This window comes from Ambystoma mexicanum, chromosome 11 (genome assembly GCF_040938575.1).
Source record: "Ambystoma mexicanum isolate Mex_15411 chromosome 11, UKY_AmexF1_1, whole genome shotgun sequence".
In the NCBI taxonomy this organism is placed as follows: domain Eukaryota; kingdom Metazoa; phylum Chordata; class Amphibia; order Caudata; family Ambystomatidae; genus Ambystoma; species Ambystoma mexicanum.
The window spans coordinates 434,208,314-434,280,402 of NC_090934.1; positions in this window are offsets into that span (position 1 = coordinate 434,208,314).

Here is a 72,089-nt window from a genome sequence, read left to right on the forward strand (position 1 = left end):
TGCTGCTGCTTTTACCCTTTCAGCTTCTCTCTTTTGCTCCTCATTTCGTTCCCTTAATTTTTCCAATTCGTTCTTACCTTCTTTCCTTTTCCTCACTCTCTCTCTTTCCTCCCTCTCAAGTTGTTTGATCAATTAATTCTGCTCATCCCTTAGTTTTGCTAATCTTTCCTCCAAAATCTCTTCCTTCTGCCGTAGTAGCTCCTCTCCCCTCATTTCACTCTCTCTGGCACTATCCTCGTTTGTTCTCTTTACCGCCTCCCTTTCTTCTCCAGTTAGTGAGCCTCGTAATTTCAATAATATCTGTGCAGCTACCCACTCATCGTTTCCTATCTCTACAGTCTGCTCTTCTCCAATCCTCCCTTCCCCCATTGGTATCTTCCTATGAGCCACATATGGTGGAGGGCTGTATGCCGGGTTCGAGTATCCTTCAGCCGCCCTGAACTGTCCTTCTATTTCTCCTAATTCTCTTAAAGGGTACAACCCTCCTCCCTCTGTTTTCACTCCCGGTGTTATGGGTATCTCATTGTTCGGTTCCTTTTTTATGTCGTTTGATTTATCAATCTTTTCTCCTCCCTGTCCTTCATTCCCCGTATTCTTTGTCCTTTCACACCCCTTTTCCCCATCCGTTCCTTCTTTCTTAATCTCCTTTTCTTCCGGTGTTTCCCCCATAGTGAACATTCCATTTGGTCCTGGTCGGGACCCCTGGAACATCCTCCATAAGTTAAACACTTCCACATGGTTTGCCAACTTCTTCCCCTTGTACGTATTGTGCAGATGGTTTAGTAGTGAATGTTGGGCATATGGATCGAAACTACCATTAGGCGGCCATGGTGTTAACATTTTGTTGTCCGTCCCCTGGGTCCACTCTATGCTGTACTTAATTAATTTCTCCCTATGTGGTGGCAGTGTGGTGCATATGTGTTGTAGTGGGGTAGTGAGGGTATTCCCCCACCCTCCCGACCCTCTCCCGTATGACATAATGGCACTCCCCTTGTTACCCTTCCCTTTACTAGCAGTTTACAATATACAACCTTATATTGCTTACCTTGCCCCGCAAGTGTGGGGACTTACGACAATTCTTTGACAAATTATGCAATACTAATAATAAAAAAATAAAAATAAAAAATAAAAAATAATAATAATAAAAACAAATATATATGTATATATGTATGATGTTAGATTATATTCCTTCCCCTACGGCCCCCTGCGGCCGAAGCGCACGCAGCCCCCCGCGGCTGCGTACCCCTTACGACGATCTTATACAGTCGTCCTGTTTCTCCGTTCTCCTCCCCCTTTTACACTTGCCGTGGCCGGCGTTCTCCGTGCGCAGCCACGCCCCTTTCCCCTTCTCCTCTTTCGATTCACTCGTTTATCGTTTATCTCTGTATCCGCTCCTTTATCATGTTTCTCTTCCCCACCACTCTCAAACCCAAAGTTTCTTGTGCTCGCGATATCTTATTAAATCCCTACTGGTGACGTCACCGATTTCTTCGAGCTACTGGTACATTCTTGTTATGTTCTTTAAGTTCAAAATACACTTGCAATCTACCCCGCTAACCCTACAGCTGTCTTCCTGTCTCTCCTGGAACAAGGTAATCTCATCAATAATATAACCGGACTGCGCACGCTGCGTCGCCTCGCGTGTGATACGCCCCTCAACAGGAGGGCTTAACCAGCCAATTATCTTCCGTTTTGGGCAACTATGTAACTAGCTACCGTCCACAGGGAAACGTCATCTACCTATCGAGTTTCTTGCTCGAACAATAGGGAACCTCATCTACTCATTGATCAATAAATGTCAAATCGTAGGAAACCACACACACCCACCCTCACACGTAGTCGCAATCTAGGCCATCAGTGTCTTACGAGCGGCTGCACGTGATGTTTTCGTGCCCCGCCCCCCTCTTTCGCGTAACTTAGCCGACTGCTCTCGCACTCGTCCGCTACCATTCATTCCATTGGCAACCCTCAGTTAAACCTTCGCCGCACATCTGTACAATACCTCCCTCCTCCCTTATTTACTTCCTCCCCCTCCCTCACAATTTCGCATTGCTTGTTGTGCGTGTCATGCTCACCAAGTTCTCTCGATGCAGGGCCGCTCGACTGCGTGCACCCCTCCAAGCGGCTCGCCACCTCCCCTCGCCTGGACCACGTCTGGACACTCGCCGACCGCGGGCGGGATACTTCTCAACCGGCTCCCGAGGGCCAATATCCGGATTGCGCTGTCCGGTCTTCTCGCAGCTCCGCGATGGTCCTGTAGTCCTCAGAAGGGGGCAACGGCAGAGGGGGCCGCGCCGCCGGGCCTCCTCGCAACGGGAGTGCCTGGAAAAATTAAAAATAAAAGTCGATCTTAAACAGATCTCAGCAGTGCCTCCAACTTGTCGGGGGGAAATTCTGCCGGGGTCGGCCGGGCCGTCCGCAGACCTCCGGGCAGGGAGGCCCCAACTCCTCCCGTATATCCCAGATGAGATAGAGTATGAGACACACACAAGGAGCAAGGTGACTCTGCTGTTTATTTAGACAAAACGGCAGGGATGGGTCAAGGAGCGTACGCGTTCGTCCTGACACACACACAATCGTGGGGCTCGCAGGCCCTTTTTACTGCATTATGACGCGCTACTTGCGTCACTTCAGAAAGTTAACAAAAAACCTATCGCCACTCTTAATTGGTTGCTCGAGTGGTAGGGTTAGTATAGTACACATATAGAGAATGATATTAGTGGACAAGGTGTAGTCAGGTGGTATATCTGGGTTGTCCCTACAATTAGATACATAAGAATTGTTACATGAAGACTCCTGAGGATTGGCTAATATTACTGACGTCTGAGATAAGAGCCCCATGTTCTGATTGGTGCACTCGTGAGCTTCCCAGCCTGGGACCACCGTTGTTCCCAGCTCTCGGTGTACCTGTGATTGCAACAATGTTTCAATATGGGTACGTGCAGACAATGTGAGGATTTATTCATAGGTGGAAGGCTGACCGCTCCCACTGTAGCAGATGTCCATTGATCCTTTCAAGTGTATCGGCCTGTGTCTCGTAGCGAGGGCCCCAGACGCCTTTTCTCTCCTGGGTTTTGGCATCTCGTCAGGTTCGGCTTGGTCACGTGGGGAGGGACCGTGAAAGAGGCAGAATTCTGCACAATTAATATTGTTTTTTATACTGCGCGTCTGGTTTAATTTGCCGGCGTGACTTTATCGTTTGGGGCGCGGAGTGCGAGGTTGCAACATCGTGCCTTTGATGATTTGTTCTTGGAATGTGGGTTTGCAACATTGCGACCTTGGCTGGTTGCTCCTCCGGGTTCTTTCTGCAGGATCAGCAACCTGACTCTTGCTTTGTTAATGTCCACGGGAGCTCTTGGTTGAGGCCTACTTGGGCCTGGTGCATAAGTAGTCCGTTTGGTGCATAGGTGCTTTTAGGTTATAATAGCATATATTTCCATGACCAGTATCGTGTTTCCATTATACCTCTCATGGTGGTAACGGGTTTCAAGAGAAGCGTGAGCAAGCGTTATAGATGAGTTCATGATGCGTCTTGCGTTTCTGCATTCTGAAAGCCTATGTAAAAATAATAAAGATGCACGTCCGTGAATATGCCTGTCGCCTACGTCAGAGCACTGAGTATGTTCTTCGTGTAGATTGGTGTGGAGATGTTCAGTGTGTATATTTGTACAGATGTGCTTCCCGTTGTCTAGGTCGTCATGGCATCTCTAACGACGTGTGGATTTTAGTCTAGCTGATCCGAGCCGCAGGTGTCGGCATGGCCAGTGCGGGCTGCTGGGCAGGCAGATGGACACATCCGTATGTTCCTGTACCAGGGTACCTGGTCGTCTGGTAAATGGACAAACTCTTCTCGCGGCGGGTGTCTGGGCCGTGACCCTCTAGGCCAAGCGCGAGAGGTGAAGGACGGGAGCCTGGTCTTCCATTCTCCCACTTCAACTTCCTGCCCTTAGTGATTCTCGAGCGCGACAATGATCGCTACTAATTCTATGTTATGTTATGTTATGTTACCTATACTTGTTAAGTGCATGTTCGCCCAAGGGCATCTTGGCACTGGCAGCATTGAGCACAAAATTATATATAGAGAAGCTATAAATAGAAGAGTTTTCAATGACCGATGGAAAGAGAGATGGTCTGCTGTCGCCTGAAGCAGGTAGAGGAGGGCGTTTCAGGTCTTGGCAGCAGCCACATTGCTTTCACCGAAAAAAGAGACGGTAGTCTTACACTTGCTACCACTTCAAATGCCCCATTCAGTCTATGCCTTATTACAACTATGCCAGAATGTCTTTCTCCAGTAGCTTGATCAATTTTCAAAGAACCATCAATAAAGAGAATTTCCCCTCTAGTCAATGCATTCTCTTTGATACAAGGTATGTCATACTCATAAAACTTAACATAATTTGCACAATCATGCACATGATCGCCCTCTGTCACTGGCTCAGCTATAATCGTGGCAGGATTCACTATTTTATATCTGACAATTTTGATCATTTGGTTTGAAATTATTACTTCATAAACAGAAGCTCTCTGAGATATCAATGTACCTTTGAGCTTCTCTAAAATGGCAAACAAAGCATGCTCCTCAAAGTGAGTCATAGAGCAGCCCATTACAATACTTGTAGACTTCTCAATTGCGAATGTGGTGGCTTCCGATGACTGTTCACTAGGGAGTGTCCTCATGTGGACCTCTGTGTAAGTACTGCCGATATGACTGTCCTATTCATGAGCAAAAATAAGAAAAACTCCTAAGCATGATTGGGATTTCACACATTGTGTTTTTCAACTTTTCAAATTCTTCCTCCATCTCCTCAGTCCATTCTGTTGTGACTTTGTCTACCTGTGCTTTTTAAAGCCTGCAAAAGGGGTCTTGTGTGTGAACTTTAATCGAAAACCCAGGATCTAACATAATTACATAGTCCCAAAAACTGTTGCATCTGTTTTACCATGTGTGATGTTGCAGTTTTTATCATTGCCTCAGCCCTTTCAGGTGTCGCCTTCTTTCTCTCATGTGAGATAAATTGCCCTAGGTATAACACCTCTTCTTGGCAATACTGCAATTTTTCCATGTCTACCTTGTATCCCTTGTCTGCTAGGATACTCATTAACTGAATCGAGTCTTGTCTGCACTCATCTTCTGTAGTGCTACAAATTAAAATGTCATCTACCTATTGTATCAACACACTTTCAAATCAATATTGCCTAGGACCATCTGGAGGACTCTATTAAAGATAGATGGAGACTCGTAGTACCCTTGGGGCAGCCTAATGTGCTTCAGACAAGTCTGGTGGAACGCAAATTAAGTCAAGTCTTGTGACTCCTTGTGCAACAGGATTGAGAAAAATACATTTTTCAGATCAATCACCATAAAATATTGTGCTTCCACCGGGATGCTGCATAGTTAGGAACTAAAGGAAGCTCTTCAATCTGGTTAATCTGTCTCATGCCCTGTATGAATATCCAAGACCCGCCCTTTGATTTCTTCACAGGATACATCGAGGTGTTGCACAATGATTATGATGGTGCCAGAATACCTTGTTCCATCAGTGCTGAGATGGTCTTGAATATACCCTCATCAGCCTCTCGAGACATGGGATACTGTCTTGTTTGAGGCTTCAACTTTAATTTAACTTCCCCTATACCCTTTAATAAACCAACATCATAGGGGCTTGGGGTCCAAAGCATGCTTGGCACTTTGCCCAAGTCTTCTTTAAGAAATGTTGGACGCTGCTGCATTATTACTATTCTCTGTGGGGCTTTCCTTTTCTCTATCCTTATCCAGTATGTGATGTTCCTAAAGAACTCCACTTCATCGTCTGTTGGGTCTTCTCTAAACATGTCATCATCAGTTAGGTCAGTCAGTCTATACCCTTCTTCGAGAGCTATCACTGTCCTCCATGGTCTACCCTCATCATCTGTTCCTTCAAGCATTGCCATTTCTTTCTGTTCATAGTATGGCTTTTTCTAGCTCTATGAGGATAGTCTGCCCCCCCTCTAAGTGCAAAGGTATTTGTGGTCTAAACAAGAATTTCTCAGGTATTCTCTCAGTCTTCCCCACTAAGCCGGGTAACCTCGTTAATAGAATGCTCACCCCTTAAAGGGAAACTTCTGGCTGGACTGGAACCCCTTGCATAGCCACTTGCTCTGTGAATGCAAGTATAGATTTGCACACGTTTAAATAGTGTATTCCGGGAGTGCAACACACTATCCCTTTGTCAGTAAAAGAAATTGTCATGTTAAGTTTTGTCATCAAATCTCTTCAAAATATATGAACTGGCATCTGCTGTGAATACAACAATGGAACAGACATGTCACATTCTCCTATAGAGACTGGGAATTCATAAGTAAAAGGACCTAACTTGTAGCTCCAGAGAAGACTTGAGCATTCATGGCAATTCCCGACATTGGATATTTTCCCTCTTGTATACACAAATGAGTAGCCACGGTGTGGACTAAAAAAGCAAAAGATTTGCCTCTGATTGTCACATTGACGCTTGGTTGCTCTTGGGAGTCTTGCACTCTAGCACTGAACACATCAAGGTACCATGTAAGATGTCCTGTTGTGGGAATATGCACACCCCTGTACCTGTGAAAGGATTTCCTCCAACTACAGTGGCACCTCCTATTGTAGGTGTCAATAGTTGTCCTGTGTTTGCATACTGCTGTGTCTGCATGGGGGCATGTTGTGACTGCCCTTGTGGTGGATTCATTTGTACTTGCTCTGGTTGCTATGTCTGTTGCATTTGCGACACTTGCGTCTGATACACTGTTTGATCTTGGCCAAACCCTTTCCTAGTTTGTTTACTATATGGTGGAGGATAAGCTGTCCCCCCTTTTCTGAATTGTCCTTTCTGTACATTCCCTTGGCTCCCATATGAGCAGTTAATGTGCCCTGTCATCCCACAAATCCAGCATACGGGGGGAGACGTCTGTCTAGTCCCCCTTGGTTAAATCTTCCTTGCACATTCTGATTCTCATTTTGTGCATTTTGAAACCCACCTTGATTGCTTTGAAATCCCCCTTCCTCTTTATCCCATACATCTGCCTCGTGGCATGATCCCATTTCCTCCTTTGTCCATTGAGTGCTGATTATTTGCCTGTGAAGTACCCACTGCTTGCTCTATCCCCAGCCCTTCTCCGCCTCTCAATACCTCCCCTTCTATGGCATATTTTGACAATTTCTTCTGAACTAATTTAACTTCCTAAATTTTGCTAGCCTCATCTTTATTCTTGTTTTTCTCCTGCACTAGCCGACGGTGATGCACTATTGTCAACTGTATCTCAGCCCACGGTTTGGCTTCTATACCCACCAGTTTCTTCATCTGTTTCTGTACTGGCTGGGGCAACACTTGACATAACATGTGGTGAAATAATGCCACCATTTTTTCCCATGGCGCTTTTGTTTCAAGAGTCAAACGCTTTTGAATGTCCTGAATGTAAGCAATTGGGTCTTCATCTTCTTTCAATGTATGTGTCATAATTGCACCCATATCTGATGTGTCAGGATACTGAACTCTGAGAGCCCTCCAATCATCTGATCTGCAATTATTACCTGGCGCTCCATCATGCGCGTTGTTCTGTGCTGTCAAACTTGAATAGCATGTTCTCCTCCACATGCTCTCCTCCAAATGTCATCATATCTTTTCCCAAGAATGGCTGCCAAAAGACACTTAATGTCTCCAATGGCAAACGTATTTCCCCCTTTCATTTTTTCTAATTAGTAAATCCGTTTTCCTGCACCCGATGTCAAACTCAGGAGTTTGCATCTTAAATTATCCTTATCCATCTGGGGCCATGGGATGTACTGCAGTCTTGCTCCCACTTTTTCCAATAAGGGAAACTGCATGAACCTCACCCCGCAATCGGCTCCAATCGACTGCCTATCTATGGCAGGGAAAATGATCCCTGACCATCTCCTCGCTGGTAGCGACATTAACCTGCTCACATATGGCAATGATTCTCCATTCTCCCTTTACAGTCGTCCTCAGGGATGTTCTAGATATGGTATGGGATCTGGTTTTCTCTCCTTAGGTTGTTCCAGATCTGACATCTTACTTCCTTGTCCATCTGCAGCCTTCCCACGGGAGCTCATGAGACCCGTCCCTCTTCCCCACGGAAGGATTCTCTCTCCTCATCTGACTTGTATAGTTCCCAACTAGTGTGACTCTCTCCCCTTCATCCTTATCTAAGTTCAGTCTGCTTAAGGATAAGGCTCTGTGTTCGAGGCTGAACTGATGTTATCCTTCGCCTTGTAATTGAAATACTGGGGATTGATCTCCTTTCCGTTGGCTTCCCAATTTGATATTTTTCCTTTAATTCTTAATAGGCCTTATCAATCCTATCAGTCAAGGCAAGGGGAGCCGAAGCTCTAGAATAGCTAACCTTTTCTCCAATGTCTTCCCTTTGTACGCAGCTTGCAAATATGTGGTCATGTGCTGCAATACTGCTTTTAACAGGGATCCCCCTTGTGGCCATGGCAAGGACATCTTATCTGCCGTGCCTTTCACCCATTCTGCACTATACTGTTTGAGCTTGGGCATGTGCTTTGGCAATGTTTAACATAAATGCATCAGAGGAGGGACATCTCCCATTGTGACAAGTCTCAATTGACTGTCAAAACTTAACAGACTTTATAAAAAATACCTTCACCAAAAACAGTAAATATGAGTGTGCCCCAACAATCTCAGCTCAAACCTCTTTCTATCTCTGGCTTGGTATGAACCTCTTTTCTAGATAGAGGAATATAACTCCCTGACTTTTATCTCAATTCGTTCACAACGGTTTGTGTCACTCTTTGACACCTTAATTCAACACTAATACACAAACAGACAAACTAGTCGACTTTTCACATTCAAAACCTTGGAGATCACCCTTTTACCTTTTTGCCTCTAATCAATTACTCTATAACAGAGTTTAACTTGTCTTCTTATAGGAACCTGTTCATACGTAGCCTGAAGACTCTACGTCTCATATGTAGACTGGAGTGTATGATGAGTTCTTCTGGAACTCCCTTGAGTCAGGACTCGTTAGGCGCTATCTCTATCTCTTCAAACAATATTTCCAGTTACTCCCATTACTTATAAAATGATCACAACTCTGTTCCCTTAATTTGCCATTCCCCTCAATCTACTCACCATTCGGTCCTTTGGCTCAAGGCCTTCGGTGTCGTCTCCTCCTCCAACCAACTACTTTTGCCTTCCATCCAGAATGTGCCTGCGGAAACCAGGTTGGGATTTCGTCAAAGAGGGACCCTGCCCACCATCTCAATTTTATTGCAAGTTTTCTATTCGGCCAATCTCCACAGGGAACTCTACAATCTTCCGGCTAGATGGCAGAGGATGTCCGATCATCCAAAGCTCTAAAGCGTAACAGGTTGATGGGTCTTTTTAACCATCCGGCAGTGCTACCGCGTGAACATATAGTCCTTAATCAGTAACCTATCATGCATGGATGGGATGCAGAGTAACTCTTACACCAAATAGTCAGTAAAGATTTGTCATAAGTGACATCATACTATGTGGCAAATAAGAGAAACCTACGGGGTGTTGTGGTTGGCTCAAGGGTAACATCCAAGTATATTGTCTATACAGGAATTGGTTTTGATTGGGTCTCTACTGTCAGGTGGACAACTTATGCCCACCCCTAATGAAAGTCATTTTCAACACTTATTAAGTACACAGAATACTATTGGTTCTTAAACTATAAGGCCCTTCATTATATGACCTCTAATAATTGGTTGGCACACTCTTCCCATGTCTGGAACATTTGGCCCCTTAGCAGCATGTAAGCTCATTCACAGGTGCCAGAAGATGGACATGACTTTTGCTTCCTACGCAATTAGACCCTCATCTCTCATTGTCCATGCCTTTTGCCATGCAGACTGTCTTTGAACTTGGCCTTGCAGTAGATTCTCTTCTCTTGGGAATAAAAGGGAGTACAGGCACACACTTATCACAAATCTGGTCTGCATGCCCAACTCCTATTTCCATCCCCGGCTCACGTGGCACAGCTGAAATTCTTATTTTATTATATTTATAGGTTCAATAATTTGAGTGATATACCACTCATATCACACCCCTTCTCAAATACCCCAGGTCACTATGGACCAGGAATCAGGCTGGATGGTAAAGGTAATATTTATTTATTTAAAATTCAAATCAAACATATACTTTTAATAGGGAGCAGCAATCACCAATGTGGTGACAAGAACAGATAGGAAGGTATGTAATACACTTAAATTCACTCTTTAGCAACACAAATATAAAACACCAGAAAAAAAGAACACTTGTGGCTTGTTTGGAAAGATAGCACTTAAGTTAGGCTTTCCCCATGCAATATTCCTCCACCCACAAATAAACAATTCTAAATAGATATAAGGAAGCAGCAGGTAATCAGGAATAAGGAATAGAAAACAGAATTTGAATCCAACCATCCCTCCCCAAATAACAGAGAAAAACGAATTTGAAATCTTACACTTTAAAATGACATTTCGGAAATGGCTGGGTAAAACAATGAATGTGTGCAAAAATCCTTAAATCAGTACAAATGTCTATGGGAGCAACATTGGAAAGATACTAACAATCATGAGCTATAATTTGAGCAAAAGTAAACACTTTGAATCGGAATGGAAGGTTGAACATAATTTAGAATAAAAATCACACATGTAAAACTTTGCAAAATTGTAGATTCCCGCCTAAAATTAACTGAACGTTTTTTAAGAAAAACAGGTTAAATACACTGAAGTGTTGGGGTGTAGCTATTGATCTTAGGTATAGTCCAGAGATGAAATGAAGTCTCTAGCTATTAAACTGATGAACATATGCAAGGTTGAATGAGAGGCATTTTTAGAAATATTGGGTAGTGAAAACAGAAAAGAAACTCAGTTTGGACAAGAAAATATTTACTATAGTTTTACTCTATGCTAGAGCATTCCATCCAGAATACCAAGGAGGGACACAGTAAGCTCTAGAGTTGATTCATGACTTCAACACCAGATCCCCAGCGCCATTCCCGACGGAACCAGTTGGATCACTCGAAGTAGGATTGATAATTTAAGATTTACACGAGATGAAAATGACTAAAGAAATGGTGCTTAGCAAGATAAATCAGAGACAGGATTGCAATAAGGATTCTGACAATGTTACAAGTTATTAAGGTAAGGATAGGATGGTTTAGAGATTGGAATGAGACAAGGCAAGGCAATGTATGCTATGGGTTTCTATAATTCCTATTAATACTTACAGTCCACTTTAATTTAGGATTTTGGACCGTCAAGGGTTATGGTCATCACACAGATCGGGTCTAACCAAGGACAGCTGGCCAACTCTGGCGGGATCGGATCATCTAGGCCGTTCTGGTCACCGGACTGCACTGGACTGGCCCTTCTGGTTACTGGATACTGGAGATCAGTGGGATGACGAGTTTGCAAGCATGCATCTAGTAGTAGCAAGCCAGGTTGGATCAGGATGCTTCCCTTTGGTTTCGGGGATTTTTAGAATTTGACCCCTAGCTGAAAAGCAGTTCAGCAATGCATAGGCTTTGGTTTTGCAATGAAATCTGGAATCAGGATCATGCAGGATGAAGAAATCAGGAACAGGACGCCACGCATGAAATCAGGAGGAACGTCAGGAATCATTGTCCAGTTTGCTGTCAGGTTCCCTTATTTATCATGCAAAGTGACATCACTACATTATATGGTAGGGACAGGCTTACTCCCCACACTCATAATGCTAGGATTGGGCAAGAGCATAGTTGTTGTCTTGTCCACAGCTGATTGGATAACAGAAAAGGATGTCATGTTTATGGGATGTTTTTTTTACAATGACTAGAAACCTCCCCCAGCTACTGGAACCACAGTTTAATTTTACCACAATACATATTTATACAGTTATCACCTTGGAGAAAATCAGATACACAGGTTATATATTTTGTGGGTCATATTTAAATCCAAACCCCAAGTCTCTGGGACCTGGTTTTGCCTTTCTGCCACATTTTAGCAATTTTAACCATGAACGATTTAGCCTAAAATTTCCCAACTGTGTACACAGATGCACAATTACCCCTGGGATTTGTGTAAAAATGTTATATTCACAATATCAATACTTTCCCCACAATCTGTCATACTTTACAACTTCTGTTCCTTATGCAGTAATATGTTCTACCAAGTTTTCAAAGAAAGAGCATAAAATTACATTTAAAACTACACACTTTTCATATTTTTCCTCATTCCTGCTGCAAAGTTAAATGTCTTTAAAGTTCAGTTACAAAATAGGCTTTTTAAAACCAACAGGAAGCCTATTGTCACTTAATCCGTTTTATTTTTATTTTCCCCAACTGCAAGCAAATGTCAATTCCTTTGAAGCAGGATGAGGGGCCTCTCTCTTGATTGAAATAAATGTACTGCCCCTCGCACTTGACAGGTGAAAGTCTCAGCATGCTATTGTTCCAGCCTGGAGCAAAGACGAATGAGTGATGTGACTTGGGAAGTCCCTTTGTCCTGGTTCAATCAACACCTCCAAGCTAGCAATTTGCCTTTCCTGTGCCAGAAGTTTATGAGGTGTCACCCTTTCTGAGGGGTAGCAAATGGCAGAGCAAGTTTTTTTTTTATATAGTTTGCCAACTCAGCCTCGGTTTTAGCTTTTATTTTATCCTTTTAAATCTTGACTTTAAACCTATAGAATTAAAAGAGTTTATAGGGGTATTTTACCAGCAACAATTCCTTTTAGATCTCTAAGTAATCAATCCTTCACACAACAATGTATTTTAAAATAGGCGATTTTCCTCTTTCAGTCAGGAAAAAGCAAATTTTACTATTTCTTTAAATACGGTTTTCATCTCCAGCAAATATACACTTTCTATAGCTACAGTTCTTTTCTTGAGTGCTGGAGTTGTTTTGCAGCGGTATATAGTTACAGGCATCTATTTAGAGTATTTCTCTGGACAGCTGATTATTGATACTGTTGCAAAGAAAATAGACGTGTTTCCCGTGTAAAATGAAAACAAAGTCCCTGGTTGATTTCTCAAAGATACATTGGACAGGAGCTGTCATTCAAATGAGACCTGGTTCCTCTGAGACACAATTAACCATCCTGGGTATTACAGGGCCATTTTAATCACAGTGGTTCATGAGAAATTGATGAATTTAGCACCAAGCAGCACTTTTTAGATTGAGAAAGTGTCATTTAAAAGAGGCATTTTGGGTTTTCAGCAAAATAATGCTGCCTCTTTCAATTCACTTCATGTTACATGTTGCAGAGCACACTGGCACATTCCTGCAGTGAGTACCCTGGGCCACCCCACCTGAAAGGTGAGTGGCAGGGTGGTGCAGCCATTTTCTGTTTTAGAGTCAGAGCGGCCATTTTGTTGTTTCTTGCACCAATGCAGTAAGGTGATGTAGCACAGCACAGCTGAGTGGGTCAAAATATCCCACACCGCATTTCAGTCTGTTATCTAGCATTTAATTGTCTTGAATTAATAAACCTAGCCCTCATGTTGTTCTTTCTTTGCATCTTAACACAAGATGATTCAACGTCTCACAGTTTCTGTTCATCATGGATAGTTAACCAATTCCTGGCTGCTTCAGCTTTGATACCAGGACAAACAGCTTCACCCGTCAAATCTGCGATCACCAGCTAATTCTTTGCTGCGACAGACACAGCTCTCGATCCTTCTTTCTCAGTGAGATTGAACTTACAAAGATTGTGACACTGATGTCCAGACACTATATAATAGCGCCACCACCTGCAGTCTATTTACTGTGTATAGCTTGCTTCTAGGATTACTTAGTTTGCTTGCATTGCTGCAGCTGTACAGTTATTAAATGGCTTGCATTTTCTGCAGTGCTCTTCATACGTGCAATCTTCTTTTCTCATAAGGATGTTTACTCAACTCCCTATTTCGTCATCAGTTTCTATAAGGTCCACACATCCTCTTCTTATCTTCTTGGTTTGTCATTCTCACTTCTTGTGATGTCACCAGTCTCTCTTTCACTTGTTTTCATATTCCTTCGGGGGCGTCTTCCAAGACATTTTCATCTCTTCGGGTGTGCATTTGGTATGGCTTTCTCTGTGGGTACCTTTCCTTGAACACTTGCTGAGGTATGGTCACAAATACTGGTATCAAACATGGTGCCGTTTCAGTCTTCCAATATACAGGCAGTAGAGGGGCAGGACTTCCTGCAGAGGCATTCGGCTGCTCTTCTATATTAATCTATCACCTCCCTGAATCTCTGCTTTGTCACATTTTATGGGGAGCTAAAAACATATTTTAGGTAGTAACTTCTGTTCCCAAAGTTGATTTATTATCAGAGAAACAGAAAGGCCTTTTTATCAGCTTTGCAATGATATCTTTCTCATTAGCGTGCGATCGATGGTTACCGAGAAAATGAACACAATTTGATTGTCCATCTAAACCAATTTCAATCACTAACATATGCATATTTTGACTTTAACAACACATTAGGTTTCATTTCGCCACTTCATATGAGCTCTGGATATCTGCTTTCTGTGTTGACCTAAGCTTGAAATAAAGACCATCAACATTCTTGCACAGTCAAAGGCTAATTGATGATCTGTTCTCTTATCTTGAAAAGCAGAGCCTAAGGTCCCATCCTCTATGCATGGGAAATCCCTCGGGAACAGACTTGTGATCAGGATCTCTGAGATTGCCACAAACTTGGATTTTATTTTCAAGAATTATTCAGCATTCAACCCATTACATGAATATTCTATTTTCCGTACGGTCAGCTGTTGACCTCATGAAAGCCTTAGTCCAGCACAAGTTGGCTCTGCAGAAACCTCAAAGGATTTTCAGATAATGGAGGAAGGCATAGCTTGCCTGGGCCTTTGAATCTCATGAGAAATGTTATTTTGGGCTAAACACAGCTTTTCTTCACGCACAAAACCCACACTTTGAATGTTACAATTACATCACACATGAGGCCTTCTGTTCATCTTTAATATAATTGCATCTTGCCATCAATGCTAATTTTTCCATCAAGCTATTTAGACATTACTCTGGAAAGGGAAATCTGGGCTCCATGTGTTAATTGTTTTAGGTTGCAAATTTGTTTCTGCTGATGAAAAGTTACACATTCAATGGGAAGTAGGCCTCTGGGTTTTGGGCTTATCATTTGAGCACAGGGCCCATTTAATTGTGTTCCTCTGGAAACAGCATTTTGATGTAGCAGTTGAAAATTAGATGCTGCATTTTGCATTTTCAGTTTGGCAGTCATCTCAGTGTGTTTGCAATGCTTTATATTCTTAGGACCAACGTAGCTACATGCAGTTTCATTTTGGCTGGTGCTGGATTTAAACTCCAAACATTGCAGTGCTCTGCTTCCATACACAGACAGGTCTATCTGCTGCAGTGTCTGCCTGATCTCTGTCTCCACCCACATTTTGATGAGTAAGGTAGAGCATGCATGAGCTCTGTCTGCGCAGCCAACCAAGTTCTTGGCTGCACTGTCACTATGCTCTGCCTCCATGCACAGATATAGCTTTGGTGGAATACGTATCTGATCTCTGAAAACACAGCTAGTGCCTTCATATGCAGTATGTGATGACCCTCTGTTTTGACAGAGCCATAGCTTCTTGGTGCAGTGAGTCTTGGCCAAAGCCATAACCTTCTGGTGCAGAGTGTGTCTGCACTTTATCTCCATACAGCCAGATCCCTCTGGTGCAGTATGGGTCTGAGTTTTATATCCACACTATCAAAAACTCTCTGATGCTAGGTGTCTTAGCTCCATACCCCGGTGCTTAATTATGCATTGTTGACCTGAGCTCTATTTGGTACAGTGTTTTTACCCCAGCCTCCTCACAAAACCTGTCTGAGTTCTGGGTCCTGTGACTGACTGAGTCCTTCCTGTATTTACAGCCCAAGGTATCTGATGCAATGTATCCGGGAATGCCTCTTCTAAAAACAAGATGTTTCTAATGCAGTGTATGCCTGGGCTATGATTCCATACATAATTAGAGCTGTCTGGTGCATATTGCATACACGGTTGAGATTAGGGCTTTGCTATAGCGTGCCTGGGCTCTGTCTCCCTACACATCCAGAGCTCAGTGTGTCTGACACATGCCTCCTCACAGAGCGGCAGCTCTTTGGCACCGAGTGTCTGGGCACTATTTTACTTCACCACCAGAGCTCTCTAGTCCAATGTGTCTGGGCTCTGTCACTTTCTACAGAAACAGAGAGAGCTTTCTGATGCAGTGCATTCCTAATGTTTGTTTAGATACACAGCCAGTTGTCACTAGAAGTTTGACTAATCTCTGTCTTCGCACAGCACCAGTGTTGCCAGTACGCCTAAGCCCCCTATCCACACAAAGCCTGGGTGCTTTGGCACAAAAAGCGAAGGTTCTCTATCTCCATCCCCAGCCAGAGCACGTTGATGCAGTCTGTGTTAACTCCATCTATAGACACACGCACACCTAGAGCCAGAACTTGTTGATGAAGTGTGTTTGAGAAAGTTCCCCACACACAGCCCGGTCACGTTGATACAATGTATGTCTGAGTTCTATCTCTACCCACAGCCTACATCCAGCACTGTCCCCATACGCAGGCAGAACTCTCTGAAGCAGTGTGTTTCAATGTTCTGGTGCTGTGCACTGCCAGAGCTCAGTGGCTAGTGTGCCTGACTTCTGTCTATATTCAAAGCCAGCTATCTGGATCAGTGTGCTTGACGTGGGTCTACATTTAAAGCCATAACGTACTGGTGCAGCCTCTCTGAGCTCTATCTTTGCAATGGCCAGAACATGTTGCACTGTGTGATTCAGCTCTGACTCAATACACAGGCATCCCTCACTGGTTAGGGGTGTCTGAACCCTGTTAACACACACAGGTAGGGTTCTCTGGTTTAGTGTCTGTCTGAGCTAAATCTTCATAGATAGAGCTCCACAGACAGCCAGAGCTCCAGTGCTTAATTTGTGGTTGTGTTTTTTAGGGCCCAGCACAGGCACTTCTTTATGAGCCGCAGCGCTTACTCCCTTAGATTATGTTTGATTTGGATGTGGTATTTTGACTATTGTATTATTTTAGATGTGTTATCATCTTTGAGAGTGGAGTGACCAGGCCCCCTTCCCTATCTTTCCAGAGTGTCCTGAGATCCAGCTGGCTTTCCTTATCCTTAAACAAAGGCTTGCTATGTAAGTAACAATCACACCAGCCCTAAATTGTATAAGCCCTTCATTTTTATAGCAGTGCATCCAATATTTCCCCTTTGAAAACCCCAATTGTCAGTATAATTAAGTCATCTACTCATAGAAGAATCTCTTGCTTGCCTGTGCATGTTAGCATATCCCCATTGAAAAACCGTCCATATGTCTGTATAAATCCTTAGTATTTTTGTAAGTAAATAAATTCATTCCCCCATTGAATTTCACAGGATCGGGATTGGTGGAGTTCGAAAGCAACAATCTTTTTTCCCAGTGTTGTTGTTAATTGTTAATTTTTCCTTTCTCTGCTGGCTTTCCATATTGTGGTGGTGGGCTTCACCCCAAAACCGATCTTCCCCCTATATTTCTACTCCTTTCCACTGCCTTCCATTCAAAGGAATCAAGTCCAATTGATGCTTGGGCGTGAGTGTTGCAGGTGGGAGTGCTAAACTGTAGGTGCAATCACTTTGTGTGGAATTGTTATTTCCCTGTTATGTCATTACAACAAAAGCAAGTGTAACAGTCTATTTCAACGTGGTCACTCTAGGCAGGATATTCCATTTGTGTTGCCACAATTTTGGGTGGCTGTTTTATTTTTATTATCCTTATTTACATTGAATACTACATTCATAAAATATCTTATTAAAGCACACAGGCCTGGTTCCTAGTCCATTGTGACACAGGGTGCTGGTGGAGGTTGGGTGCGAGACGGGTTGGATGCCTACTGAAAAAGAATCCGTAGTATACTAAAAATAAAAAGCGTTTTATTGTGCCCCACATTCACTGTAGGGGATGCAGTGCCCTGGCTGGCTTGTCCTGTGTAATAAACTATAACATCTGTCTAGGGTCTCTGCATCCTGCGCTGGCTCATCATTATTCATGGACCTGATGACACAGGTTGGCAAGGCACTGTTAATTGTGCATTTTCATTGAACAATGAAGTTGACAATGCTGGGTGCTTGTGCTCTCCATTCCCACACACTGCTCTGTTCAGCATTTATTGGTGCAGCTCCAGTACTGTAATAACAAGCAACACTGCCAAAGCAGTGTGGGTTTAAGGCAACAGGACAGTCACCATCCAGCAGCAACAACACATGGGCAAGGCCAAGGAAAAGGCCATGCCCAGGTGGACTGCCTGTCATTCATGCCAGCCTATACAATAACAACTTGCTGCAGTGCTTGACAGGCACTTTCCTCAATTCAGTAATGATTTTTCCTGTAGTTGCCCATCAATTTAGCAAAGGCGCAAAGCATGTTGTGGATAGACTGCCAACATGTTCCACTTACCACCTACAGAATTAAAGCTAAATGGTAAACAAGGACTTAAACATGTCTCTTATTTCAGGACAATGCTAGTAAATTATTTTATGCCATATTGACTTAATCTGTAAATCGCACATCTGCCATGGGTAGTGCATCCATGACCCCAAATTAACCCCAGATATGTTCACTTTGTGGGGAGCAGCCGTGGATGGTAGCAACCGTAGGTGGGGAGCTGCCCACCCTGGTGTGTGACAGGTATGCTAGAAACTATTTGAGCTCTGGCACTTATATATTTTCTTACAAATTAAGCTCTGCAGAGCTCTTTGGTGCAATGTGTGTCTGCGCTCTGTTTCGATATGCATGCAGCGCTCTTTGGTGCTATCTGTATCTGAGCTGTCTCTTCTCTTCACAGCTTGAGCTGTCTGGTGCAGTTTGTGTTTGGCTCTCTCTGTAATTACAGGTATAACTGTTTGCCACAGTGTATGTGGTGTGTGTGTGCGCGGCGCAGAGGAGTTCTTTCTCAGCCCAGAGCTCTTGGGTTCAGTGGGCATTTATACTCAGTCTATAGACACAGCAAAATGTATGTGGTGCAATGTGCCAGAGACCTATGCCAGAAATCGAGCACTAGCCACAAACTGAGCTTTTTGGTGCAGTGTGCATTGACGTCCAGTCTATAGACCCTATAGACCTGTAGAGATACATCCAGAGCCCCTTTGTGCAGAGTTCGCAGACTGGCCCTTTTCCGAATGAAATGTGAATAGGATGCCTATTTTCACTCTTATTCTCTTTCTGCTTTCCAGTTCCACATTCCTGTTGTGTTCTGCTTGCCAGCCGCCTTTAATGTCTACTGTATGTCTTTGCTATTTCTTCTCTATCACTGGTTCACCCTCTCTAAGTTTCCACGGTTTTTGTGCATTTCTGGCTCGCTTACAAATAAATCCTCGAATGCAAGCATTTTAAAACAATGAAATAAAGAAGTGTTTAAACATTGATAGTGATACATAATACATTATATCACTCCCATAAATTATAGAGTCAGGGCGCCTTCTTGAATCCTCAGAGCAAATATAACAGGATTAGAAAATATCTGCAAATATGAGGGTCTGTTCAAAAGGACATAACATGTCAACTTGCACCTGTAGGGCTTTGGGCCATCCAATTGGCTCCAAGTCATGTCTTATTGACCTCTTTATACAGATGACTGCATTGCTCAGTATTCTGCTATTGGCCCTCTTCTCTTGGATTTTCAACCTTTGTTCACATAACCCTTGCATATGTCAATGCCTTTCTACATGTGCAGCGCTTTAGTCTCTATCTGGTCATCAGTATTGTACCTGCTATTGAGCTTAGACTGTACTGGCTGCATCTTGCTAGGTTATCGATGAACATGTGTCCTAATCTCTTTTGGGGTAAATACGTTCTGGATTCCTTTTGTTGTTAAATCTCTAAAAGAAGTGTGCCAGTTATACGGATTACCTACATGTGTGTATGTCGATTCGGTTGTCTTCCAGGCACTGGGTTGCCCTGATTGGTCAATAATGTCAATGTTTCCTACCTGACATATGCATCATCTTCAGTCGGTTCCATGTCATTTCATCGCAGGATGTTTTTTCATGGGATTTTTCACCGCAATTTTTTTTACGAAAAAAACCCATCACATTTTTTTTCAATTATTTGTGGGGGGGTTCCACCGTCAACGCCCCATTTTCTTTAATTTGTATTTATTCCCAAACACTGACACCTCATATATATAATTTACTAACCCCCCATAAAAAATGCAATGGTTTTTTCGGAAAAAATGTGCAGTAAATAACCCAGGGAAAAACATCCCACGATGAAAGGACGTCGTACCTTTCAGTCCATCTCTGCTTCGTTGCAGTACTAACATTACAATGTGTGTCCTTATCCTGCAGCCATGCCTCCATATACTCCTAAACAGTAGGACGTTTTAATAATTGCTGCCCACTGAGCCAATCCCATATATAGGTTATGGGTGTACCATGCAGCATAATTATTAACTGTGCGGATACCAAAGAGTTATCAATTATTTGGTTGAAGCCAAATACAGAGTACAATAGTTGTTTTATTTAATACATGTTATGCTGTGTTTTTTGTTGTGTTATGTTGTTATGTAAAAAGCTTTCATAATACACACAAGCAACACCATGGCACGTTAGGTATGGCAGTATGGTGCCCCCACCCGCAGTGTCTAGACAGTGATCTTTGGAATACAACAAAAGGGAAAAGAGGATGGAGAAGGTATAATGAGTACCAAGTTAGACAAAGGTGCAGAGTATTCAACAAAGACAAACACACTTTGAAAAAAAAAAAGAATGCACCATTTTTATCCAAACACCATCCTTACTTACTTCAAGCATACTAGCAAGAAAAGTGTAATGTGGTTGTAGAAAATATCGTCCATGCAATTCCCTTGTAATCATTATTTTATCATTATGGAACATTCTGAAACGTTTATTGTGAAAAACGCGTAATGTTGCTTAATGTGGCAAATTGTATCCTATTTCATCTGCTGCTGTTACATATGTAAGAAGCAATGAAAAAAAGCCAGAAAAGAATAATTTAACAAAAAGCAGGGACCAGATGTAAGAAATGATGCTGCATATGTAAAGAATGCACTACTCACAGTTCAAGCTTCCTGAATCTAAAGCACCTGGATGCAGTGAACACACTGGATATCGTGATGTGCAATTGCTGCTGTGACTCACGTACATTGCAACCTCTTGAGAGATGCAAGGTAGATTAGGTGGAAAGTGAAATTCCAAACTTCATTGCAGCTCAAAAAGAAATACATGTATCCAGGGTTTCTAGGTATTCGTGCATTTTCAAAACATTGAATTGTAACCATCTGTCCAGGGCAAGGGGTAACCATTCAGGAATTAAAAGCTGTTCCTGCAGAACAGCTTCTACTGTGCATGGAGCAACATCTGACATCAAAAGGGCAGGTAAAAATCCAGCAAGACACTGCCTGTACCCACAAGACCCTGTCACAATTCAGCAATTTGTATGCATAGCGAAGAACGTCCGTTTGAGGGGCGAGTGTGTTTCCATAAAAGTAGCATTGATAATGCAAATGCACGGTTTAAATATGGCTATCCCCTCAAGCCTTGTACTTTCATTCACTGTTATGTGCAATAACCCGAGATGTCTGGCCCAAGTTGGAATCTCGGGTCAGGTGCTTACCTGGTTCACTTTATTCCTGTCCGATAGATCCCAAACTCTTTTACTTTCTTCTTTTTTCTCTAATTCTTCTGTTCTTTGTTGTGGTGTTCGCCAGGGCTCTGCCTTTTCTCCCATTGTCTTCACCATTTACATCTGGCGTCATGTGTGTCTCATTCGCTCCTCCAGCATCAGGTGCTAATCACATGCCGACGACACTCAGATCCTGATCCAGTTACGTCATGATCAGGCTGAGATGTCATCATGCTTGCATCGGTGCCTGATTGTGTGGGGGCATGGATGAACCAAAATTGTCTGAAGTTGAATGGAGACAAGACAGAGGTGTTGATGGTGCGTTCCCCCTGATCCTTCACTTTGGTGTCCTCCTTTTGTCCCGGTGGCCAAGGTGAAGTTGGTGTGGTTGTCTCCGCCTCACTCTCCATGGAGGTACAAGTTGCTGCAGTGAGTCAAGCAGGCCATTTTCACCTTAAAATATTAAAGAAGGTGCTAATTCCTGCACATTTACGCCCCCCTGTCATTTCTGCCTTGGCACTTAGTCGTTTAGACTACTGCTATTATGATCTGCCGCTGCAGGTTTACTTGTTGTCCCTTCATTTTGTCACTCCCATATTGGAGGAATTGCTTTTTCTGTTGTCTCATCCCAGTTATGGAATGGTCTTCTGCCCACTTTGAAAATTGCTCGAGCTACTTGCTTTTTAGGAAAGTGGTAAAAACCTACCTGTTTTAATAAATTTGATTTTGCTGTTATTCCATTGGCTCTGTCTCTCTCGTCCAGTACCATGATTCATTTGGGTGACCGAGCGCTTAATAAATTCCAATAAAATAACATAACAATGGTGAGCAACTGTAAACACTGCCTCTTCTCACACACTTTTGTAGCCAACAAAGTTCAAATCTCACATGCCCTACTGTTGGATTAGGTGATCTTTTCAGTTGCCTTGGAAGCCTAGAATCATTAATGATGAATTTCCTGGGGTACTATAAATACAGACACGAATAAAAGTCGGTACAATAGCCCCGGATAAGGATTCTGCACTTTGAAATGACTATGGCGGTGATGTATTGCAGTACAAAAGCTTAGTACCATAACATACCCAAAGAAAAAGACGTGTCCATTTTAGCCTGAATGTGGCCAGTAGCATACTTTACTTGGAAAGGCACAGCAAAGCCATTATCATCATGTGAATTCCCACCTTCCTTCTCAACTAGTGAGCTGCTGCTGCACACGTCACACATTCTGCTGCAGCAGTGATTCCCGCAGAGCAGCTGCGTGGCACCAATGACACATAGGTTGGTGAGAACAATGCGTTGCCATGACCATTTAAAGAGTCCAATGTAGTGACATACTGGCTCATTGTTATTCATAAAAGTGGACAACCAACAGGACAGTGTGGGTATCGCTCAAACTGTTGTTGCTTCATGTGTGACTTAGATTGAGTGAAATTTTTTTTTTTAAAGTTGCTAAAACACTGCATCCTAATTTATCTGAATCTGGCACAATGAGGGCCTTTGCTTGGAAATATGTCCTGGTGCTCAGCACTGGCAGACACCCACACAAATTAAGCACTGCATGCACCTTCTTGCAAGCCATCACACTTGTATATTGACCTTGTTTCAACAGGAGGGGGTGGGAGTTTTGGCTTGCAAATTAGAGTAGAGGTTGATGAGGGGATGGATATATTTGCTGAAATTGTAGCCACCATTTGCAAACCCCACCTGGATTGTGGGGTTTATAGGCAGCCCCAGGATCAAAGGAACTGAAAGGCCATGCTAGGCCCAAAATGTCTTGTCATGGGAAGGCCCACTAGAAGACTGAAAATCCAGCATTAAAAATGTTAACACTGACAATGCACCTAGTGAGTTCAAATGTATGCACTTATGCAGTTGAAGCAAGGCAAATTTGAAAAATGAAACCAGGTTGCAGGAGTAAATTGGAAATGTCCATTGTTGACTGACAAACAAAATACTGCATTCCACTCGCAACTGCCGCACATCATGCTGAGTACATTAAAAAGTAAGAGTACAAAATGGGCCTTGCATGCAATTGTCAAAGCTCATAACCCGAAGCCTACTTTCCATTATGGGCAATGGCATATTTTAAGTATAACCCGTTTGACACAGATAGCAACGAATAAAGGATAGCTTGGCAAACACATACACAATTAACATGGAAAGGAATGCATGTGCAGCTTAAAAACAATAAAAAGATGGAAAAACGAATCTACAGTGAGGTGTGAAATATGTGTCAAAATGTAAAATCAACTTTGATGCCATGATGCGAGATAATAAAAGCCCTCATGTGGAAAAAGGAATAGCAACATTTGAAAACATCAGTTTCTGTTCACTTCCCCCAACAGATCTATAGGGTGAGCGCTGCCTTTCCATGTTATGTGAAAATCGCTTTTGAAGTGCAGTGTTGTGTTTGCAATGCAGTGACTTTCTCCCATTGGTGGTAAGCCCTTTTTTTTTAAATCAGGTTTGTATCTCTGCAGACTCTCAGGTTAAGCAATCAGGCATGCCATTTCTGGTAAGGGAAGCAGATATAATGTAAAACTTTGTGGTGAAGGCCAATGGCAAGCATTAATCTTTAACTTGACCCCATTCAGTGGCCAAGCTCGGCAAGGTACATTTAATAACCAGGGTTGTTCACATACAAGCCTAAACTTTCTTCATACAACCTTTGCGTGCAATCTCATGAAGATCAGAAGTCCTTTCGTTAATAAAAATACCAAGCAAGAGGCACCTGCTAACAGACCTATCTGATACCCTGACTTTACATAGAAACATAGGTGAATGGGAAAGGCAAGAAGATGAACCCAATGACTGACTTTTTTTTGCCCCTAAATCATTAATGTAATCAAACTTTTCATAAGCTAACTTATAAATTATGTTATGTCTAATAAAATCTTTGATGTAATCAGTTATATTCATTGTAATTAGTGTTGTCATCAGTGATGGCATCAGTGATGTGATCTGTAATGTCATCAGCATTCTCATACAACATGTGATTAGTGATGCCATCACTGATGTGATCTGTAATGTATTCATTGTGGTCACAGGCTGCGCAACAGGGGGCACACAGTTAAGGTGTCTTTGGCTGAATTTCAGGTGTTTTGTTGCATTAAGTTGTCACCTTAACATCCCTGCAACTACAGTTTTTTCCTTGAATTTCAAGGGCTTTCTTACAATGTATTGTTCCCCTTAAAGTCCCTGCAACTAACATCGTTTCCTTTAATTTCAAAGGTTTTGTTACAACCTATTGCTCACCTTAAAATCCCTACAACTAAAGTTTTTCCTTGAATTCTATGAGTTTTGTTATTCCTTTTATAATTAACATTAATAATACAGACCTACTCCTTAGATGAAAGTATGCAAGACAAAATAGCATTGGACTTTAAAAAAAAGTAATGAGCACCAGCAAAATAACATGAGAGAGGAAATGTTCCAAAATATATGCTGGCAAAGTATACAAGGTGCTCACCTTTAAAACCCAGAAATCCTTTGTGAAACAGTCCCTCGAAAACTAAATCCTAATACAAAACAAGTGCTTGTGGTCTTGGGAGTAAGCGTCTGCACTGGGAACATGACAACCTGAGTAAAATCCTTGTCACCAAATACTTGAGCAAGCTTGCCAACCTAAATAAAAAAACTGATGAGGATGTGTATGCCCTTTGAAAAAAAGTTACACTCTTCACCCACATGTGTCCTTTACTTTTGCCCAGAAAAGCAGCCACAATCAGGGGAAAATAACTGTACCAGTGTCCAGGATTGCAAACTCACTTGCCACATAGTAGGCACATATTCATGACTTACTTGCCCTCTCATCATTTCCCCTCCTCACCCCCATATCTGTCTTTCAACAATACTCTGCTTTATAAATCTAACTTGAAAAGTGCAGATACCATAGTGTCACTCAAATATATAAATCCTTAAAGAACTATGTTAGGCAAAAAGTGTCAATTGGGGCATCATTCCCAACATCTTGACTGTGAGACTATACCAGAATGCAATTCAGCAAAAGGCAAAAAAAATGTCTCTGGGTGCAAAATGTTCAAGGACTGACAGTAGCGGGGGTTAAACAAAATAATGTGAATGCAGTGTGTTATGAGATATTTAAAACTTTGAGAACTCACAATGTTTTAGTCAATGCGCAGTGAGATAAAATTATTTGCCATGGAGTACACACTTTGGTTAAGCAGCGTTCTCCAAGCGGTCCAACCCTTTTCGGTGCCATCTTTTTAGCACGGGCCAATTTGGCATGGGCATTCCGACGCAGAGCCCATTTTGAGAGGGAAAATGTTCCAAAAATATGCTGGCAAAGTATAAAAGGTGTTCACCTTTAAAAAACAGCAATCTGTTGTGAAATATTCCCTGGAAAACTGAATCCCAATACTGTTCCGGTTTATTATGCAGACACACTTAACTCAGAGAGTTCCTTTCCCTGTAATTAAAGGGGTGCACAATAAAGCACTATTAGTTTTTGTTAAGGTTGAATTTGGTAAGGCCTCCAACCCATTTCACACCCAACCCCATCAAGTACCCGGTGCCACAATGGACTAAGAACCAGGCCGGTGTGTAGTCAGAAGATATATATTTACTAATTTATTTAAACCAAATTCTACAAATATACTAACATCAGCCACCAGTGCTGTGGCAACACAAGAAAGAAAATGACTTCCGTAAAGGCACCAGCACAGAGATAATACTGAGATATGCAGTCATAACTATCTTTTCAAATCACGCACCAATGCAGAAAAAGAATAATTCAAGACACACAGTGATTGCTGATTTGGTTATAATACTTTTCTCCCAGCGAACCCCACCCTCCAAATATCAAATAGACTAGACCCCTCTGAATTGAAGGCTATTGGCAGAGAGTGGGAACACAATGAGAAAATCGTTTTAGGATTTTAATAGAATGAACTCTTGGAAAAAGGGGATTCAAGGGGCAAAATCGTTTTTCTTTTTCTACTTGTTATCACAGATGCAATATGAGGGACAGAAAAGCAATGGGAATTGCGTTTTGCCACACCTAAACAGAACAGGCACGGCTTTGTGGCGTTGGTCAGTGCACAAAGGGAGCAAGGGGCAATTTTGTTTTGCACCATGTGCATGCAAAGGCACTACCTGGCCTCACACATTTGATTTAAAATGAAGGGAATCAATAGGGAATTATGTTTTAAACCCTGCACACTCACATGGAAAGAGGGTTTGGGAATTAATTATTTTGGCAGATCGTTATGTCTATACTGGCACGAAAACACACTGGGAAGAGCTTGTTGGTTTTGAATGCCAACAAACACATCCTGTGATATCTACAGGTAAATTAATTGATTTACCTAAATATAACAGGCCAAGGATCTACACAAAATGGATATTTGGCTATAGGGAAATAACTAGAACAATACTTGAACAATGCAAGGCATACACAATCTATGGCTTTGGGCATAGTTTTAATCATGTCCATTATGCTCATACCAACTTTCAAATCTCTCGGAATCAAGGGAAGGCCCAAATCAAATTTGTATTAATAACTCTAGTAAGTTTCATCACACACAAATCGTTTTAGCATGGTTACAAGGGGGTTACTACCACATTTAATAAACGTCTGGAATGGACATTGTGGCATCTGCACTGCCATTTATATGCAATAAAAAGCATGTTCTTATTAATTCAAATGCAACCTTTACAGGCCTTCCATTTTCTAGCCACCACCCTTGTTTCTGTAAGTTTAATTTATCATTACACATGTGATTAGGCAGAGGCTGGCTCATGTTTATCTTATCCTATCCCTCTTCAAGGCATTTGAGGACCTGATAGCAACACTAATGGACCTTTTATGGGAATTGGGACCTCAAGTTCACTTCTGCTGCAAGAACAGGCATGGACGTATCTGTTTTTTAGCCTGTTTTTGATCTAAGCAATGCATTTTTTCTATATATTTAAGTAATGGCTTTGATTGATAGTTTGACAACCAGACACTTGTCTTCAGGGCAGTGGAGGACTTGGAGGATAAGAAATGACTGCCTCATGTGACCTACAAACAAATGCCTTTTAAAACCACACACAATTGCATTATACATGGCATCTAATAAGGCAACTGGGCTTAATCTATATGTTATGATTTAATTTCACAGTTTCAACATACATGAGCATCACTTCTCGATTGTCCATGGGCAGTTATATGAGAAAACCACATTCAAACTTTGAAAGTCTACCATCTTTCTCTGCATACTGTAATTTGGATGAGGGAAAAACAAAAAAGGACATTCTTTTATTTCTTGGAATGCAAGGAGCTCAGTTTCACATTATCTGGTTGGAGCACAATCTGATATTACATTGAATATAATGTACGCACGGCTGTCTCTTTAAGTAACAGTGCAGCTCTCATTGGATTGAGTGAAATAACATTGTCAGTTACATGTCTTTCTATGCCTTGCTGAAGTGCATAGTGCATATCTATGCACTTTGGTTCAATAGGCCTAGGTCTAACATCACCATTTATGTGCTGGTCTTATACTTCTGTGGGCTTTTACAAATGGCTCTGTCCTCTTGATTTGTGGCATTCAGGGGCTATATTTCACCCCACAAATCCACTCTCCTGGGTTTTTGATTCCGATGAGACAGAGATAAGAGCAAGGAGATAGTGGGGTGCCTGTTTCCTTGTGGCCTGGGGTCATTCCAAGGATCTCTGTGGGAGCACATCCCCACTTTTCCTTGTCCTGAGGGAGTGTCACTCTGGTCTGCACTACACTCTTTTTGGATTTTGGGTTTTGGTCCTGAACCCCTCCTGTTCCGGTAGCTCTGGCCTGTAGGGGGAAGGAGCTATTTAATTTGCAGAGAGTAGTTAAGCATTTCACACAGTACTAAGAGAAAAAAAGTAGTTAAGCATTTCACACAGTACTAATTTCCCCGGTATTGATGTGTGAATTAACAACAAACAACAAGTTATACATACATTTCATGGGATCACAATTTCAGACAATGACAATTACTCTTATTAACTCCTGATAAGTATATGTGGTTTTACTCCCAGTAAATGTGTTATTTTCTCCATCTGGGTTCCCACTCTTTACCTTTATTCTTCAGATGGTTCCTGGGCTCTACTCTCATTGGGTTCTTCAATCAGTCGCAAGTTCTGTCTGGGATGACAGCTTTTCAACTGTTTGAAATGAACCCATTTCTCTTCCATCTGTTCTCCTTTCGGGATGCAGATCTTATAGGCAACAGGTGAGATTTTATCAACAATTTCAAAAGCGCTGCGGCAGGAGGGGGGTACTTCCACTCTTTGGTCTGGTTCCTTTGGAAATTTTACAGTTAGACCCAGTCTCCTACTTTTTACCTTTTCTTGTTGGTCTTTATGTTGTAGTGGATTTGCATTCCTTCTGCTGACTTTTCTAAATTTTGCTGAGTGTAAGCAAAAGCGTGCTGAAGGTGTTTTCGTAAATTCTCAATGTACTCATGGGTTGTAGACATGCTGATCAAGGTCTGCCCTTGAGTTCTATAGAGCAGATGCTGAGGTAGCACCATTTTTCATCCAGTCATGAGCTCGAATGGTGAAATTTTTGTTGCAGAAGATGGTGTAGACCTGATGGCCATCAGGACAAGTGGTAATCGGATGTCACAACTAGGTCCAGAGGCTGTCACAATATTTTTCAGGATGCCCACAATTGTTTTATTGTACCTCTGACTCCGCCGTTGGAGGCTGGGCAGTAGGAAATGTGGAGTTTTCTCATTACCCCGAGTATCTCCCACATCCTTGTCATTACCTCACTGGTAAAAATGACTTCCTCAGTCCGACTCAATCCTTTGGGGAAGGCCAAAATGAAAGAAGATGTGATTGATCATTAGGGCGGCAGCTGTTTCTGCCTTGCAATTTGGGGACGGAAGACATTCCACCTTCTTGCTAAATAAACATGTCACAGTCAGCATGTACTTGTTTCCTCTAGAGGAGCGAATCACTGGCCCAAGGAAATTGACTTGCAAGTCTGACCAATGCAGCGTCATTCCCATTTTCTGTAGGGGAGCTCCGTGTGTGAGAGAACTTGGCTGAAACTGAGCACACGCAAGACATCCCTTTAAATAAATGTCAAGTTCCTGACCCATGTGAAGCCAGTATGCAACCTCTCTCAAAATTTCTAAAGTTGTATGAAACCCCCTATGACCGGGAGTGGTCGATTCATGGGTGTGACTTAACATCAGGCTTCGGAATGAGGTAGGTACCACCCACTGGTCACATCCAGATATGGATCTCCGTACCAACAAACTGTCTTGGATCCGGAACATTTTGGAAAACTTCATCAACACCCGGAGATCCTATTTCCCAATATAATTGGATTTGGTCAGGGGAAAATTCACAGAGTATGTTGGTAAAATGACCCAATAATCAGGTCCTCTTTTTGTGCCATAATAAAATCATCATCTGGGGTATCTTTACTCCACTGGGCAGTTGAGAGTTTATTTTGGGCATGTGTTTGGGATCTGGTGACAGCAGCAACCTGGATTTCCCCCCAACAGGGATTCAGTCTCTATGAGATACCCGTGGATGGCTCCAGTTTTGGCCAAATGGTCAGCTATGTCATTTCCAATTTTGTCTGATCCCTCTATTTTGGAGTGACCGCTGATCTTTTTCCAATAGACGGTCTCCTTCTTTCATCTCTGACTGTCTGTATGCTATCCAGGAGTGGTGTGCCACCAATGATCTCTGCCTTAATACTAGTAAGACGGAGATTCTCCTCATCAGCACACCTGTACCCTCCTTTCTGATCACTTTCTGGCTGGCTCGCTTTGGCCCTCGTCCTGCTCAGACCTGTGATGCTAAGAACCTCAGGGTCATCTTGACTCCTCACTCTAACTTTTCTCCTCACATCTCTGATGTCTCCAAGAAGTCAAACTACCAACTGCACCTCCTCAGAGGTATTCTTCCTTTCATCTCCTTCCACCATAAACTTACTGTCTCTAGAGCTCTGGTTCTCTCTAGGCTGGATGACTGCAACAGCCTCTGTCTAAATTGGCATGCTTCTACTCTCCACCCTTGGCAATTCATCCAGAACAAGACTGCAAGACTTGTTCTTGGCCTCAAGCCCATTGATCGTATCTCTCCAGCACTGAAATCTCTGCATTGGCTCCCAGTGGCTGCAATATTAAGTTCAAGACCCTCTGCATTGTCCACAAGGCCTTCTGGGGCCTGGGTCCTCAATACCTGCAACTCTCTCTTTGCAAATACCTTGCTAGCCGAGCTCTTCTCTCCTCCACCTCCAACTTCCTCAGGGTCAGTCGCTTCTCCAAGCAACGAGTTGGTGGTAGATCTCTTTAATCGGCTGGGGTATTTCTCTGGAACAGCCTTGCTGCCTCTCTAAAACTTGAGGAGAACCATCTCTGGTTCCAGTAGCACCTCAAGACCTTCTTTTTTGCTTCTGCCTTCTCTCTTCCTCTCCCCTGCTGATTTCCAGTCTGATATTGCACTGGTCATCTGGCTACCCTCTGATTTCAGGCCCAGAGACCTGCTCGCCGAGTTGTACACCCGTACTGCCTCCTGGCAACCCTTGCACTTGCGTCTGTATATGTAACTCTACAATCCCCCTACCTGCACTTATGGACACCTGCTGTCTGCACTTTGCGGGACAAACTTCTTGTTATTGTTTTGATCCCATGTACAGCCCTGCCCCCCTCGCCTTTCCCCGGCACCTTTCCCCTTCCCTGCACTTGCACAATCTCAATGTCACTTGGCCTAGTAAGATCGTTGTCTCTGTCAGCCCTCTGTTCCCGCTTCCTTGCCTCGTCGCGCCTTGAACCACCTGTGTATCGGTGCGTTATAAATGCCATATCATATCATTTCAGAGGTGATCAGATCACCAATTGCTTGGATTAATTTCCCATGCTTGAGCGGTTTGTTATTCGCACAAAGCATGCCTCGATTTTTCCAATTAATCAGTTGCTCTACGAACCCATTCCTGACATAATCTGAATGCGTGATTTTGACCAGTTCTTTGAGTTGGTATTGCATGGCAGTGAGGATGGCTTGATGTATCACCATCAACTCTGCCACCAGACTACTTCGGGGACCTATTTTGTACCAAGCACAGGGCTCTGGGAAAGCATTCACCCAGAAATTCCCAATGCCAGCCACTAGTTCTTTTTGCCCTTGATTATCAACATTTTAGGAGCACCCATCCACATAAACTGTGGTTATCCCCTGGCACGTTTCTTCCTCATAGACTTTGTGCGGGGAAGTAAGGTATGCCTCCATATTGTCTTTGGTTTTAAGACTTTCGCCCTCGGGACCATTTTCTTGAGCACAGTCATGCAAGTCAACCAAACCTTGCGCTAGCGTACTCTTCTTGTTTTGACCCTATCTGACCCCCACAGGAAAGCCTTGCCTATACAGAATCTAGGAAGTAATTCTGGAATTACTCACATTCCCTGTTCGGATTTGGTCACTTTTGAGATATTGCAAGGGCTGGTGAGGAGTCTCGACAATTATGTGTTCCCCCTAGATGAAATGGCAGTAATTCTTCAACACCCACACCATTGCCACGAATGGCTTTTTGCAATTGATTAATTTTTCCTCCACAGAGGACAAAGTCTTGCTCACATACGAGATTACTTTGTTGACCTTGTCGTTCTTTTGGTATAATACTGTTTTTAATCAAGTTTTTGAGAACCCTGCCTCCAAGAAGAATTCCTTGTTCTTTATGGGGTATGCCAAACAAAGCACTTGGGAAAGTCTTCTTTTCAGTTGTTTTACTGCCTCTGATTGTTCTGGAGCCCATACCCACTTGACCCTGGCCTTTAATAAGTGGACCAAGGGTTGTGTGACATCTGCGTAGTCCTCAATGAACTTTCTACTATAATTAGTGAGCCCAAGAAGGCTCATAGTTCTCACAGGGTAGTAGGGTCTTTCAATTTCAATAATGCTTCTACCTTTTTTGCCTGGGTACTGAGAACCTCAGGAGTGATTACATGCCCTAAGAAGTTCACGTGGGTGATAGACCACTGTGTCTTCTGAAAGGACAGTTTTGTTCCGGGTTTCTGCAACTGGGTCAGAACATAGCATATTTCAGCTATGTGTGCCTCCACAGATGAGCTCTTGATCAAGACATCATCTGCATAGGATAGGTTTCAATTTTTTTGCCCAATTCTGGCATGGCCTTATGTAATAGGATGTTAAATTTGTTGGCAGAGTTTATATATCCAAAGGGGATTCCGGTCCACATGTATTGCTGCCCCCAAAGGCAAGCTTGTACTGGTCTTCCCTACTCACGGGTATGGTCCAGTAACCCTTGGTTGGGTCAATGGTGATATACACTTTTGACCCTTGGATCTGAGCCAGTCCCTGATTGATGTAGGAACGGTCCATCTTGACACGTGGACCCGTTTCTTTACCTCCTTAAGGTCTGTGCAGTTCCCAATGGCCATAGGGTTTGCGTATCCCCAGTACTGGGTTGTTAAAGGTTCTGTGGACTGGACAAATTATCCCATGGTATTCTAAGTTTTTAATAATCTCTGTGAGTGACATAGAGGCAAGAGGTAACCGGTATTGCTTCACAAACACTAGAGCCATCTCAAGGTCCATATGTATGGAGGTGGAATGTATCTCTGTGTGATCACAGTCATACGAATCCATGTCAAAGATATCCCGAAAATCCCAAAACACCTGATTCAGTGTCTGCTTTTGCTCCTCAGTCTCACAGGCATAAGCGAGATTGAGTTGTTCTTTGACCATCTGCTGAAAGCCTGGAAAGACCTTGGGTTTTACAATTTCAGTGGTATCCTCCAGTTGGGTGGAGAGATCTCTTGTTATGTTGTTGGCCTGGTCATGAGGTTTCAAGGATGGGAGGTAGTCACTGTTCACTTGAAATACCACCTCATCCTTATTGATGTCACAGGTCACCATAAGTGCAGGAAGAGTACACCAAGGAATTCCTACTTGCCGGGTGAAAATATTTTCCCATGGGGTATCATTGTCACAATTGTAACAGTCATTTGAAATTGGTCCCATGATCTCATTACCTAAGTCAGTAGAATAATGTTGGGCATCAACCGCCATTCCAATAAAGGTGCCTGCGCCAAAAGTGATACTTCTAGGGTCGCTTTTAGCCACCAATATTCGAATGGTGTCATGTTCTAGGTCAACTAGTGGTGTCGGATGTAAATACAAACCATGCGGTTGCAGTTGATAATTAAAATTTATATAAGCATTCTTGTTTTTGAGGTTCTGTACTCGCTTAATTTTTAGGGGAATTGTAAATTGTCGTACCAGTCCTTGGATGGTGACCTCTTCTCCCATTTGAACTTCAACTGCATATGTCAGCAATTGCACAGACTGAAATGCTTTCTCAGTGTTCTCAAAGACCGTGGGGTTATCTCTCACAACCCAACAATTATCTTCTATGCTTTTGTCGTCAATGGACATTTTTAGCATGCACCTGCTAGGCAGGAGATGTTTAAAATTTGGAGTTTCCAGGCCCATTTTCCACTTATCTATCAACTTAAAGTGGGAATAGTCTGATCTTTTGGAGTTTGATGAATAATGCTTCGATGATGAAGCTTCTTACGTCATTCAGGCATACTCTGGAAGAATAGGCTCCCTCCATCATTTACCTGAATGGGTGAAAACAGATGTTCACCCTTTCTCCTGATGCCGGTCAAACTTTAAGCTGGTTTTTCATCATCTTTTGTCATGGGATTTGGGTGTTCCTCAGATTGTGGATTGGTATAAGATTTCAGAGTATTTCCTTCCAGTGTGGAATGCCACTTAAAACTGGGAGGAAGGTTCATCTTCAGAAATAGAGAAGGGTTCCCATCACAAGTTTGTTCTCCTACACAAGTTTGTTCTCATGTGGCATGTGTCATTTAAACTCAAATAATGTGTACTTTTTTATTTGATTGTCCTTTTAGTTTGAATTCAGAGGACCTTGTTCAAGCAGTCAATCAGGGGTGATAACCTCCAAAGGAGGTCATTCCCTAGAAGACAACGTTTGCCCTCCGGAGTGATAACTATCACCAGGTGTTAATTTTGATCTCCAAATCTGCAGTCCCTTTGACAGAAATATAATTTCCATCAAGGTTTGGAGTTGTCCAGGAAGAGGTGTGAGAGGAATTTGGTGATTCTCCTCCCTTCCTGAATTCATTGGTTCAAATGCCTTTTTGGACAGGAGGGTGGCTTAGGATCCAGTATCCACCAGCACTGATAAGGCACATTGACCCTGTACCTTGACAGAGGCATAATATATTCCTTCTCTCTCTTCAAGGAAACAAAGAAAATGTGCATTTTGTGCCAGCTTGGCAGTTAATTTTTTTTATATAGTACTACAAACTTGTATGATCTTGGACAGTTTTCTGTGTCGAAGTCTGGGAATCTGTAAAGAAGATTCTGGACCCAGATATCGGTAGGATTGGGACATCGCCTTTTTTCCCTGATTTTTTGCTGCCCCCCTTTTCCTGGAGACAGTTACCCGAATGTGTTTCGGGGAGGATCCCTCATTGCTTTCAGGGTAATCAGGGTGACATTGTTGGGTGTTCAAGAATTGGTTGCTCTGGGTGAGTCTCCATACTTACCTAGTCTAAGTTATGGTCTATTGGGACCCATTTTCCTTGGGAGGGATACCTCCATCCCTGAAAAAGAAGATTTACTTCCATGAATCCTCCAAGGATTTTTCTCTTTCAAACGGGATGTTGAGGACTTCCTCCACAAAATGGGTTCTCTTTGGCTCTTGATTTCTCCTACTTACCCTGTTTTCCCTAGGTTCCAGCTTTTCAAGGGTAGGAGATTTTTGTTCAGATTTATAGGTTTACAGTGGTTCTGCTTTGGTGAGAAAGTTAGCTTCCTCTAGGACTTTACATCTCCCCTACCCCTGGACCCTCTCCTCTGGAACTTTTTGGTTGCCGTGTTTTCATCCTGTCATTGCTGCAGGGCACCAGACCTGGATGTTGAGCTGTTCTGTACAGGAAATTCCATTTGACTGCTCAGCTGAGCCCTTAACATGTGACCCAGGTCTTGTGTCAAATTTTTGACCTGGCGCTCCAGTTGAGACAACCTTTCTGGTTGGTATGGGGGTTTGGATTCATACCTTTGCTGCTCCCGGAAAGGGTAGCTGTCCCTTCTCCCAGAGTAGCTTGGGTATTGAGTTTCCCTGATAACCCTCCATCCTTAGTCTCGGTTCTCCCTGGTTTGGAGGATTATGCTGGAAATTGGGGTTTGAAGGGTATATGGGAAAGAAACTTAGGTTGGGGGTGGAGTATTTCTTCCCTCCTGAGGGAAGTTCTGATGGAGGTTTTGAGAGAGATTTCCTGGGGCATTAATTACCTAATGGATCCCCCGCCTTGTGCCGGGGGAAATCTATGCATACCCCAAGATGTGTCTGTTACCCTTGTATCTAGGGCTGATATAGGTGGCAGAATCAGATGAAGCGTTGGTTAGAAACCCTGCCTGGTTACCACCCGATTGGGTTGGATCAGAGGGACTCCTCTGCCTCTCATTCTGCATATAAGTATTAGTGGTAGGAGTATTTTAAGGCCCACCATTTCCAAATCTAGTATGGGGGTATTTTTCACCTCTGCCACCTTTGCAGCAGCGGGATGTTTGACTGTTTGGGGTATTTAGGGTTATTGTTGTTTTCAGAGGGCTTTTGTACTTCATAAATCAGGTGGCCTGTTCTATTACCCAATCCATGGTCCTATGCTCATGGAAGTCCCTTATCAGTTGGGTCATAATATATTTTGGAGTGCATGGAAGTAAGTGTTAATGAACTCCCTGCTATTTGAGTTCAGCCGCCTAGAGGTCTCGGCAAATGCCTGCTTCAGCTCTTGCACAAACTCTCTGTGTGCTTGGTCTTCCCCACACAGCAGGTTGTAGGCCACCTTGCGGGCCTCTAGAGGGTTCCTTTGAATGGAGAAATGCTTTGAGATAGCCGCCTTATGGTTGGACCATCTTTGGGGATCTTGATCCTCCAGCCGTGCAAAGAAGCTGGAGTATTCCGGGAAGAATTGATGAACTCCATGGAATTTTGATCATATCTGATACTAAATGACATCATCATTTGGTCATAAAGTTCTAGATGTTCCCATACTTAGTATTTGGCATTCTTGTGGTAGGGAGTCATAAAGCTCATTATGGCTTTTATTTGCCAAATTGGGTCTTTTACAAGACCTCTTTTCTGTTTGGCAGCCTTCCTTGTCCTCTGCACCTGAGTCCACTCACCCTCTCACTCAGTGCTGCTATTATTGGTGGTCCATCCCCTGTCCTCTAGGTGCTCCCTACCTCTATGAGACTGGGAATTCCTCCCAGAATGACCGGGTCTGGTCTCTTCTCCCCTGTGGTACCGTGGGATATCAGGGTCTCTTCCCTTGGACTCCCCTTTTCGCACAGTGGAAAACCACTATACCCCTCTTCTGGGTATAGTGGAGATTTTCCCCCATCTCCCTGAATGTGTGAAGGTTTAAAAATACTCTTTTGAGGCCTGGACTCTTGTTCTTCTCTGTCTGCAAAGCGGACCAGGTGGTCCTTTTGTAACATTAGTTTCTACCAGTGTAACTCCCTGATCTTCTCATCATGGGAGCCCTCCTGTTCAGAAGTACATGCTGGGGTATTTCTAAATCTGGGTAGAGATGAAAACCTGTCAGTGTCTGATAAGGACTGGCCTCCGACCTAGTCCGGCTCAGTTGGACTAGATCTGGTTGAGTCGAGCTGCCTCATGTTTCCCTGTTCTTGCAAACTGGCAGGCATGAAGTTAGTAGCACAATGTGCGTATAACGTGATGAGTTGGCTTGAGGTCCTTGCTAAGGAGGTCATCACTCTGTGAACGGAGGGTGCCTTTCCATACTCTGACTGGTCAGGGTGCCTCAAAGCCTGTTTGTATTTGGCTTTTTCTTTTTCCAATCTCTCTTTCAAACGGGAGCTTTATTTATTTTATTTTTCTCAGCCCCATTCTCTTGGTGATATATAGAGGTCAGAGTTTCAAATATCAGGGTTTGAGTAGCTTCTAGTACTTTGTTTCATGCCAATATTTGGTCACCTTGTTCTCCTCACAGAGGGACACATTTTTCCATCTATGAGGCTTGTATTGTCTGGGCATATTCATACCTCTTCTTTATCAGGAGAATAATCTCCTCCCTTGGTGCACTTTTGGCCTGCATTGCCTGCTCTATGTTTTACTCTGCTTTCCTCACATGCCCATTCATTTTTCATTATGTATCATCATGTCAGTCAGTTCCTGAGAACATAAATCACCTTTCTCCATGTCTGTTTTTAAGTGACACACTTCCTGGTACTGGGCACTTTTTTCCTGACACAATTTGCTATTCTCTTCCCTGAGGTGCTCTCTCTGTTGTTTCAGAGTTCTCAGATTTTGGTGCATCTGATCAAATTCTGCCTGGGAATTTACATCCCAAATGATGAACTGGCTATTCACATCTTTCAGTTTTTCAATCTGCGTTTAAAATGAAAAAATGTCCTGTAATCAGGCTCTATTGTGCACAACTTGCACACTTAATTTTTGTTTTTGTGCTCAGTGTGTAGTCAGAAGATATATATATATATGCTAATTTATTGAAACCAAATTCGACAAATAGACTAACATCAGCCACCAGTGCTGTGGTAACACAAGAACAAAAATTACTTCCGTGAAGGCACCAACACAGAGATATGCAGCCACAAATGTCTTTTCAAATCACCCACCAAAACAGAAAAATAATAATTCAAGACACACAGTGATTGCAGATTTGGATATAATACTTTTCTCCTAGTAACCTCCACCCTCCAAACATCAATTAGACTTGACCCCTCTGAATTGAAGGTCAGTGGCAGAGAGTGGGAACACAATGGGAAAATCATTTTAGGATTTTAATAAAAATGCACTCTTTGGAAAAAGGGGATTCAAGGGGCAAAATTGTTTTTCTTTTTCTACTTGTTACCACAGATGCAATACGAGGGACAGAAAAGCAATGGGAATTTAATTTTGCCACACCTAAACAGAACCGCACAGCTTTGTGGCAACAAAGGGTCAATTGTGTTTTGCACCCTGTGCTTTCAAAGGAAATATCAGTCTTCACACTTTTGATTTAAAATGAAGGAGATCAATGTGGGATTTCGTTTTACACCCTGCACACACACGTGAAAAAAAGGTTTTGGGAATTCATTATTTTGGCAGATCGTTATGTCTATACCAGCTCACAAAACACCCTGGGAAGAGCTTGTTGGTTTTGAATGCCAACAAACACATGCTGTGATATCTATAGGGGAATTAATTGATTTACGATAATTAAATAGGCTGAGGATCTACACAGACAAACAGGATATTTGGTCATAGGGAAATAACGTGAACAATACTTGAGCAATGCAGGGCCTGCACAATCTATGGCTTTGGGCAAACTTTTACAAGGTTTTAATTACAGGAGAGGCCTTGGAATCGGCATCAGAGAACAGCAGGGCACTGCTGGGCCAGTAAGGGGTCAGTCGAGGCTCTCCTTGAATCCTCCAAGGGCTCCCAGTCAGCTTCTATGACTCCTGGTTCCTGTCTCCAATGCAAGGTGTGGGTCTCTTTTCTGGGATGGTTCTTGCAAGAGTTCAGCAGCAGGCTGCCTCTCAGAATGAGTGAAAAAGGTCCAGTTCTAATGCAAATTGGTTTATGTATAGGGCAAATGGCATCACAAACTTGTCATGAGTCCCGTGAAGAGGATTGCCTGGTTTTCTCTACCCACCTCCTACCTGTGTGCTAATAGGACAAGGAGATGAGGGGAGTGAGTTATGACAGCTGTGGTAGGAGAAAGCTTCATCATTCCACTTAGACAGGTGGTCTCTGAACATGGCAAGTACATGGCAAGTACTCCCTTTAAATGTATGAAGATATTTTTACGAACTACATTTTAAGGCGAATCAGGTGATGCTAGTCTGAAGTCGGCACACCCTATACAGAGATATGTCTTCTCTTCATTTAGTCAGGAGCCATATCAGCGAAAAATATGCCACTTTATAGTCTTCATGTTAATTGTTTCCATCATGCTCAAACCAACTTTTAAATCTCTGAGAATAAAGGGACGGCCCAAATCAATTTTTCATTAATAACTCTAGTTATGTTTATCACACAAAAATCATGGTTACAAGGGGGTTACTATCACCTTTAATACAAGTCTAGAATGACCCTTGAGTCATCTGCGCTGCCCTTTTTTGCAATAAAAAGTATTTTCTGGTTAATTTAAATGCAGCCTTCAAAGGCCTTGCTCACTCTAGCCCCCACCATTGTTCCTATAAGTTTCATTTATCCTTAAACATGTGATTAGGCAGTGGTTGGCTCATGTTTATCTTAGCCTATCTCTCTTCAAGGCCTGTGAGGCCCTGATAGCAACACTAATGGACCCTTTATGGAATTGGGACTTCATAGTCACTTCTGCTGCAAGAACATGTATGGGCACATCTGTTTTGCACTGTGTTTTCGATATAAGCAATGTATTTCATCTATATATTTAAGTAATGGCTTTGATTGATAGTTTGACAACCAGACCCCTGTCTTCAAGGAAGCAGATGAAAGGTCTTGAAGTTTAAGAAATGATTGGCTCATGTACTCTGCAAACAAATGGCTTTTAAACCCACACACAATTGCATTGTACCTGACATCTTATAAAGGCACATGGGCCTTACCCATATGTAATGTTTTAATTTCACAGTTTCAACATACATGAGCATCACTTCTGGATTGTCCATATGTATGGGGCAGTTATATGAAAAACCCAAATACAAACTTTGAACGTCTAGCATCTTTCTCTGCATACAGTCGTTTTGATGAGGGGGAAAAACAACAAAGGACATTATTTTATTTCTTGGAATGCAAGGAGCTTGATTTCACTTTAGCTGGCTGGAGCAAAATCTGATATTACACTGAAGATAATGTATGCACGGCTGCCTCTTTAAGTAACAGTGCAGCTCTCCATGGATTGAGTGAAATGGCATTGTCAGTTACATGTCTTTCTTTTCCTTACTGATATGCATTGCACATTTCTCCACACTTTGGTTCAATAGGCCTCATGCCTGACATCACCATTTCTGTGCTGTCCTTAAACTTCTGTGGGCTTTTACAAATGACTGGCCTCTTGATTTCTGGTACCCAGGGGCTATATTTGACCCCACAAGACAAAGCAAGTGTGTGTGGTCTTGTGAGTAAGCATCTGCACTGGGAATATGACAAGCCGAGTAAAATCCTGTTAACCAAATACTTGAGCAAGCTCACCAAACTAAAAAAAAACAAAAAAACAATGGGCTGCATCCGCCCACTGTAAAAATGTAACACTCTTGACCCAAATGTATTCTTTACTTGTGCCCTGACAAGCTGACACAATCAGGGGAAAATAACTGCGCCACTGTCCAGGATTGCAAACTCTCTTGCCACATCCTGGTCAAATACTCATGACTTACTTGCCCTCTCATCATTTCCCCTCCTATGTCTGGCTTTCAACAATACTCTGCTTTATAAAACTAACTTGAGAAGCACACATACAGTAGTGTCACTCAAATATATAAATCCTTATAGAACTATGTTAGTCAAAAAGTGTAAAATTGTGGCATTATTCCACCCATCTTGACTGTGAGACTACAAATTCCAGAAATCAAATCAGCAAAAGGCAAAACAATAGTCCCTGAGTGCAACACTTTCAAGGAATGGCTGTAGATTGTTTTAAAAAAAAATGTGAATGTGGTTTGTCTTGAGATATCTAAAACTCTGAAAACTCACAATGTTTTAGGCAATGCTCAGTGAGATAAAATTATTTGCCTTGGAGCACACACTTTGGTTACGCAGCGTTCTCCAACCAGTACACCCCTTGTCAGTGCCATAATTTTGGTGCAGGCCATTTTGGCACAGGCATTCCACTGTGGCACCCATTTCAGCATGCCCTTTTCAACACAAAAGCCATTCCGGTGCCAATATTTTGGCACAAGGGAGGCTTGGACATGGTTGACATTGCAGCCATGTCTAAATGCCCTCATGCTAAATAAGATCACAGTGCTGCACTGCAACAAACCTCTCCACCTCCCACTTGCGTTGCTTTTATTTTAATTAAATTGAATTAGTTAAATAAAAAAAAAAATGTACAGCCTTGAAACCTGGTCTGCTAGAAGTCAAGTGCCAGCATTTAACCACTAGGCTACAAGTGCTTCATGGGGCATACTTTACATACATAGCCTATAATTTAATATGCTGAATGATAAAAGGCTAAGTATGAAACTTGTGAAAATCCAAACAATAACATCTTTGTAGCATAATGGTATAATGGTTAAGTGGTGTGTCTCAAACTCCTTAAGGTCAGGGTTCTCTGATAGCAGTGTGAAGCAATAATGTGATTTTTGAAATTTCATTTGTTCTATTTTATAAAAATGCAGATGCTGTGTTTTATGAGATATTTAATGTCTGCCATCCATGCAGTAACTGGGCCCAACCCAGCATAGTTTCAAAGCAAGGGAGGATCCAGCACCATTAGGCCAGGTTTCTCTAAATGTTCTTTTAAGGGAGGCCCATATATTGATATGAGATGATATATTTTATTTATAGAACTCCCATAGACAAGTGCTTCATGGCTCGGAATGGGACAAAATGATTTTAGGCAACATGGCCTAAGTAAGCTGACCCCTTCGCTAAGTAGGGTTTGTCCCAGTTACTACAAGGATGGGAAACCCACTGTTGCTGTAAAAATAAATGTTTTTATTTTATTATTCACTCGGAGACTACAAATACCAGAATGCAATTCAGCAAAAGTCAAAAAATTGTCTCTGAGTGCAAAACCTTCAAAGACTGATGGCAGAATAGTTTACAAAAAATAATAATTTAGATGCCCATTCGGTCACCCATCCATGCAGTAACTGAGACTGAACCTGTTTAGCTTTCAAAGCAAGAAAAGGGCAGGGCCAGTCCTCTAAAAGGTCTTGTAAGTTTGGCTCATGTATCAAGCAACATGGTCTGAAGAGTCTGGCCCCTTCCTCACTTCGAAGCTAAGCAGAGTCTGTTCTGGTTACTGCATGAATCAGAGACCTGGTTGGCAATGCCATGGCCAGTGATTTTTCCAAAATGCTTCCCTGCCCTCCAGGCCATCACCAAGTGCACCCCTCATCTGTGCCAGCTCCCCCCCATTCCCCAGATGGCCTTCTCACCTCCCCTGCCCTGTCCCTTTCACCCCAGGGCACACTCTGCTTCTGTGACACAGTTTGCTTTCAGATTGCCAGACACAGAAAGCTTTGTGTTGCAAATGTGGTCCCTGGACACTCTCCAACTCCCAAATTTCACTCAGTGCTTTCTGGCCATCCCCCACGGCTACCTTGATGGCATTGTTATGTTTAATACCTGCAAATACCCTTTTTCTGTGTTTTATTTTCCCATAACCCTGGCTACAAGACAGTGGTCTTTTTTAATTTCTGAAAACCATGATCCTACAAAGCACCATGGGAGATATAACTATAATTTTTGGAGAAGGGGGCACCCCCTTATCTGTCAAATTTTTAAATAACCACAGCAAGGAAAAAACCCAAACCATGTATGGTGTGCGAGTCTACGCTTTGTGCCCAATTTGTTTTGGACCGGATCCAAATTTGGGCTGGGCGCTTTGGTAAAAAATGACCTTTTTGTCTATTGGAAAATTAATGGAAAGTAGGCTGCACTTTTGGAGAAAAAGAAAATGTTGACGCTTAATACATTTTAGATTTTTTAACAAATCTTTACGAAACTTCGCAGTCTAGAGGGGCCACCGACTTATAACCACTTTTGAAATTCCATCCAAATCCGTTACCAGATCCAATGTTATTATCAGGTTCCAATGTGTCTCCCCTCACCTTAACTATAGGGCGGCTATAACAAGGCAAAATGCTAGTCTTTACAAAGCAGCAACTAATAGTAACATTCAATGGAAGATTGCATTCATTTAAACAAGAACCAATAATGCAAGTGAGTATTGTATTTTCTATGCTAAACATGTTCCAGCACACAGAGTGACATCAATCAAGGTCAGTAGTAGCACTTATTTTTGTTCTCCATTAGAAAATTGGGTTGAGGAGGGAACATAGAGCTGAAGTAGAACACACTTTCAACTGGCTCAATAGTTAGTTTCTCCCAGAGGGATTTAGGACGTCTTCTATCCCAGCAATGCTAGTCTCAATAATTATAACCTGTAAGGGAGCAAGCACTGCCAAAGCCAGTAGGGTTCAGAAAAGCAGCCTTTAGGAAACCGGGACAGCCAAAGTGAATGGGACAGTTCCAGTTCTAATGCAGATTTTCTTAGAAAACGGTTATTAAACAGTCAGGAGTTCTTTGAAAAATCACAGGAGCTCAAGGGGAGCACACTTGATGGAGCACAAGTTGGAAGGCCTGCACAGGTGAGATGAGGTCAATTCCAAAGGGGTTAAAGTAGTACTTCCCGAGCAACAGACCAGTACAAATGGCAAATGGTACTTATACCTTAAGTACCACAATACCTGAGAAGCCATCCTGATACAGTGATGCAGAATCTTTTCCTGGTCCTTGGTCGTGGTCACAAAAGGGAGGTTATCTGGTGGGCTTCTTTAGCAGCACTCTCTAGAGAGACTCGGCAGCAATGTATTGCAGCAATGGATTCCATACAATGTAGCAGCTCATTGTGGTTTTGGCATCTTTTTCTCAGCACCAAAGAGAAAAGAATAGATCTGGTTGGAGTTTCCTCCATCCCTCGGTCCTAGACTTTGGTGAGGGGATTTCCTGCTTTTGGAGGTCCTTGAACAAGTCCACAAAGTTTTGGCCAGATTTAATCTCTGCAAGATGATGCACTTGATTATGGTCAGGGGTCCCCTGGCATTGGGATTCTGAAGCCTAGGAAAGTCGCAGAAAGTCGGGGATATGCCAAAATAAACCAGGTCTCGAGGCTAGTTGGTCTGACCATCCCAATGGGGGAAGTTAACCTGCACAAATCTTCCCTGTCAAAACAAATATGGGGTCAGCACAGCTGTAAGGCTTCACTAGTGCTTCTGCTGTCTTGGAAGGTGCTGCTGGTGTCTCCACTCATTCTCTTCATCAAATAAAAAGTTTTAGTGGTCAACTCTACCTCTAGTCCCAAAAGCCTTGCCTTTTATGCAAAATCCCATTCATTCACAGCCCTACAACTGCCAATCACTCAGACGGGTCGTTCTCTAGGGCAGCTACCAGCCCAGTTAGAACTGGTTTCAGGCAGGCATTCCTTCAAACAAACATCAGTGAAGTTTTGGGCTCTACCCTCACTTCCTGCCGTCCCAGACACACTGGAGCCTGGGCTGGCAAAGGCGAAGCACTCTAAGGACTGAAACCTAGATAAAACAAGAGAATAAAAGCCCAGAAGGAACAAACAAACAAGAAATAGCGAAGTGTCGAGAAATCCACCTGCTAGTACCCTGCACAAAAGGTAGTAAAAAGTAAACACTGCCACAAGCCATTCAAGTTACATGAGAAGTGGGATAATGAGTTACTATGTCACTCTCCAGCACTCCACATAGGGTGATGTGTGCTGGACCCACAAAAGAAAGGTAAGTAAGATCAAAGTTATCTCACTGTTCTTGGGACTGGTAGTTCACTCAAGAAAATGTATTTAAACATTAAGAGAAGCTCAGTGGCACTACGCAGAGGGTGCTGTGTGTCACTATGCAAAAAGCAGATGCCTATGGAGTTTACCAGACTCCAATAAACAGTTACAAATCCTAGTCAGAGAAAAACAGATGAGTGAGTGGCAAAAAGGACCACTTACTCAGGAGGTTAAAAATCAAAAATATCCCAGATTCTAGCAAAAGAGCTGATCGTCTCGAATGTTAAAGGGAATGAGCAACGAAACTGAACATTCTCCCTAACACTCACCAATTTCCAGCTCTACTGCATTACTCATCACCTAATCCCATCTCTTTAGCTCAATAGTTTCCACCTCTAGGGGGTTGCTGATCTCCATTCCCCCACCCAGACTCTCAAGCTCGCCAACCTCCCCACTGGTTGTTTGTTACTCAACTTCTTACCCTCACCCAGCCTCTCTAGATTGCAAATCTCCACCTCCAGTGTGTGGCTTACCTCCACACCATCTCTATAGCTCACCAATCTCCACCTCTAATGTGTTGCTCACCTCCCTGCTCCCATTCTCACTCTCTAGCTTGCCAATCTCCACTTCTAGTGTACTGCTCACTCCTTACCCCCACCCAGTCTGTCTATCTCACCTATCACCACTTCTTTTGTACTTCTCACCTCCTTAATGCACCCAGCCTCTCTGTCTTGCCAATCTCCACCTCTAGTCTGCTCTTCATTTTCTTATCCCCTCCTGGTCTCTCTAGCTCGCCATTCTCCACTTCAAGTGTTTTGCTCATCTCAATGTCCCCAACAAGTCTCTTTACCAATCTTCACTTCGAATATGTTGTTATTCTCCTTCCCCAGACCCACTTCGAGTGTGTTGCTCATCTCCATTCCCCCACTCAATCTCTCTAGCTCGCCAATTTCAACTTTGACTGTTTTGCTCAACTCATTGCCCCCACCAAGTCTTTTTAGCCCACCAATATTTACTTCTAGTATGTTTTTCTTCTCCTTGCCATCATCTCAATTTCACTAGCTGCTTAATCTCCTTTTTCAACATATTGCCCATCACCTCACCCCCTGCTCAGCATCTCCATCTCCCTGATATCCCCAGTTCACCTTTCTACCCCCTCTCCCTGCCTCATCCCATATCTCTCTGCACCCGCCCGCACCCACTGCGATTGCTCTCACCCCTGCTCAGGCCGGATCCATGGTCTAATAATTGAATTAAAATTATCAAGTCAAATTCCCAACCCGTCTAATTCCCTTTGTTTTCCCTTCCCTGGTTATGTCTTGATTGCCTTCGCTGATATTTGGGCCATAGGCTCTCGAGTCAATTAGAGGACAGCTGTGAATTCAATTTGCAAAGATTTGAAAGGACTCCTCCGAGTGGAAATTGGAAAGACAAGGATCTCCCCCGACACCAGCTGTGTAATGACTTTTGCAGCGTGGCTTTTATTCTCCATTTAAATGGACTGCCCCCAATGAGAGGGGACACTGCTAGCGGAGAGAACCAGAGCAGGCAGGGCACTGTCTTAATGCTGTCCTTCTAATGAGTTTAATAACGCAAATGTGTCATCTCCCGCCGCTTGCTACCAGCCTCGGTGTGTGCAGGCATGTTCTCTGTATCCTACCATCTCACCCGCCACGCGCTCTTACAACCGTTTAGAGGTAGACCAAATCCGGAAATAAAAATGTCGACGAGGAAATACTGCACATTTTTTCAAACTGTCCCTTTAATAAAGGGCCCCTTTTTGAGGTGGGTGGAATGCGCCTAAAAAACAGACATGTTATAACTGGTTATGTTTAAGTATGTCCCTGTCAAGAGCCTTCTTTAGATTTAAGTGGACCGAGATTAACAATGCGAGAGGGTATTAGTGAACATTTTAACAATTTTACAAATCCCAAAAATGTACGGCGTAGTAAAATGTGTGGTAATCCTGTGTCCACATTTTCTAACCGAATTCTACCCAACTCTAAACGAGGTCCTATTTTCCCTGTCATTGTTGCTTTAATGTCAGCAGTGCACAGCATCATGGGCTAAATTTGAACATAGAACAATTATCCACTAAACAATGGAGGTCAGTACAGAATTACTAGAATGAACGTGTTTTCAAAAATAAATCATACATGATTAGAAATGGTCGGCATAACTAAAGGCACCAGGCAGTGGCTATCTGGTGTTTTTGAACCAACATTGAAAACAAGCATTAGCAATGCCAACAGTTTGAGCTTTTATGTAGGCTTGGGAAAGTCACTTGCGAGGCACTGCTGTAGTAGTATTAACTGTCCCATGAGGGTAGTAGGTGCAAAATGGTGTGAACATCTAGACATTTAATAGCAGTGTCTAGCAAATGCCTAATACTTACACACAAGATAAAACGGTTGGCTTTGACAATGCTTCTTTTTAATGGGACTTTAGTGAAGGACTATGTAAGGATGGTCCAGAGGGAAACAACAAGGGAGACTGCCGAGTAGGGCACTCAGAGACCACAAGCAGTGGTGCGGATGGGACAGATAGTTTGGGTGCTGGGAAAAACTCTGAAGCAGAGGTAACACCCGCAGGTCGTCTACCTGGAGTAGAAGTAACACCGGCATTCAGTTCACCTATAAAGTCAAGCACAAAGAGCACTGGACAAACAGGTATGGCAGACGCGGTTAACAAGGGAATCAACTCAGGGGCCAACTCAATAAATGTGGCCGCGACATACAAATATCGTGAGCAGCCATCAGGCTCACGAACAGCACTGTATGCGGGAAGGACTACGGATCGCATAATGCATCAGGGCACGTGGGTGGGCCGCGCACGAAGAATGAATAGTAGGAAAACCAGGTTAAGCAGACGCCACTTACCGTATATGTTTGAACATAGATTCTTCACTGACAAAGAGATCCAAGGGCGGGTGTCAGAAAGAACGCTGCAGGGTGGGAAGGTGGAAAGGGAGGGGAGAGAGATTGGAAACACCCGTGGAAGGGAGGGGAGGAGAAAAGAAGATGGTAAAAGTAGCATTGAATGAATCAGGGTTGTTCTCTGTTTTCTCACGTTTACACAGCCGGAGGACGCTGAGGAATGGTGCGAGAGCCTGACAGGATTCCAATGGGCATATTAGTTCTGGGAGTTCCCGACCACGAGGGCATCCGTACTCCCGACCCGCTTCTGCCCGGAACGCTGCAAAGAAGATAGGAAGTGTGGGGAAGTTTGTTTTGGACTTTAGTTAATGATCGTGCCTGGTCTACTGGCAATCTTATAACCTGAAATACAGGCGATTTTCTTTCATCTACTTCCTGGCACTTGCGTGCTGCTTAACAGACAGGCAGACTGCTTATATATAAAGTGGCTGAAGACAGACCTGGTTGACATTTGTATTACATCAGTACTGCATTTACAACCCCAATTAAGTCATTAACTCTCAGAAGACTTATTTGAGAAAACACTGGTAGGCACCTGCAGTGCAAAGCTTATGATATGATATGGCATTTATAACGCGCCTATACACAAGTGTTTCGAGGCGCGAAGAGGCAAGGGAAGTGGAACAGAGGGAAGACAGAGACAACGATCTTACTAGGCTAGGTGTCATTCAGATCGTGCAAGTGCATGGGAAAGCTTAATGGCAAGGATTGATTAAAGCAAGCCGAAAGAAGTTCCCATGAGGAGGTGTTTGGGCGAGAGGGGCCGGAAGTGGGTGGGAATGGCAATAGGGATTAACATGGGCATTCAATGGGTGGGTGAATAACCAAGACACCTTCAAGCGTTGTGTACTCTAATGCAATAGTTTCGGCTTATAGGTGGCTCTGCCAAAATTAAACATGGCACGGTTTATTGTGGAGGCTATATGCCGACAAATCGATCCAACAAAGCATTTCATTAATTTCTGTAAAGAGCTGTTTTACTGTGTTTACTTAACAAACAACCTTTAAAAGAGTGCAATGGATTCAGCACTGTTGTTAAGAAGATGAGTGAGGACACGCGTGTATGGCTGAAAGTAATAGTCATCACTCACTTGTATCTGAACACTTATAGAGGTGTTATGGATTTTAAGAGAAATAACATTACCCATTTTAATAACTTTAAAAAAAAAACAGCACGTTTAACATTACAAAGTACCAAGCAACTTTATCATCAATTGTTTTAAAAATAATAATTCTGAAACACTTCAAAGCTCATTTATGATGAACCCTTTAAACGCCACTATAAATGGAAAAGATGAATGTTAAGCTTTAAATATAAAAATTATCAAAGCGACTAAATGTGTATGTTATCTTTAAACCAAATCACTTTATCATTCTCCCTGGCTTATTGTGCTTTAAAATGTAGCATTTGATAATTGGGCCCAACACCAGACTAACCCTTGGAGTAGAACAGAGGTGGCAGAGTCTCCAAGTTTGCACTTCTCAGTTTCTGAAGTGGCCCTCGCATCATCAGTTAGCCCCTCGCCCCCGAAATATAGGTTTCATTCCTGAATGTGATTTACATGGCATAATTTTTATTTAGATATTGGTACTGCATATATCATTTGTGATTGTAAGTAAATAAGATGAACATTAGACTGAAAATCTGCTTTAAACATTGGAGGTCATTACGACCTTGGCGGTAGGGGGTTAATGGGGCCGGTAGAGCTGCCGGCTCTGTTAACCCCCTACCGCCGCATTCTGAGGTTTGCTCGCGGGACCCGGTAAGGACGCTTGTTTTACCAGGCATCCTTAGCGGGTCCTGCGAGCAGACCAGCATGCTAACAACGGGCATGTCATTAACAGGCCCGTTGTTAGCATGCTCCCCATTCCCATTGAGCCCTATGGGGGCTCGAATGGGAATGGGGAAGGGTTCCTGGAAAGGGGAAATACCAGGCCCTCCAAGGTCGGAATGGCCCAGTATTTCCCCATTCCAGGAACCTGGACTCAGTACCCGGAATGGCGGTAGCCATGCAGCAAATAGCGGCATGGCTACCTCCAAGGACATAATGACCTCCATTGTCTGCAATCCTACATTTTGGATTTATTTCATTGCTAGTATGAATACATATTCATTGTTGTTAAACAATGTTAATAATTAATAATGGTTTCAAGTTATACATAGCACTTCTTTGTGGATTACAGCAACTTCAAAGCTCTGCCACAATAGTTTATAATGTCCAACGTATTAACCATGTACAAACGGCTCAATGACTCTGCCAGGACCCGAACATCTGATTGCAGGCGTCACATCGATCTTCAAAGAGAACGTTGGGATGCAATTTCAGCTCCCATGCCCACCCCAATTATTTAGGCTGAGGACAATATATTAGAAGAAAATGAATGTGTGCTGCTGGAAGGGGGTGAAGCTTGCAAAGTGGGTATGACAAACCTAGTTTACTGTAGCAGTTATGGACACATAGGTGGGCCTCAGTATAGGCCACAAGTGATAGCAAAGTACAATAGTTGAAATATAGTCTATAACAATGTAAACGTACGCCCTGGTCCCAGTTGCGAGAAATACTGAAGCACCACCATATTTGAAGTAAGGCCTAATCTGCCGTGGGCCATGCTGAAAGTAGCAGCAAAGCATAGCAATGAGTTTTCTTTCACCTTCCCATCCCAAGCCGCAACAGGGAAGCCAAACATAGATGCCTTCAGCTCTGATAGATAAAAATACAATTGTATCATGTTGCAGGCCTGCGAAACGAGAAAGGAATGTGAATGTCTGAGCACAGGCAGGGCTGCCCCCATCCCGAATGACAAACCTAGAGGAGCCGGGTCATATGTCTTGAGTTGCCAAAAGGCCTGGACTAGACTGGGAGCATTAGCGCCCCCTAGAATAACAGCCATCCCATTTGAACTGACAGATGCCCACAAGCAGAACACCTAAATCCATCAGATTTTGACTGATTAATGAGGTTCTCGAGAGACCCAGGAGAAGTTCCATGGAGGGGCAGCTGATAAGGGGGGACTAAGGATGGAAATATCCAGCGATTTGTACTCCGAGGAGCAAGAGACGATGCCAACAAATTTAGGTCTATGACAGGGAGTCATGGTGGGACGACCACATGTCTGGGATCAAGAGAAGCACTCCTTTATTCTAGAGGGCCAATCTGACCTCAGCAGTATCCAGTGAGCTCATGTTAACAACCAAGTGTACACCATGTGATTAGGCCCATGGGATGGCAATGGATCCAGAGGCCCACCAGTCAGGAAGCGGAAGCCCAAAAGTGATGGAGCAGGAGACCACATGTTAGGGGGCAGGAGTAGGCTAGAGTGTGACCATTCGGTCGAGGGACTGGTAGTATGTATATAGGTGATAGCCATTGACGGTGGGGGATGAACGCTGTATATTCCGTGCTTCATGAGTGACAATGCTTGGCTTTATAATAGTATGTCTGCTTTGAACTAACCAAGAGCTCCATGGCAGTTGGGTTCTGCTGCATCCTCTGTCACCTTTTTCCTTTTTGTACACAACATAAATGTGTTTTCTTTGCAAAGATGTGCATCACACACCCATGACATACTTTGGTGGGTCCTGGAAAGAGTCCAGCTGGGTCCAAACATACAGACCAGATTACTCAACATTGAAAATAGATGGATCGATCTTCAGTTCCTTTTATGACTAGTTGGTCCCACCATCCAAAGGGAAGGAGTCTTCTTATTTGGAGCTCCTCTGTTGATTAGAAAACAGGGTAAGGACAGCAGTGGTCACTTCACAGTTACTGGAAGGGTCTGCCGGCATCTCTGGTCATCTTCAGCTTCAGATCTTCTGTTCCAGTGGTCGACTTCTCTTCTGCCTCAGGAACCTCACCTTTCATTCAGATTTCCATTCATTCCTCTGCAAACTCTCCCTGCAGTTTACAGAAAGGGGTGGTGTTGCCCAATCAGGACAGCCAGCCCCCCAGTGGGAACTTGTTCCATTCAGTCACATCAGCAGACACACTGAAGCCTAGGAAGGACATACAAACGGTTACCACCAAAGCTAACAAAGGACAACTTTATAGAAATGTCAAAAAAAGAAAGGAGCCACCATGTTAGAACATAGGGGACCATTTTATGAATGACGGAGGCTGTGAATACGGTCTGCAGTGAAAAATAGCAGCCATAACTATGGGGTTGTCACTGTTACCAAAAAGACACAAGAGCGAGAGAAGGGCAATACTAGCTATTCCCTTAACACTCTTCACATAAAGTGGGGTGTGCTAATCTCTGATAAATTAAAGGTTTGGGAAGGAAACAAAGTATCCCTATTTCCTTAACGAAAGTATGTCTTAGAAAAATTGAAAGAATATCAAAAGGAGAACCCAACGGATTCCCAGCAACACTGCACATATGGTGATGTGTGATGCAAAACTGTAACACAGATGCCTTTAAGAGAAATGGAGAAAAGCAAGACTCCATAAAATAAGGTAAGACATAAAGAACAGAGTCCCCATGGTTAGAGCATATAAGAATGAATGGGGAAAAAAGGCCCCCCTCATTCAGGAGTACAGGAAAAAGGTCCAGAAGTCCAGCACTAAGTGCTGGGGGTCTCACTAGGAGAGGGGGTTAAACATATAACTGATAATTCTCTCTAACAGAATGCAGTCAAGGCAAAGTACAAACTCAAGACTCAATAACTACAATGTTTGAATGCAGACAATGCACATAGGCCAACCCCAGTTAAGTAGAGATGTATGAGATGCCAGTGTGGGGGAAAAGTTTCAGCACATATGTTTGAACAGATATTTTCATAGATAGATATACCAAACCCCTGAAATTGTATACATATCCCTAGCAGGGGAGTATACCAGATGATATGAAAACCCACAAAACCCACAAAGAAAAGTCCTGGCAGTTGCGAAAACCAGGCAGCTGACATTGTGTAATGATTCCTGGCATGAGATTACACCAGGTGATCTGCAAAGTGAAAAGAGATCCTACAGAAAGACTGTTACATGCCTTTTTGCTTGAACAAGAACTTTGTGAGTCCAGTGAAGACACAAAGGAACTGTTAGCTAAAGAGACATTTTTGCCATCCTATTTAAGAATCCAGGGGAAGGGGACCACCCTGGGGAACGTTTTCCCTGGATTCATTCTTATCCTTTTGGTTTTGAACACTTTTCCTAACATCAAGTCAAAGAATTTGTCATTGCTTCCTTTACTGTTTTGTTTATAGTAAGTTTATAGTATGGGGAACAGGATAGGACGTTTTAGACACAAGGGGCCTCATTACGACCCAGGCGGTAAGTTACCGCCTAGGTCGTACCTTTACCACCATGGCGTAAACTACGGTTGGCGGACTTACCGCCCCATTCCGAGGTGAGTGGGGCGGTAAGTCCCCATTAACCCATTTACCCTTCCCCATTCCCATTTTTGCCCCATAGGGCATAATGGGAGTGGGGAAGGCGTTAATTACGCCACCGTAAATTACGGTGGCGTAATTAACAAGGTCCCTTAGCGCCATGGATTTTAACACCTGCTAAAAGCAGGTGTTAAAACCTCCATGGCGCTAAGGGACCTCGGAATCAGGCGGTAAGGGTCGGCGCTGTTTACGCCGCCGTAAACCCCTTACAGCCTGGGTCCTAATGAGGCCCAAGGACAGCCTTTCACTTACTTGCATTCTGACACAGACAGAAGTTTCATTTTTGGTTTCTAGGTAGGGAAGTTCCTCTTTAGAATAAGGCCGGAGAGATGTGTTCCAAAGCCATCTTTATTTAATACAACATGTATTTAACTAATAACATCGCAAGTTTGTGTCTGGCTATAATTACTGACTTTTCAATAGGAAGGCAGGTAGGTGGAGACTAAGCACCTTTTTTTTAAAGACCTTGGCTGTTATTTTTGAAGCACTCCTGGATTAATTTGTCATGGGGTGTGGAGCTGTTAGAACTGGTAGGGGACCACTACCAAAGAAATGTCATATCAAAATAGTAACATATGGTATGTTTAAATCCATTAATGCCCCCTTTACTTTTCTCAGAAGTCAGTTGATATTGTAGTTTGCTTTTTCAAAGTTATGATTTTTGTATTGTAGGTTTAAAGTCATCCAGAGGGTCAAAGTAACAGCCTCTAGCCACGTTGAGCGAATTGGAAAATACACTGGGGGCTGACAGACAAAAAGGCAGTATTTCAATTGTTACTCCTACACATAAAAATGTTTGTTAAATTGAAAATAAAGAGTACAAAATGGGCCTTGCATGCGATTGACAAACCCACAACTAAGGCCTGCTTTTGAATGCAAATGACTGATGACCAAAAGTGCACATTTCCCAAAAGAAAGAACCATTGACAAATGTGTGCATTATGCAGCTTAGAACAAAGATCACATGGGAAAAAGATTCTCCATTGCTAGAGTCATGTGAATATAAATCATGATGTAAAGATGAACATTGAAGTCATGATGTGAGATATGAAAAGTCCTACTGTGTAAAAGAAATTGTACCATTTAAAATCACCAGTTTCAGTTCAGAACCCTCAACAGTGACGTTCCCCATATCTTCTATCGATCTAAACATCTTTTAGAAGCCCTAGCAGTGACCAAGAAGGAATTTATGGTGAGTTGGGGTAAGCACATGGGTAAATAAAGGTAGCCTTTAATGGGTTTACCTTTCTAAAATAATTGGATTTAAAACTAAAATATGTGGCCGTCTACGTGTGCTAATGACAGTTTACAGACAGCAGAAGGTGCTTTATGAGTCAGAGGTGGAGTTGTCTTCATCTGGCCAGAGATATAAAATCACTTCTGCAGGCTTTTGAATTCACAATAATGTTGATGGATTTATACCAGTCAGGGTCAACAAAAAGAAAAAGATGGACCTCCATCTAAGTGGAGAAATGAAATGTACTGTTGATTGTAATAATAATATGTATGTAATTAATACAAAGCCATAGGGTTACAAAGAAGAAGAGTTAATATTCTCTTGAACCATAAATCACATAATAAAGGGACGAATATCACTGTTAAGCTTGTATGTTGATTCAAATTTCAGAACTGAGTTACCTAAAGGAGTTGCAACATAAAATGTGTTTTTAGCTCCCAAGGAAATGTCATGAAGCAGAGATTTGGGGAGGTGATAGCTTAATAAATTAAATATCTGTTTAGCAAATGTCACATTGATAACTCTTATAGGGTTTGAATAAGTCACACAAAAAATGAATGGAACCTGCAACATTGTGCAGTGACAAACTCATTTAATTAAGTCTGGTATTATAAATGAATGTTAAAGTATATATATTGTTACGTTTATTTAGAAATTATGGAAAGATGCCATGTTAGAATTTGTAAGTGCAATATTGAAATGTGTGAAAATGTAAATTCAAGTGGGTGGCCTTATCTTTCCCAAAATGTGGGCTTGGTAACATAATGGACCAATCAAAGAAAAGAGGTTTGGCCTTGTGTAAGGGGATTGAAAATAGTGCAAAATCCCTATCAAGAGCCAATAAGTGGACATCTATTCATGTATTCATTTTTGGGGAGTGGTGAAAGATTCATAAGGAGACACACAATGAAAATGAAGGGAACTGCCTGAAATCACCTGGGCTGGAACTGCTGATGTTTCTAGAGAATTATGGAGGTACCACAATCTGGCTGTAATCTATACAAGGAGAAGTATTTAAAGGGATTAATGCTGAGGGACATTCTTGACTGAACCTACAGATGCCCTTAACCAAGTCCGATGTTTCCCCAGAGTATCCCCAAGCCTTGAGGCCTTTTCAGGAGCACAAAAAAAACAGAGATATTTTATGCAAGTAAATGTCCAACCAAATGAAGTTTAGTGGGGATCTGTTTGATTTAATATATTCACATTATTTATTGGGTGGGCAGACAAAGTAGACCCCTAGCATTTTCTTATTAGATAATAATTTAAGGAATTCCCATATAGCCAACTAACACTGGGTTAATTTTTAAAATTCAAACTCATCAATATATCTTCCAGTGTGTAAAAAATATAGTCTGTTTATGTGCTTGGGAAGTCCTATTTGATTTTGCTAACTCCAAAAATCCCTAAAAGGCATAAAAATGAATTCCCAACTGTTCACCATTTGCTCGATCCTGCCTTAAAGCAGAGGGGGGGGGCAGAAAGGTTCTTTCCAAAGTTAAACAGAGTGGATTCATTGTCTTAAAAACATACCTACTACTGAAAGTGGGAAAGTGGCTCCTGAGAGAAAGGGAATTGTTCATTGCATGATGGTGAAGGAAGAAGGGATATATATATATATATATACATATATTTTTTTTTTCTTTGACTGTCAGTGCATAAAGCCACCTGGCCTACATACGTCAGTGAACAAAAAAAAGAAGGGGCTAGACATGTGATGTCTTTAGTGATGTCCTCCATCATATTTGTGATGTAATCTTTGATGTCTAGGGTGTTATTCTTAGCAGTGCACGGTGGTGGTGTGAGTTATGGTTCCTTAGCTTTCCATAACTGGCAAATTTCTGCGGTTTTTCGGTTTTACTTGTAACCATAATGTCCCATTAACAAAGTGTTTTCACTGAATTTCATAGGTTTTTATTACTACAACTTAACCATGACGTCCCTTTAACAAAGTTTTTTCATTGAATTTCATAGGTTTTTATTAGTGCAACGTAACCATACATATTTTTGTTGAATTTCATAGGTTTTTATTAGTCCAACTTAACCATAATGTCCCTTTAACAAACTTTGTTCAGTGAATTTCATGGGTTTCTACCAGTGCATGCTATTTGCCTACAACTTACTACTATCATACTTACCCAATATAGCAGTATTTCTTTGTCCATTTTACATATTGTCACCTTACAACTTTTCCATTTCCCACCCTCTAGAATCAGTTTTAACACTTCTGTACACTTATGCAACAATTTCAACTAGTTTTGCATCTGTAGACGTCTTCGATCATCTAACTTAATCGCTAAACTTCCGAACTTTGCCACATGACCATACGCTGGCGCGCGGCATGATGACGTGTCCGAGAACCCGTCCGCACTTCACGATAAAATTCATACTTCGCGGATAGTTCAGAACTGCATTTGATACTGATCTAGACACCTTCAGCTTCAAATTTCCCTTGCACAGCTCAAACACCTATTCCTGCTCATCCATTAACAATCTAGTACACAGTACATACTTTTAGCAAAACTGCTATTTATCTTACAATGGAATCAGCTAATGCCATCCCTCCTCCCCAACAGACACCACCACTGCTGTAATCAAGGAGCATGAGAAACACTGCCCCCTACCTTAGAAATAACACACACACAACATTTTCCCCTGTCCACCTACACCTCCATATTGGTGTTTGGTGCCTCTTCCCTCATTTCCCTCCCCACCTTTCATTCTAAGTTCTCCGGCAAAAAAAAAAAAATACATCCGTACAGACTGCATCTACTTTATATTTCTCAGTAAAGTACATACACTAAATAAGATGTTCCAACATTTCCATTTTGCATTTTGTGTTATGCTAATGGAAATATTGTGGCATTTATTCCGCCGTTCCAGGGACTGGAAAGGTGGATACTGGCCAGGCAGCCCAAGTTATCAGCCCAAGCGAAGCAAGGGTGGATAACGAGGTTTCCAGACCATTATCCCCCCATTCCAGCCCATGCAATGGGGGATGGAGTGCATTAACACCCTAGGTTCCCAAAGCGGAAACCGGGAATGCTCAAACAAAGATTGTCCTTCCTAAAGCAAGGTTCCATACAGGGACCCTCTTTGCTTTCCATCGCAGCCTGAAGAAGGCGAAAAGAGAACCCTATGATCATATTACCACAATCACATTTTTCTTCCCTTTCAAACCTATTCCAATTTCTAATAACATTACCACAAAGCCAGTTCCAGGTGGACATGGCCACTTTAACCCCATGTGTTGTCCCTCGTGGTCATGGGCAGTAGACCCGAACAATCTGGCCACTGCCATGGCCATAGGCTACACTTCATTGACCAAAGGTATATCACTATTTTTTGTACCTACATTGTGACACTTTCAGGTCCTTGCCAATGTTCCTTACACAAGTTTACTGGAAATCCATCCACATTTATTTTTTTCAAAAGTGTCAAATGTATGCACATACAATCTTCATATAACCTAGCCCCCACTTGACAAAAACCATTCTCACTTTACGAAAACATTTGTATCTTGATATATGATCTTTTGCAAACCTTTGCATAGATTTGTCAAATGGCACAACATTTATAAGCCTTTACAATATTTTGTGACCCCCCTCTAATTTCTCCCCACTTGGCAAAATTCCACCAAAGTTCGCAAAAACATTTATATATGGATCTGTTATGAGTTTGCCAAATTAATTGTAGCTGCCTCAAATAGCACCCCATTTATAGGCCTTTACATTATTTTGGAACCCCCTCTGATTTTGCCCCCTCTTCACAGAATCCCACCAAACTTTGCAACCTCATTCCGAAGTCATCAAGAATAAAATTGCTAAATTTCATGCAGTTTCATTAAAGAGTACTACGCTCAAAAATGTTATTGACCCAAGCGTTCGGGCATGCGTATTTAAGCATACGTTGATCGATCGTATCAAATTTTCCTATACACCTTACTGTTTTTTTCCTCACTTTTACATATGCAAAATCAGGCAGCAGGGCGTGGCCATTTTGTGCTGATCTTATCCGTTGCCACATCGCCCTAAGCTCAAGTGCCTTTGGGCACTAAAGCATAGTCCCCACCCCTGAAGCTGACATCACCATTCCTAGCTATATTCTCCACATATACCCATGATGCTAGTGTGCAGCGTAGCCAAACGCAGCCAATCATCACCTATATCCAGATATCAGTTGATGCAGAACCCGGAATATCAACACACATCCTTTCACAGAACAGCGCGTCCCAATTCTGAATACAAAACACTATCTTTAAACGAAACTGCAATACTCTGCAATTTAGAATGTGCTTTTATTTCACAATAAATGCTCCAAGAACATCCGCCTATTTCCATAATCAACCACGTTTTTTGTTTCTTTCTTTGTTCTCGAAACACAAATGTTTATCATGAGTCACACAGTGTTCCTTTGGGTATAAGCTTACTGGATGGAGGCACTGTGATTCGCAAGGCTTCGGCATCAGCTTGTTGCTACACCACCATAAAAGATGTCAAGGTACTCCTTATTGCCGGTACCACGAAAGGACATATGGGCCGGGGCCATCATCCCAAAACAGCGTCACAGTCATCTAACCATTGAGGTGTATCATCAAATGCCGACTGAAGAGACCATCAATTGGTATCTGGAAATTATGACATTCGTAGTAGGGCAGGATGTGGCTGTGTAGAAAACATAACAGAAATGTGTTTCAGTAGCGGTTCTTAATTCTATTCTTATCGATCCATTACTTATGCACCGTGTGAAAAGTAACGATGAACACAAACGAGAAACATTGCAAACAGAGAAAACAACATGCAATGTTGAAGTCTAGAATGTGATTGAGAGGTTAGTGCTATGCAGTGTGTTTTGCTGACAATGGGAGGCCAATGCGGAAGTTGACTGAAGAATTCAAATAACACATAGGGCCTCATTATGAGGCTGACGGTTAGGGGTTAACAGCACCGATAAGGATGCCGGTGCCGTTAAACCCTTACTGCCGCATTATGAGGTCCCTTAGCAGGTCCCACTAACGCTGGCTTGTAAAACCAACCATCCTTAGCGGGAGCCGCTAAGGGTCCAGTGAGCTAACAACGGGCCGGTTATTAACGGGCCCGTTATTAGTTCCCCCCCATTCCCATTGAGCCATATGTGGGCTAGAATGGGAATGGAGATGGATATTTTGAATGGGGACTCACCGGGTCCTCCAAGGTTGGAATGATCCGGTAAATCCCCATTCAAGGAACCCGGACACGAGTTTGGAGGCAGCCATGGCACTAATAGCACCATGGCTATGTCCAAACTCGTAATGACCCCCATAGACAGAATTTTAACGTAACAGTAGACTAGAATTGGGCGTTCAAACACAGACGTGGACTCCATGCATTTTGGTGCTGCACTGCCCACGTGCCATGGAACAAATACAAGTACACACCGGCTATTTCTGAGTCTCCTCACCAATTGGCAAACAACAAGCCATTCAATGTTAGCCAGCCATCCATACTGGTCATAAAATGAAACCTTGACTTTTTCGATTACAAATTTGTCCACAGTAAAACTTACATAGTAATCAGCATTTCCATTCTCTTGGCGTAACGCAGAGGGTCTGTGCAGATCAATAATTTTTCATCAAGTGAAATGAAATGTTACTTTGTCCAGTTTTCAAATGCTGATGTTTTTACATACCTCACCCCGTTCCTTTCCTTTCCTTACAAAAACTCCCTTTATTTCCAAGGACAAAAAATAATATGGGCATATGCCTAGCTTGCTTTTGGTAAATGGAAGGGACAAATCAGATTGGCAGGACACGAGGGAGTAGGCAGCTCAAGGCATTGACCTTGAGGCCCATGGCATCGATTCCCATGTTCACCACTGTAGCATTAGGAATATGTAGGAAAAACAAACAAATTGTTTGCTTGCATACCGCAATGCTGTGTGAAATTTCCAGAGATTTACGCATTTTATGAAAACAATCGGAATTCATAATCCACCTGTCAGCATTTTGTATTTTGGGGACCTTGCGCCTTCAGACCCTACCCCCGCACCATCTCAAAATCACTTCCAATATACCTTATGTGGAGTGTTCAAACAGGCACTTCTTGCAAAAGAAATTGACAAACAGGGTACATCTGGAAAGACATTTTTGTACACTTTCTTTGGACAATTTATACTTTTGATTGCTTTGAAATTCAAGTTACATATGTTTTCCATTGGTCACGTAGAATGTATCAAAATTGTTGAACATACAAATAGCTGAAAATCATTTGAATCAGAATGCGAACTGTTCCACGAGATCTGCTTTCGGTGGACGGGGCACCTTTTCAATGTTTTGTGGCAATGTGTGTGTCCTAGGAACCAAACCACAAACAGTTCCATGAGTATGCATGTCCAACACAGTCAGAGACTGATCTTTTACGAAACTGAATTCCATTTCCTGGTCTATTAGCTTGACCACCCACTATTTGGTTCTTTTTCCAAAGGCCATTTTGTATCAAAGCATTCCAAATTTGCCAGCAGTGCTAGATTGTTGTCTGTCTATGTTTTTGTTATGCGCTTGGTAATAGCTGGGAAGCAGAGTGCGCCCCTCACCCCCTTTCTGTCAAATGTTTTTTGGGAGTCCCGGGCTCCAGAGGTGGCGGCACCGGGGTGACACATGCACCTACTCAGGAGAGCCACACTGTTGGTTTTCCCCCTCCCCGCAATTGGGGATTTACAGTGTGTAATTAGAGGGTCAGTTGGTTCCTGGATACTTGAATTGACTACAGCAACCAGCTTTCCCTGAGGCCATAATTGGTATTAAGCATCAACACCTTAACAGACTGCATCCCTGAAGAGTGCAAGAGGCATGAAAGCACTCGGAGGAGAAGATCTACTGGACTGTGGAAAGGTACACCAAGCTGGGAACAAGAGTGCACCCCTCACCCCCTTTCTGTCAAATATATACATTCACTGAAAAAAATGTTGTTAAAGGGACATTATGGTTAAGTTGCACTAAAAAAAACGATGAAATTCAACGAAAAACTTTTTTAAAGGGATGTTTCTGTTACAAGTAAAACCAAAAAAACTCATAGATTTGCCAGTTATGGTAAGCTAAGCAACCAGAACTTGTGCCACCACCATGCACTGCTAAGACTAACACCCAGGACATCAATATGATATCACAAATGTCAGTGATGACATCACCGGTGACATCACACATCTGGGCCACTTGTTTTTGTTCACAGACATATCTAGGCCAGGTGGTTTTGTTCACTGACAGTCAGAATATAAAAATTTGAAAGGTGCTATATATCTAGAAGTTAACCTTGTCGTATTTTTCTTAGGGTTTGGTCTCAGCTCATGATGCACATACATGGGGCAATAGGCAGGCCTCAAACACACAATTTATTTGTATGCATGAAGATTAATCTTTTTAACATTGTCTGGTCATCTTTCTACCTTACTTTAGTTTCCCTGTATGTGCCTCTGATTTGTATGCATTGTGGGTCTTCATATCTATTGTTTGTACTAGCACAAGTGTGTAGTAAGTCTTGAACTGTTAGCTAGTTATTACATGTTTAACATTGCTCAAAACTCTGATACGGTAGAATTTATTATTTTACTATCTAAAATGACAAGATTATAAATATTGTACTTCTATGGTGCATCATGCAGCCATTGCCTATATCTGTGTATGATTAGGCTCTTGTATTAACAACAACACTCTAGTTTTATGTTTTGTTTAGATGAGTACATTCTCTAATAGATTAAACAGTTCATGATAGGTCACCCGATCACCCATGATATCTTGTTACCAACATTGTAAACACAACCCCTTATAGGGACTTTTCATCAAAATGTATTTCATATGTGATGTCATCATTGATGTCATCAATGACATTTGCAATGCCATCTTTGATGTCCTGGGTGTTAGTCTTAGCAGTGCAGATTGGTGGCGCGAGTTATGGTTGCTTAGCATACCATAACTGGCGAATTTCTGATGTTTTTTGTTTTTTACTTTTTACCATAATGTCCTTTTAACAAAGTTTTTAAGTGAATTTCATTGGTTTTTATTAGTGCACCTTAGCCATAACATCTCTTTAACAAAGTTTTTCAGTGACATTCATGGGTTTTTACCAGTGCATGCTAATTTCGTACAACCTACTAATTACATATTTACCGCAATATAGCAACATTTCTGTCCATTTTACCACATTTTACCTTAGAAGTATGCCATTTCCCGCCTTCTAGCATCATTTTTAACACTTATATACACTTTTTGCAAATTTTCCACTGTTTTTGCAACCGTTGACGCTCGCAAACATTTGACGTCATTGTGGACTGTCCGGACAGTGTCACATGATCACGCCCGCGTGGCATGATGATGCGTAATGCATCCTCACTTTGCGACCGGGTCCGTGCTTCACGCACATTTTGGAACTACACTTTCTACAGATCTAGGAACTTTCATGCTCAAAATGTTCTCCTTGCACAACTCCTACAGCTATTCTTAATCATGATATGATATGATAGGTTATTTATAACGTGCTTAATACCCAGAGTTTTCTAAGCACAGACCCGTGGATCGAACCTGTGTTCCTCTGCGTTGTCTTGCTTGCAGGGCGATCACGTTGCCCCTGAGCTATCCTCCTGAGACTAAATCCATTAACAATCTTGTATACAGCACATACCTGGAGGAATATTAGCAAACTACTATTTATCTTGAAAATGGCATCAGCTATTGCCATCCCTCCGCCCCAAGAGTCACCACCACCAGCTGGAGGACCTACACAACAATAAAAGTGCACTACTTCTGAAGACAATGAAGAGGACCAGGAAGATAAGGTAGAGGAAGTGCCTACCTCTAACATACAGAGAGAATCATGGGTGTGGCAGTTCTTTACCACTGTTGGGAATGTACCAAAGGCTAAAGCTACCAAATTGAAATGCATTGAATGCCAAATTGCACTGAGTCGCAGACTACCTGGACAGTACTTCTACAGGACCACCTGCACACACACACACACCTAATCCAACACTGCAATACTCTTAGAAAGGATGTTCCTTTCTTAGCAAGTAGTAGGCTGTCTTCCTCCACCTCATCCTACTCAACCAGTACTGTAACCAGACAACCTACTTCTGTGGGACACAAAATCCCACCAGCTACTTTGCAAGCAATAAAAGAGGCTGTTGATCCATATCTTGCAAAGACAACAGTCCTCTGTATATACTGCAATACACCACTCTGCAGGCTGGAGCAATTTCAAAGTGCTTTTGAAGCTGTTATCAAGGAGCATGAGAAACACTGCCCCCTACCTTAAATGGAACACACACGCAACATCTTCCCCTATCCACCTGCCCCTTCATATTCGTGCTTGGTGCCTCTTTGCTCATTTTCCTCCCAACCTTAAATTCTATCCTCTCCTGTAAAAAAAGAAAAAATCAAATAACAACAAAAAAGTTTCCTTTAGGAAACACCTTTCAAGGTTAAAAAATAAAACTGAAAAAAATCTTATAGACTATCTACTTTACATTTCTCAGTAAAGTACATAGACTCACTAAGATTTTGCAACATTTCCATTAGCATTTTGTGTTATGCAAATGGAATAATGTTGCATTCATTCCCCATTTCAAGTACTGGAATGGGGGATAATGGACCGCCAGCCCAAGTTATTGGGCCAAGCAAAGTGAGGGCGAATAACGAAGGCTATGTACTGTTATCCCCCATTCCAGCCCCTGCAATGAGGGAGTAAGTTCATTAGCACTGAGGTTGGCCAAAGCGGTAACCCAGGGTGCTAAAAACAATGATTTTTCTTCCTTCACCGGGACACGCGCAACGTCCCACTGTAGGAAGAAAAAATCCTTTTCCAAATCCTTTTCCAAGATGGCCACCATGTAAAGGGAAGCCAGGGTCCCATACTGAACCCTTCTTCCATTTCCATGGCAGCCTGCAGAAGGCAAAGTGAGAACCCTATGACCATATTACCATGAGCACATTTTCTTTTCCCTTTCAAACCTATCCAATTTCAAAAAAACTTACTGCATAGCCGTTACCTGGTAGACATGGTCACTTTATCCACAATGGTCATCCCTCGTGGTCGTGACCAGTAGCCATATTGTCTTGCTCATGACCTTATGGCATGACCCAGACAATCTAGCCACTGCCCATGGCCACAGGCTATACCTCAGTCACCAAAGGTATATCACTATTTTTTTAACTTACATTATGACACTTATCAAAAAATAAAACACAAACACATTTGCAAAACCAAGCTTTCAGTATCTTGCCAATGCTCCTTGCACAAGTTTGCTGGAAATCCACCAATGATTTGTTTTTTCAAAAGTTTCAAAATGTACATGCATAAAATAGTCATATAACTTAGCCCCACTTGACAAAATCCATTCAGACTTTGCACAAATATTCAAGGTTAGATTTCTAATCTTTCTGAAAACGTTGGTCATCAAACAGCAACAAAGTTGTACGCCATCTAAACATTTTGAGACCCCCCTCTAATTTTGCCCCCTCTTGACAAAATCCCACCAAACTTTGCAAAAACATTTATATCTAGATCAAAAATAATTTTGCAAACATTTGTGCACATTCATCAAATGGCACCACATTTATAGGCATTTGCTATATTTTTAGACCCCCTCTAATTGTGCCCCCTCTTGACAAAATCCCACCAAACATTACAAAACATGTATATTTAGATCTATAATCTTTTTCCAACTTGTGGGCAGATTCGTCAAATGGCGCCACATTTATAAGCCTTTTTTGTGACCCCCCCTCTAATTTTGTTCCCTCTTGACAAAACAGCACAACACTTTTCAAAACCATTCAGAATCAGGTCTGAAATGTAATTCCATACTTTCATGCAGTGTCATTGAATGGTGCCAAAGTTATAAGCCATCCAATAACCCTGTAATGGAAATATAAGCATAGATGCCCCTGAACATCTAATATGTCCGCAGACATCACAGTACTACCCCGGACTGTTAATATGTTTTACTGCGATGTACGCGGACAACAACACTTGTCCATGAATCCAACATGGTGGACGTTTCCAAAAATCTGATGCACTTCACGCTTTTCACCATCCAATCAGCGGGCGTGCCCGTTGTCAATGACCTCACATCGCCCCCTGGAACAATCGGAGCCCCACCGCGGACCGAACAGGAACGAACCCAGATATCACACATTTTATTTTACCTACTTAATGGTTGTTCAAAAAAAAAAAGAAAAACTACTAACAGGGCCATATACTTTTTGGGAAAAGTTTTGTGAGAATTCATTAAGGTGGGGGGGGCGAAGTTATAAGCCACCCAAATAGTGCTTTTCTTATGGGTTGAGCATCTTAACCATGACTACAGGGGCACTATCACAGGCCCTGTAATAATGTATATATTTTTTTTTAAGTCAGTTGTCTGCAATTCCAAGTGTGCAGGGAGATTAAAAAGACAGTGTTGCATATGTGAAATTGTTTTGCCAATAGAAAAGTGTTACATATTATTTAAATTAAACTTCATGTAAAGCAGAGCGTCAAGCTTATGATCTTGTCATGTTTCAAGGTGCTACAGGCTATTAAAATTGAACCCTAGGCAAAGTGTTGTGTACATGTTTTGCGGCTAAAGAGTGTGTGATCTGTGTCATAATTAACCAAATAGTGTTTTCAATTTGTAAATGAACATTTTCTTTTAGGAAAGAACAGCATTTGAGTCACAGAGTGAGGTGGCATGATCTGTGATTTTGTACAAATCTAATTTTTCCTGATTCTGTAATAAATAAACTTGTTTTCTGTACACTGGCCTGGATCTTGGCTTACCTCTTCTTAAAGGTGAAGTAGTATTTGAATCATAGGCAGGGCTAGATTGAACCAAAAAGTAATATAAATGTGCCACTTTTGATTGGGAAGGGACATTTTTCCCTGCATCAATGATTGCTGCATAAATATCTCCTTCAGACTCCATCTAGAGACCAAGTCGAAGCTATAGATTGAAAACATGTAAAAGAAAAAGACTTGCAACAATGGGTCCTGAACAACAGAACTTAATCATGTTGTTCTAAGATTGGGAACCCACCACCTGAAGTTCAGGAAAGGCTTAATAGTCCTTGTCTTCAGGAAGGCTTCTACACAGGAATGATCAAGAACCCAGGTTCTGCTCTTGTACTTGTTCTTGTACCCCAACTACGATTCTTGATCACTTATAAGTAATCGTTTGCCATAGAGACTGGAATGTCTATTTTTCACCTCTGTGTGTTTGGATTCTAATCCTTTCCTCTTACTTTCCCCTTCACATTCGATTCTCCATCAGACCCCTCCCCCACCACACTTCCCCTTTTGCACTCTAAAGAATCTTGTGTACATAAGGTGCATTATGAAACACCAGATAAGTATATGAATAAATACAATTAATAATAAATAAAATAAGTAAATAAAAGAAAAAAGAAAAAAAGAAGTGGTTAAAAAGAATCCATCTGTCATGGGACTTGCTAGACTGATTTCCTCTGAACCCCATCAGCAGCTCCCTTTTCTAATTGTTTCTGTATCATAAATCGTCTTTTAAATAAGTGTCTTTACAATTAAACATTTTAAGCATTTCATTTTTATTTTTTAATATTTGGGAGCTTCATACTTGCACTTTATTTTTGCTCTCAAATCTGGGCTCACCAAATATCATCAATATATATATATCTTTTTTTGTTTTTTATTGGGTAAGTAAACCTTTAAAAAACATTACATATGAAAGAGTAAACCTAATTACAGCAATAGCTATACAAGTAATCTTAATTCACATTTCCTGCTTTGATATTATTAAAATCAATTCATTTAAAAGTACAATTTCATTGGTAACTATGTTGGCATATACATCATATGATTTGACTAAACTACAGAATGTTCTAATCTAAAAAACATTTTCTAAGAAGTAATATATTTTTCCCACATTTGTAACATTGTAAAGTTTAATGCAGTTGAATTCCCTGCATATATTGAAGCCCAAGATCTATCCGAAGTCCGAAGTATTTTGTCATTTCATACCTCAAGTTATAGTAAACCTTTCTATGTATCTCAGTTAATTTAACACACTCTGTTAGAAGATGTCTGGGAGTTTTGACTTTCTCTTTACAGAATCTACAGACCCAGAGTTCATACGGGATAATGTGCCATGCTGCAGTTCTTGATAAGGTCGATAAGAATCCCAGTCTTAATTCCAATACAAATCTACGGACGTTAATATCAAAGTGGTTAGTTAGATAGCTACATGGAGTATTCACTGAAAAGCTTTGCTTAACATAGTTATCATAATTAATATGGGTTATTAATTTTGTCAAGTTATTATCCCGGTCTCAAATACTAGCTAGCGTTTTAATTTTTGTTTCCATGACCAGTAGTGGTGTTTCCTTATCCCATTTAAAACCAATCTTATCAAAGAACAAATTGACATCATTATTACGTTATTTTAATGATTCATTTGTGGCACTGTAAATAGTGACGTTGCCAAAGTCCGAGTAAAGTGAGTTTTTATCTTCATGTTTGCTGCATATTTGTATATGTTGAATCCCCATCCTTATTTTTGTTAATGTGGAAAGTGATGTTAAACCCAATTTGCAATGAACACCTTCAACTGGTGCATTTCATGGAAGGCCTAAAGTGGGATGCCACAATTTACCCTCTAGCTTTTTAAAAATGTTTTATCTATTATTGTGAAAACCTTTAGGCCATATGTGAGACATGGAATAAAACATGTGTTGTATAATTTCAGCAAACTTGTACTAAAATATCCACTCTTATATCTTATAAAGTTAAAGAGATAATCCTGAATCTACTCTCAAATTTTTGTACAATGAATATCTCCAGTGTATGAGCACTAAGTGTATCTAATACAGGCTACCCAAATAAGTATAAGAATGAAATATTTCTATTGACTCCCATTGCATCTTCCAAACAAATGATTTGTTCTTGTTCGATTGACAACCCACCCTCATAATTTTTGTTTTATTATAATTGATGCATAATGTGTTAGTATTAGCATAATCGCACAGGCTATTCATTCATTTTTTTTATATTTTATTTTATATGTTCATAGTTCTAAAAGAGCTTTTACAAAATTCAAAGCAATATAATTCAATTTAAGATATATATATGTATATAATACACACAATTTACATTTTTTATTTTAAACACCACTTGAATTACAACTTCTCTTTTAGCTCTAAATTTGGGCATCAACCTAGTAGCATAATAACATTTTCTTCTTCTTAGAATTCTTCCCATGCATTTCCAGGAATCCACATTCTCCAAAGATATAATCAGTTGATAATGATATGAATGATACTGTCAATACATGCAAACATGAAGCGCGATTTACTCTAGATCTTTACAAAGGGAGAGTTTTGTCCTAACACAAATAGACTAAAACTGCTAATCATAGTTAATTTAATTAAGAAAATAAGTATTCTTACATAAAAATTCTAAAATCCTAAATCTTAAGCTCTAACAAATCCATAACAACATAGAGAAACCATCTGTCATTTGACCTAGGGATTATTTGTCCATTGACAATTGATTTTTTATAAAATCTATTAATTGTGCGCTGTAACCCTATAGGAGTATGGTCTAATCGTAGCGTGTCATTCATGTAACCTTACCAACATATGTGTGTGTCTCCACATTTGGGTGGGAAGTTACGCGTATCACCCACAAACTTTGCTAGATCAGCCACGTATATATTGTATAGTGGAGGTGCTAACCGGCATCCTTGTTTTTGGCCCAGGTTTATTACTATTTTTCCACTTATGCTACCCTCTTGATCAAGTTGCATCTGTGTTACATTGTCTGTGTATAGCTCTTGAATAAAATCTAATATAATCAGGCTCAGGTTGCTCTATCTTAGTTTCCTCCACAAGATTCTCTGTCAATGCAGTCAAATGCTCCTTTGAAATCAATGAAACAAATATATAAGGGTTTATCTTTGCATGCTAGATTTTGTCGTATCAACTGTGTGAGTGTCCAAAGATTAATTATATTGCACAATCCAAGTTTGCTTGTAATTTGGAGAGTAAGCATGCTATTCTTCCTTGTCCATACATGAAGTTCACTTTCTAGGATCTCTGCAAACATTTTAGAAGCAGCATCAGACATGGCCAGCAATCTATAATTGTTTGGGTTATCTCTTGCCCTTTTTTTACAGGGATGAGAATAGAAGCTTTCCAGGTAATAGGGATTGCACCTGTATTAATTATTGTACTAAACAGCATTGCTAGATTGTTGGGCCACAAGAGTGGTTTATATTTGTATATCAAATGTGGTATACAATCAGGGCCAGTCTCTCTAGAAGGTTTCAACTTTTTAATTATTAACCCAATATTCTGTGATGTACATCCTTGGATAAGCACGTTATGGTCCAAACCAATTATTGACTTATTTTGTAGAACCTTGTCGTGCTTGTAAAAGTTAGTTCTAATATGTTAAATCTAATATATGGGATTCATTTCATTTTTTTCAGACTCATCGGAGCCAACATAGATTTTGTAGATATCCAAAATCTGCGACCATCAGTGTTTTTAAGCATGGAATGCAGTTGGAACCATCTGAGAACTCTGACCCCTTATGTCTTTTGATAAGGTTCTTATACCTTGTTTTTAGATTACTCAGTGTATTTTCTTTGATTATATGGTTACATAGACTTACCTTTATCGTCAGAACTTCCATATTATATTTCTTCTTTTCCCTAGCAATAAGAGCATACCAAGACGTCATTTTATTGTAGTTTTCTATGGTTATTTTTAGGCTCATGTATATATTGTTGAGCTCTTTGTCCTAAAATAGAAAACTTTTCCACACACATACATTTTATTGGGTGCAATCTAACCAACATGTCTTCAATGAAACCAACATATCTAGTAATGTTCTTTATAGAATAGTATATTCTGTTGGCAGTTACATTTGAGCTAAGGCCTACCGCAGATTCTTTTTTAAACTTTTTAATTTGTATGCTGAACCATTGGACCACATGGTCACTTAGTTAATGGGTACCAGGCTAAGCCTACCCAGTAGCCCCACCATAGAGTTAGGAAGGAAAATATAATCGATCCACGAGGAGAGATTTCTAGCACACCATGTATAAGGGCATATTTTCACTATCTCGTGGTCTATAAAAAATTGGCAAAATCCATTTGTATAGATAAAGATTTCCCATTTCTCACCAGATTGGGGATTATAATGCGGTTCTACGATGAGAATGTCACACCCATGGGTTAGTTTCAATTGGATGGAGGTCTCAAACATCCCTAAGTTTAGGTGTGAATCTCCTGAAGTTTAGAACACCCATTATGAGAAATAGTGCATTTGGGTTGTCTACCGTCCAATTCTCAATTATATTATTCAATTCATCAATTATCAGACATGTGTGTATGTCATTAGAAGGGTTATATGCATGTATTAGCAGTATACTATTACTATTGGTACACTCACTATTTAGATCTAGAATGGATGCCAATATAAATGAGTTATTAATCTTCCCTTTATATTCATTTCATGATAAACGGTTTTTAGCTCCTACTATTAGGCCCCATGTGTGTCTGCCCAATCCTGAATATTTAGCTTTAGTTTGGAGTATTTTATAACCATCCAGTACAAAATATTGGCATAGAAAAGTTTCCTGTAAGGCAAAAACATTAGTATTCAACAACATCTCCTAACCCTCTTTTCTAGATACAAATGAGTGCTGGCCTCTAGAGTTCCATGATACAATTGATATTTCCTCTTTAACCATCCTTATAGGTGAATGCAGAATCTCACATCCATCATTTTTGTATTTAGTGAAATCATTTTCCATAATACTCATCCCCGCTCCTTTCAGTTCTTCAACTAGGCGGTGAATCAGTTTATCAACGTTTATTGAGCTTGTTTCAATTTTGATTTGCTTGTGTTCTAGCTTTACTAGTTTTGCTTTTTGCAGCAGAGTTTTCTACACGTACCAACTCATATCGCAGCTCTATATAAGCATTGGCATATAGCATAATACATTTGAAGACAATAGGGGATACCATGTGTATTATAGCCAAATTAGGGCCATTACTGATTTTTTGGGATTTCCACTAATGGGATTTCTTGCTTGGTAATCGCTTTTAGTTCAGGGATTTGGTGTATGAGTTCCGACACATTAGATCTGTTCATGAAAGGACTACAAGCCATGGCATAGGAATCCACAATGTTAATGTCTTTGATGTTAATTATAGTAGTACTTAATATATCATTGAGTCCGAAAGTACCATTAGACATATATTCCTTATTATCATTGTCGTGCTGGTCATACAGGACCCCATTGCCTATCATTTTAGGGTCATCCATTGAGCTAATCTCCTGCTCCATGTTATATTCATCAAATGTTTCTTCAATTTACGTAAAGTGAACTCTATTCTTCTGTTTTTTCCTCTCATTCCTCATTGACTAACCAGG